Source organism: Neofelis nebulosa, chromosome 10 (assembly GCF_028018385.1).
Source record: "Neofelis nebulosa isolate mNeoNeb1 chromosome 10, mNeoNeb1.pri, whole genome shotgun sequence".
Taxonomy (NCBI): Eukaryota; Metazoa; Chordata; class Mammalia; order Carnivora; family Felidae; genus Neofelis; species Neofelis nebulosa.
This window is the reverse complement of record NC_080791.1, coordinates 60,881,087-60,953,175: the sequence shown is the minus strand read 5'-3', so window position 1 is coordinate 60,953,175 and position 72,089 is coordinate 60,881,087. Positions and strand designations below refer to the sequence as shown.

Genomic DNA, 72,089 nt, shown 5'->3' with positions numbered 1-72,089 from the left:
CTGGTGTAGCCACTTTGTAAAAGAGTATCGAGGTTCCTCAAAAAGTTAAAAGGAAACTACCCTATGATCCAGTAATCACACTACTAGGTATTTACCCAAAAAAGACAAAAGCACTAATTCAAAGGGATACATGCACCCCTGTGTTTATAGCAGCATTATTTACAACAGTCATATTATGGAAACAGCCCAAGTGCCCATCAATAGACAAATGGATAAAGATGTAGGATACATATATATACATATACAATGGAATATTATTCAGCCATAAAAAAGAATGAAATCCTGTCATTTGCAACAACATGAATGGAGCTAGAGTGTATAATGCTAAGCAAAATAGGTCAGAGAAAGACAAATTCCATATGATTTCATTCACAGGCAGAATTTAAGAAATAAAACAAAAGAACAAAGGGGGAAAAAAGAAGAGAGACAAACCAAGAAACAGACTCTTAATTACACAGAACAAATATGGTTACCAGAGGGAAGGTGGTTGGGGGGCGGTGGGTGAAACAGGTGAAGAGGATTAAGAGGACAGTTATCATGATGAGCACTGAGTAATGTATTGAATTGCTGAATCACTATATTGTACACTTGAAACTAATACAACACTCTATGTCAACTATATTGGCATTAAAATTAAAAACTTAATTAAAATTATCTTTTGAGTAATGTATGTCAATATAGTATTATTAATTTTGTCTTTGAGGTATCTGTGAGGAAAGCAGGCCAGGTTAAAATGCTGCTAAGGAAGGTTTTGAGCATCTGGAGGAAAGATTGAGGGGGTCATGTTTCTGCACAGTGCAGGGTCAAGAAGGGGAGTGGCAAAGGGCCAAAGACAAAACCTCTACTACAAGGTTTATGTGGAGTCAGTTCTCATTTGAGGTTGGACTTATCTGAGGCTACCTAGCATATCTGACATTTAACTCTTGACACGTTATGCCTTCTCCCACCAGTGCCTCATTCTGTCTGACATGAGAAAGCTGTTTCTTCAGTGATAAGGTATATGTGAACTTTGGGTGTTACATGTGGAAGATCCAAAGGTACTTATGCAAAACAAATAGAATAAAATAGAGGACGTGTGTGAGTGTCTTGGGTGTCTGCGTACATGCAAAACTTCAGGAAAACCATACAGCCACAGCAAATTCCAAAGCATGCATACAGCTCTACAGCTGGAATCTGTATCTATGCTGTGTACTTGCAATTTTAGTCCTCATATGGGAGTCATGTTTTCTTACATCTTATAGCAAATTTAAAAGTTTTTGTGATACATTAGAAAGTATACTACACTTGGAGTCAGGTTTAGAAAGTTCTACGTTCTGTGTGACTTAGGAAAATTATTTTCCTTATATGAGCTCAATTTTCAATTAAAATGAATCTAACAGTAACGATGCCTAACCCAAAAGGATCTCTACACAATTTAAATATATGATATATATGAAAGTTTCAAATAAAATTATTAGCATGTTTTTCAGCTCACAATAAACTTTAGTTACTTTCATTCTTTTTTTTAAATTTTTTAATGTTTATTTTTGAGAGAGAGACAATGTGAGCCAGGGAGGGGCAGAGAGAGGGAGACATAGAATCCAAAGACTCCAGGCTCTGAGCTGCCAGCACAGAGCCTGATGCAGGGTTCAAAGCCTCGAACCACGAGATCATGACCTGAGCCGAACACAGTAAAATATATCATGGAAAATTTGTTATAAGGAAAAGAGGGAGCCCTGGAATGGCCCTGAGGGGATGGAGAACCATGGATAATATTCCAGAGGGGCTGACTTAGCTGTCTTAAAGAACAAGCAGAAGTTAGATGGGCCAAAATTGTGTGGGTGGAGGAGTATTCCCCCATTCCATAAATAACATTGAATTTGCTATTTTCCAGGCATAGTTTCCACTTTAGGAAGCTAGTAGACAAAACAACAAAAGACTATGCTTTTAACTTACATTTTGGTGGGAGAGACAGACAATAGAAAAGTAAGTGATTAATTATTTAAGACAGTGCTAAATGTCCAGATAGTCTGTGGGCAGGGAAGACCTTTACAATAAGGAATTTTCAAAAAAAATTAAAGGAAGGGGATTATATTTTATATTTATATAAATGTGGACTTATTTCTAGAGCATGTATTGTAAGTCCTGAAGGGTGAATGGGGCAATAGCTGAAACATCAGCAATGTTCTGGTCTCAAGACTGTCAAACCCAATAGCATTATGAGATGCAGAGCCCCGTGATCTCCCAGAGGACAGTTAAAATACAGCACCTGCTGTAACTCCCTGACATTCCTTAAAACCACACACACTCCCTTTATGCCTTCACGTAAAACCAGATGTATGTTTGGTTAATGTCTAAGGCCCTTTGTGCTCCCTCTCATGCTTTGAGGCTCTTTGATGTTTATACCTAATAAAACATAAAATAAAGACTGTGTGCAGACCCCAGCTGCTGCTGTTCTCTCACAGAGGCAGGCTGCATGTCCACTCAGTCTGGTGTCTGAGAACCTTTTCTTCAGTGCACAGCCACACATAAAATTTATTAAAATGTTTATATTTATATTTAAATACAAAAAGGCAGAGAATTTTAAAGGGTCTACGATGGAAATAAATTAGAGTAGTCTAAGAATAGCAAAAGGACCAGTGTGCCTAGAGCTATGTGAGCAAGAAACTACACTAGCTGTTGGAATTAGCAAGTAATTGATATTAAAGACAGAAGAGAGGACAGCTAAACAAAGCTGATATTTCAAGGTCACTGTCAGAAGTTCTCGTTGATATAGGAAGTAAAAACATAACTGACCAGCCATGACCATGAGAAGAGGTTAGCAATGGTCTGAGGAACTGGGGATCAAGCATTTTGTATCCAAGGCCATAACTGCTAAACTTTGCAGTGAATCTAACCCAGACCTGGTAGGAACAGGGAGGAGAAGAAATGCACCTTCCTTTGAAAATCTTGAGGCCCAAACTTCTCTGATAACGAGGCAGTAATTGTAGCAGGCCCTGGGGCTGCCATCAAGCATGGATGACAGCCTTTATGCATCAAGTGTAGAACCAACCTTATTCATTCATTCATTCATTCATTCATTCATTCATTCATTATTTAATACTTAATGATTGACTTTTTTGAAAGTTACTGGGAATAAATTGGTGAACAAGGCATATCTTCCACCTTAAAGGAGTTTATAGTCTGGTGGAGATACCTGAAATAGTTTAGGATGATCTACAAATTAAGTCCTGAAGTTCAGGTTGAAGTTATCCAGTTGGAAATGAGGAAAAACAGCTTACTACATAAAGCGAGTATTTTGTGAAAAAGCCAAGAGATGACAAAAAGCGTGATTTGTTGAGAAACTATAAATAATTCCTTTGAAGATCTATTCAAGTGATAGAGCAGGAGGAGGAGTCTATCTTGAGATGCAGGCTGGAATACACAGGGATCAGAACTTAATGACTGCAGGTTTACTAGTTCATGCACCCAGTATCCCCTGAGCAGCTACTCTATACCAGACTGTGAACAGAACAGACAAAAACACTGCCCTCTAGAGTCTTAGATTTTACTAGGTGTGGGCAAACAATAAACATGAGAAATAAATAAAAGACATAGTAATGTTAGATGGTGAAAAGTGCTGTGGAGAAAAATTAAAGTAGGAAAGGGGTAAAGGCTATATTCAGAAAGGTTGTCACTGTTGACTGTATTTGATGGTCAAGAAAAGCCTCACTGAGAAGTGATATTTTAAGAATGTGAGGAAGTAGCACATGGACATCTTTGGGAAAAGGATTCAAATTATAAAGAAGAGCATGTAAAAAATGCTGCAGTAAACACAGAGGTACATATATCTTTCTGAATTAGTCTTCTCATTTTATTTGGGTAAATACCCAGTAGTGGAATTATTGAATCATATGGTATTTCTATTTCTAATTTTTTGAGGAAACTCCATACTATTTTCCACAGTAGTCAAGATATAGATGCAACCCAAGCATTCATCAATAGGTGAATGGATAAAAAAGATGTGGTAAATATTTGAATATTATTCAGTCACAAAAAAGAGTAAGTTGTGTCATCTGCAATGACATGGATGAACTTAGAGAGTATTATGCTAAATGAAATAAGTCAGACAGAGAAAGACAAATACCAGATGATTTCATTTATATGTGGAATCTAAAAAACAAAATAAATGAGTAAACAGACAGATAAAAAGCAGAATCAGACCTATAGATACAGAAAACAAATTAATAATTGCCAGAGGAGACAGGGCAGAGTGATGGGAAAAAAGCATGGAGGGAAGTGGGAGACACAAGCTTTCAATTACAGAATAAATAAATAACAGGAATAAGAGTACAGCATAAGGAATATAGTCAATGATATTATAATAGCATTGTGTGGTGAGAGATGGTAGCTACACTTGTGGTGAGTGCAGCACAATATATAAACTTGTTGGATCACTATGTTGTACACCTGAAATTAACATTGTGTGTTGGGGCACCTGGGTGGCTCAGTCGCTTAAGCATCCAACTTCGGTTCAGGTCATGATCTCACCGTTTGTGAGTTTGAGCCCCATGTCGGGCTCTGTGGTGACAGCTCAGAGCCTGCAGCCTGCTTGGAATTCTGTGTGTGTCTCTCTATCCCTCCTCTGCTCATGCTCTGTCTCCCTCTCTCTCAAAAATAAATAAACATTAAATTTTTTAAAAAACTTAAAAAAACACATTGTGTGTCAACTATCCTCAAATTTCTTTTTTTAATTGGCAAAAAAAAAAAGGCTCAGAGAGCAAGACTGGACAGTAGGAGAAGAGTTAGAAGAGACACACTAACTCAGGTAGGAGATAATATTATTAGACGTGAGGTAGTACCAATAGAGATGGAGACATGTGGACAAATTTGGAACATATTTAGAAGGTACAGTTGATAGGATGTTTTCAGTTTTGGATAAAGAACACTGTGAGAAAGGAGAGGCCTAGAAATCTAATTTGGAGCAATCGTATATACAGTTAGGGAAAACTATACAATGGGTATCAACTTTCTTGGCAAATATTATGTACACAAGACAGTATTAACTATAGTCACCATGGCATATACTAGATCTCTGGAGAGTACAAAGGTTCAGTTATATGGGATGAATAAGCTCTGGAGAACTAATGCTACTCTTCTCACTAAATTATTTCAGTTTAGTTTTATTCTTTTATTTTTAAAACATGTGTTATTTATGTTAATATGCAATGGGCTTATTGTTATTTTATTTTATTTTTTTTTAAATTTTAATGTTTATTTTTGAGAAAGAGGGAGACAGAGCGCAAGTGGGAGAGGGGCAGAGAGAGAAGGAGACGCAGAATCCGAAGCAGGCTCCAGGCTCTGAGCTGTCAGCACAGAGCATGATGTGGGGCTCGAACTCACTAACCACGAGATCATGACTTGAGCCGAAGTTGCACACTTAACTAACAGCCACCCACGTACCCCTTATTATTGTTATTTTAATGAATTAATACGTAAGTAACATGACCCAGTTTTAATCTCTAATATGGTAAATATCAATAGAAATAATGCCCCATAAATAAATGATCTGTGGGGTTCTCAATAATTGTTAAAGAGTTTAAAGGAATCTTAAGGCCAAAATATTTCAGAATTGCTCTAACAGATGTTTCTTTTATTATGATATAAAAATAATGAAGTAATAAAAGAATACAATCTCCTCTATATCTTATTAACAAAAGTCACTTCTTGGTATTTTGAAGTTTTCCAGAAAGGAGTAGATCTTTCCCTGGAAATTCACATATATATTATAGAAGTTTTATTAAGCACTAATTTCAGACACCAAGAATGACCATGTACATTATTTCATTCTGTGATGTCTTTTTCATAACACATATGGAATGTGTATACTTTCTATGCATCTGGTATTGTTTTATACAAGGCATAGACCCTCTTCATTTTCTCATATGTCGATAGTATGGATTTGACAGTGAGACCTCCTAGGCAAAGAGAAAAACAAATGCAGAGACTCTCAAAGATACCAGACTCCCCAGTCTAATAGAATTGAAACTGAACTTTTATCTCTATTTCTTGACATATTTACTTAGATAAATGCAATAGCTTAATGTCTGTTCTTCTTGTCTCTCTCTCTCTTCCTGCTACTGTTTTTTAAATGCAAATCTGCTTACCATTCTGCTTATAACCTCAACAACTTCTCTTATTAGAAAAATTAATACTATTTTATGAAGCCTATGGATTTTGCCTTTACTTATTTACCAGACACTGTACATTATATTTTCCTCCCTCTGTATTCCACTAAAGAAATGGATGTAGGGATGAAGAATATAGCAGATTTGTAGAACTGAGATAAGTCCCAGATAGTGGTAGCAGAAAGAATAAAAAGTGTGGCAGAAGACTAGACTGTGAGTTAGGCATAGAGTTAGCTGAGAAGGTATACACAGGCCAAACCAAAGAATAGAAATTGTATCTTTAGAGTAAAGGGAAACCAATGAAGAATTTACCCAGGGAAGTAACATAATCATATTTGCATTTTAAGATACTCAGCAGGGCTATGATATAAAGAATGCATTAGGGAAGGGTTGATAAAGGAAAAGCAAGTAAGAAGTGTTGCAGAAGTCCAAGTAAGAAATCATCGAGCACCATGGTACAACTGGCAAGAAGAGTGAATAGTATCAGGAGATATATAGAAGAAAGAAATTTCATGACTTGGAGTTTTCATGATTTGGTATTTATTGTGTGTGTGGTTTTAACAATAGTCAGGAAGGAATGAAGATCACTTCCTGGTTTGACTTCTGAAGAATCAAGTGTACGAGAGTTCTATTTAATGAGATAAAGAATACTTTATAAGGAACAGGCTTAAAGGGAGGAATTAATTAATTGCATTTTGAAGATATTGAGCTCCAGTTGCCTATGTAACACAGAGAGTGTATAGTGGTTAAGAACTCAAGCTCAGGAATAGGTCAGCCTGAGATGAATCCAGATTATATTCAGATTACTAGCTATGTATCCAGAAAAGTTTTTGTTGTTGTTTTTTTTACCGCTATAAGCTCCTACTTTCTCATCTGTCAAACAGGGATAAATAATACCTCCTAATGGGTTAATAGAGGAATAAATGTAATAAGGTACCATATATTATGTAAAGCATTTGGTACAATATATGGCACTTAGTAAATGGTTAATAATTGTGAAGTATTATTATCATTATTCTCATTAAAAAGTGTAGTCAATTAGGCATTTGGAGCTTGGAAAAGAAGTCCATGGTGTGGAAATAAATTCATGACCTGGAATCATATTTTAAACCTATAATAGGGCAAGACTACTCCCTCACCTATCTCTCTCAAAGAAAACTTAGAATTGGAGTCATAAACTCAAATCCCTGTGGAGGCCGTTCAGTAAAGTCAAGGAGTGAAGAAAAATTGTGGAACATGAATAGCAAGTGGTAGGGTATGATCTGTGGCAAACCATATCTTAGTTCAATTTTTGAACAATCCACAGTTACATGAATGAAATAAACCATTATTCTACAAGCTCTGTCCTATTGATGACCACTTTGCACATCTGGCCTATCAGTATCCCCAAACAGCCAATTTCTTTCAATTTGTTCTTTTTCCTTTTTATCCTGGAAGACATAGCATAAAAAGCTTTAGAACAAAGGAAGTGGCTCCAAAGAGACTGGAGCCCAGTCCTCATGTCTGCAATTTTAGTAATCACTCAATTTCTCCAGAAAGAAATTCAGGCTTCCCAACACCTTGACTTTAGGTCAGTAAAACTCATATCAGACCTCTAACCTGTAGAATTGTAAGATAATAAATTTGTGTTGTTGTAAGCCATTAGGTTTATGATGATTGTTATGCAGCAATAAAAAACTAATACAGCATCCTGACATACAACATACCATAAGCAAAGGATTAGGTGTAAGTAACAGTGTGAGATATATATTACATTGTTGGAGTGCAAGCCAGAGAATTAACAGAAAAAGTAGTAGATAAAAGCAGGTATTGAATAATGGAAAACCTTTGTGCAAATATGGAGCCTCACCACTACCTTGTAACTTATTGGACATCTCTTGAAGGATTTTAAGTGTGGTAACATTTATATTTTAAAAAGATCCTTTAAACAGTTAATCTCAACGTACAAGATTATAGGTTAATCCAAAGGAAATTTTAAATCTGAACTAGGAAAGCTTCAGGGGGAATCAATGAGTGAAAAAAAATATTTGAGATATCTTAATATGGGAGGATCTTCACAGTTTGATGAATAAACCTGGTTTAAAATATATATTTACTTCCATGTCTGCAACCAAGTATTACTGTCTTGCAAATGAGGGCAATGCTACCTATTTTTTTAAACCACTTTATTGACGTATGATTGACATACAAAAAGCTATACATATTTAATGTGCACAGCTTGGTGAGTTTAAGATGCAGCTGTTTTTTTGTTTTTGTTTTTGTTTTGTGGGGTTTTTTTTTTTGTTCTTTTAAATTTACATCCAAGTTATTTAGCATATAGTGCAACAATGATTTCAGGAGTAGATTCCTTAATGCCCCTTACCCTTTTAGCCCATCCCCCACTCCCACAACCCCTCCAGCAACCCTCTGTTTGTTCTCCATATTTAAGATTCTCTTATGTTTTGTCCCCCTCCCTGTGTTTATATTATTTTTGCTTCCCTTCCCTTATGTTCATCTGTTTTGTATCTTAAATTCCACATATGAGTAAGGTCATATGATATTTGTCTTTCTCTGACTAATTTCGCTAAGCATAATACCCTCTAGTTCCATGCACGTAGTTGTAAATGGGAAGATTTCATACATTTGATAGCCAAGTAATACTCCAGTGTTTATATATACCACCTCTTCTTTATCCATTCATCAGTCGATGGACATTTGGGCTCTTTCCATACTTGGCTATTGTTGATAGTGCTGCTATAAACTTTGGGATACATGTGCCCCTTCAAAACAACATATCTGTATCCCTTGGATAAATACCTGGTAGTGCAATGATCCATCAGGGTCATAGAGTAGTTCTATTCTTTAATTTTGTGAGGAACCTCCATACTGTTTTCCAGAGTGGCTGTACCAGTTTGCATTCCCATCAGAGTGCAAAAGAGATCCTCTTTCTCCACATCCTCACGAACATCTGTTGCTGCGTGAGTTGTTAATGTTAGCCATTCTGACAGGTGTGAGGTGGTATCTCATTGTGGTTTTGATTTGTATTTCCCTGATGAGGAGTGATGTTGAGCATTTCATCATGTGTCAGTTGGCCATCTAGATGTCTTCTTTGGAGAAGTGTCTATTCATGTCTTTTGCCCATTTCTTCACTGTATTCTTTGTTTTTTGGGTGTTGAGTTTGATAAGTTCTTTATAGATTTTGGATACTAACCCTTTATCTGATATGTCGTTTGCAGATATCTTTTCCCATTCTGTCGGTTGTCTTTTAGTTTTGCTGATTGTTTCCTTCACTGTGCAGAAGCTTTTTATTTTGATGAGGTCCCAGTAGTTCATTTTTGCTTTTGTTTTCCTCACCTCTGGAGACATGTTGAGTGAGAAGTTGCTGCGGCCAAGGTCAAAGAGGTTTTTTCCTGCTTTCTCCTCGAGGATTTTGGTGGCTTCCTGTCTTATGTTTAGGCCTTTCATCCATTTTGAATTTATTTTGGTGTATGGTGTAAAAAAGTGGTCCAGGTTCATTCTTCTGCATGTCGCTGTCCAGTTTTCCCAGCACCACTTGCTGAAGAGACTATCTTCATTCCATTGGATATTCTTTCCTGTTTTGTCAAAGATTAGTTGGCCATATGTTTGTGGGTCCATTTCTGGGTTCTCTATTCTGTTCCATTGATCTGAGTGTCGGTTTTTGTGCCAGTACCACACTGTCTTGATGATTACAGCTTTGTAATACAGCTTGATGTCTAGGATTGTGATGCCTCCAGCTTTGGTTTTCTTTTTCAAGATTGCTTTGGCTATCCGGAGTCTTTTCTGGTTCCATACAAATTTTAAGATCATTTGTTCTAGCTCTGTGAAGAATGCTGGTGTTATTTTGATGGATATTGCATTCAATATATAGATTGCTTTGGGTAGTGCAATGCTACCTTTCTAATCATGGCAGATGAACAGTATCCTAGCCTCCTATTTCAACATGCCTGTCTTTGTATTTTATTATTTTATTTTATTTTTATTTTTATTTTCAAGAGAGAAAGAGTGCATGTAAGTGAACATGGGAGGGGCAGAGAGAGAGAGAGAGAGGGAGAGAGAATGCGAGTGGGGGAGGGGCAGAGGGAGAGGGAGAGAGAGAATCCCACGTAGGCTTCATGCCTAGCACAAGGCCCAATGTGGGGTTTGATCTCACAAGCATGACCTGAGCCAAAATCTGGTGTCAGACACTGAACTGACTGAGCCACCCAGGAGCACCTCAACATGTCTGTCTTTGAATATTCAGTCACATATGTATGCACCTTCATTGTTTAGTGGAATATGCAAACTTCTTATAAATTATATTAATTTTATAACAATAACAAAAAGCAACTTAAATGATTTAGCTTTTCTCTGCCCATTCCCAGAATCACTTCATTGTAGGATTATTCACGCAATCTCCTGTTGATCCCTTCTTCATCTCTCTCAATATTAATCCATGTTACTCTGCAGTCGGATATGCCATTCATAACATTTGATTTATTGTGTTAGCTGTTTGTTGTAGAGATTAAATTATCTCCCATTTATCCTCTGGATTTAGACTTTTCAAGGCTTTCCTAAATACTCCAAAATCTGGTTCATTCACACTATTCAAAATTATCCCTCACTATTTGCCAAATTGTACTCTTCATTGTGGTCAGACTAATATCCCTCATAGCTGCTATGTGCCTTACTTGTTTAGTTACCCTTGATAGTATAGTGTGTATTGTAAATATACAAATTTAATAAATGCTGCTTGAAAAATAATCTCAATCTGTCTAATTTTATCCACTGTTTCAGGTGTGACTATAACCCAACTGCTCCGTTATATAGTGTTTTGTTTCAACTGCTCAAAATATTAATCATTTGTGAATCATATCATATATCACCTGATTATCTCACCTTTCCTGTTGAATATTGTTTTCCTGACACTATTGTAAATTCTGTATTGCATAGCTTTTCACTCTCCACAGTCCTCCACTAGATAGTGACCACTGTGGCACTGAAATAGGTGCCAATTAATACTTACCGGTTGATAATTTATTACTTCAATATTCAAACTTTTTTATCTCCTACATATGTTAAACAACTTTCTCAAGACCTTTTACCAGATTTGTCGAGTTTTTGCACAATACATAATGGGGTTCATTACAGGTGGCAACAACAAGAATATATCTGTAACAAAAATTATAACTAGCAGGCTTTTGTGTTTGGCAAAGTGGTGCATGGCAGCCAGGGTGATGATGGGTACATAGAAAACGAGCACAGCACAGATGTGGGAGACACAGGTATTGAGGGCCTTGAGTCTCTCTGCTAGAGATGCAATGCTGAGTACAGTCTTCAAGATCAGAAAATATGACAGAAAAATTAATGCCAAGTCCAGCATAGTACAGAGAGCAACAAAGCCATAGATAACATTGATCTTGTTGTCAGAGCAGGCCAGCTTCATGGTATCCTGATGCAGACAGTTTGAGTGAGAAAAGAGATTCTTCTGATAATATTTTAGTCTCCTTAGAGTGAAAGGGAATGGAAGCACTAAGAGAATGCTCCTGGTGGCTAAGATCAGTCCCATATTAGCAACTCTGTTGCTAGCAAGGAGAGAACTGTATCTCAGGGGATTGTGAAAGGCAAGAAAGTGATCCAAAGACATAACTAGAAGCACTGAGGATTCCATGACAGTGAATCCATGGATCAAGAATTCTTGAGCAAAGCAGACATTGGGTGAAATTCCCATGGAATTGAACAAGAAGATTCTCAGCATGGTAGGAAGGGAGGAAAATGAACAGCCCAAGTCAGAGATGGCCGACAGAGCAAGGAAATAATACGTGGGCTCATGAATTGAGGGCTCTGTCTTAATGATGAAGAGAATGGTGCTGTTGCCTATGATGGCAACCAGGTATATGAGGCAAATGGGAATGGAGATCCAGATGTGGGCATGTTCCAGTCCTGGGATTCCAATCCGAAGAAAAAGCTGGACCTCAGAATTATTCAGAGCAGACATGATGCATGGGAATATGAGCTTTTTAACCAGATCTTAAATCACATAAATAAAAAGCAGCCACGCTTTTGGATAAAATTCAGTGTTGTGGGAATAAACAGTTCTTTTATATGCTATTCTCAGAAACATATTTTGCATATTAATAAAATGCAATTTTCAACATTTATCAAAAGTCCTTAAACATGTTTATATTCTCCAATATAGGAATTTCACTTATAACAAGTTATCCTATGATGGTGGTTTTGCAACACTTTTAGCCAAATATAAAATTATCATATCAAAACAGAGCTTCTTTGATTGAGTCAGTGATAGGTATTCAGAATCTTTCCCACTGTTTTTCCACATGATACTCAGTAGTCCTTTCATTGGCTTTATAATAATATCCTTGATTTCATGTAGAAAAGTTTAAAAATAATAGTCTAAGAAAATAATCAGATATCCCTGAAAACATCTATACTATAGTAAATATTAAATGCTAGAAAATAAATTTATAGATTAATTTAAGTCTTAAACTTATGAGGTAGGTACTTACTATCCACATTTTTGCATGAGTATAAACACTGACCTCGGTTCAATAAACCACTGACAAGCTAATGTAAAATATTAACATTGCTTATCCAGTGGTTTCCAGAAGGAGTGGGAGAATGAAGCATGGATACACCCCTGGGAGTTATGTATATTTACTTCCTTCTTGTTTGTACTCCTACATGCAATGAAATGGTTCCTAGCTGGCATCTATGCACCATACTTCAGGTTACCATGTTATTAATCTAAGGGAAAGTGTTGAAGCTGTATAGTACTGAAATTATCTTCTAATGAGGAAGAAGATGAAATTATCTTCTATTTTATCTGTATCACTGAATTAGTCAAAGAAATTCCAAATGAAAAAAAATCCAATCACTCAGTTTCTCCTTGTAAGGTAAAAGTTCTAAATCTATTTACATTTTTTTTGAGAGACAGAGAGAGGGAGACTCCACATGCACAAGTCGAGGAGGAAGAGAGAGAGAGGGAGAGAAAGAATCTTAACCAGGCTCCTCTGCTGTGGGCTAGACCTCATGACAGTGAGATCACGATCTGATCTGAAATCAAGAGTCAGATGCTTAACCAACTGAGCCACTTGGGTGTGGCTCAGAGGCATAACCAACTGAGCCACTTGGGTGTCCTTAAGTCCACCACATATTAAACTAAACCCTGATCTTATCATTAGATTCTCCATTAAAGAGTTCGCAAATTATATTTTCCAAGGTAAAATATACAATCTTTCAACTTATTATGAATTTGTTGAGCTTTTTGCAAAAAAATGGCACACTCCAAAATGAAGTGTTTACTCCAAAATGAAGAATTTAGAGTTTACATAAGATGCTAACCTCACTCCACAATTTTTTATAAGGTCAAATGGCAATAGAAGAAAAATCAATCTTCAATGGAAAATATAGGGGACACCAGAAACTTGGGGGCTCCTCTAAATTGAGCCTTGGTTATAAATTAATATCATACTTTGTAATTCTGTAGAAGATAACTACAAAAAACATAATAAATAACAAGCAGCCCTCTCCCCATACATTTGATATTTTCTGGGTTCTCTCTATGCAGATCTGTTTTGCCAGCTTGTAAATCGAGTGCAAATCCTAGAATGGAAGCTCCTAAACAGTTTGATACATCTTAGGTGTCTCTCACCAGGGCAGCAAGCCTAATGCCAAGCCCAGAGAGTGTTTATTTTGAAGATGGCAGTAGATTCTCAAATACCATGAAAAATCATTCTTTATGTATTCTGTCAGACTGCCTATTCAGCAGATTTTGTTCTGACTTCTCTTCCTTGAGAATCATAAGAAAAGTTCTCATTTCCAAAAACACTTAATTATTTTTCTCTTTGGCTGAGGGTCATTGACCTAGGTCTTTCAGGAAATGCTTCTGTTGGTCATCCTTTACCGTGATAGTTTCTACGCCACTTTATAACATGCTGTTTGCATGTATCCCTACCCAGTCCAACCCCACCATCACTATATACACTGACTACTAAATACTGAAAGGCACAGAAGAGATTTATTCTCATGTATCTGTCATCAGCATAGTTTCTGGAACATAAAAGGCTCTCAGCAAAATAGCTAAGACTAAATGTGAGTGGGAAAAAATTAAGATATATAGCATAATTTCTTAATGCCTTTTCCTTTTCTTCTCTAATAGTCACTAAGGGATATTTGTGCTTACTCTGCTTATCTACATTCTCAAGGGTAAACTCATTCTTAGAGTATGCTTTTAGACATGGAGTCTGAACCTCAGGAAAAATGGGTCATGATAGTAAATGAGATCACCCAGGAAAAATGTACAAAATACAAAATTTAAGTCTCAGAACCCTGAGGAGAGGAAGGTTGCTGACAGCATCTTGTCCAAGAATACCCAGAGATCTGGGAGAAAAACTGGGAAAGTGGGTTGTGGTTGGTGTCAGAGGAGGAGAGTATTTCAGGGATAATAGTCATTATATCAAACATTGCTCAGACCTCTTAGAATTTCCATTTTTAAGGTAAGAAATAAGCCATCAGATCTGATGCAATATAATCCAGGTATGAATCTCAGCTCAGTGACTTACCATCTGTGTAAATCTGGGTTAGTTGCTTAGGCCTCCAAGCAGATGTATACACTCTTCTATAAAATTTTATAAATACGGTATCTAAAATAGTTATTATATATCTATTATAACTATGTATATAAAATATTCTGATATAGTCTTTAACATATGAAGGTAATCAATAAATACCAACTACAAATAATTATTTTGACAAAATGTCCTAACCAATTCTTCCACACAAGTCCTAAACTGGCTGAAGAGAATTTTTTTCTATTTTAATTGACAATAAGGTTTACTTTTATTTGTGATATGATTAAGTAAATGACACCCCCTTAATACTAGAGTTAATAAAATCCTTTCTCAACTTCAGAACATGCAATCCCATCCACACTTCATTTATACACACATACACACACACACACACACACACACACACACACCACTTCCTTCTCCTTCAATAGTCATTTCTTCAACTATAAACTATTTAACAAAGCCCTAGCTTTAAGCTTACAAATAGATTTTTAGTTACTTGCACTTACCAAAACTAAATGCTCAACATGTCTTTGAAAAGACATAGAGGAAGCCTGATATGTGGCGTTCAATTGGGCAATACAGTTTAAAGAACAAGTTATTTGTAATAAAAATATTTTAGTTTGACCACACCACTTCACTTTTTTCACTTCAGTTTAATCATTCACAAAATGGAGATAATAACACATAAGTATCAAATATTTATAAAAGCACTTTACAAGCTATAAAATTATTTACCAGTTATTCCATTTATTTCCTTGTTCCATTTTTAGTAAATGTCATTAGCTGAGCATCCAAATAGGCATTTCCTGCCATTCCCTGTTAGATTTCCAACCAGGTATCCCAAAATTTAATGCCTCCTACATTATATATTGAATTTAGAAGAAGCTATTTGAAAGCTATCTCTTGTATTTTATTCATATCTTTCTAATTTTTTGTTTTCTTTTTTGTCATATATTTCTAATTTTTATGCAGGTCCTGTAGTGTTTTAATTCATAAATTAAATAATAATTACTCAAGGATATGAAGCAATAGTAAATTTGATGATAATTTAAGTATAAAGAAGATATATTTGTAACAATTAGCATATGTGTATCTGGGAACAAAGATGTTAAAAGTAAGAGTGGCCCCACTTACCATCACTTCCAGTGACTTACTTAGGAATTTTGCTTTCCATTCCTATAGTTTAGACTCTGTTGGGCTGGAGGTCTTCCCAGAGTGGGGGACACAGCAAGAATACAATTAAAATTTAAGTTGCAGCTCTTACCTAGGAACTTTGATCTTCTCAAGTCCAAAAGCCAGAGGACAGGAAAAGAAGTCACTAACCGGTAGGTGTAATTAATCCCTAATCAGGAAAATATAGGGATTCTGCCTAACAGTGGGGGGATGGAAGAAAATGTTCAGCACCCAGAAGTCTGCCAAATTTTGATGATGAATGAACAAGTGCAGCAGTTATACCCTGAGAAGAGCATGGTATCCAGAGATTCACACTTTTTGGGAAGAAGGATCTGGGTCACCCGCCATGAAATCCACCTAGACACTAAAGGCACTAGCTGAAGGTGAGGGGAATTTAGAATGCATGGTAGAGGTGGAAAATGATAAGATAAGATGAGGCTTCAAGAATACTGCAGTGAGTGGGTCTGTTGTAGTTCATTCTCTATCCTTCTATATTTATGTTTCCTCAGGCAAAGTAACCAACCTAAACAATGGAGGGGCTATTCCCAGACTGGATGAAGCAGTTGGATATTAGTGGTGCTAGAGCAGACTCTAATAAATTCAGTCTGCACTATTGCAGAGCTGAGTCCTGGCTGCTATTGGAATATAGCTGAGTCCTTCTGGATTTTTCTTTAATTCTATTTTTTAAAGTTTATTTATTTATTTATTTTTGAGAGAGAGAGAGAGAGAGAGAGAGAGAGAGAGAGAGAGAAGAGAACATGAGCAGGGGAGGGACAAAGAGAGGGAGAGAGAGACTCTCAAGCAGGCTCTGTGATGTCAGCATAGAGCCCAATGTGGGGCTCAAACTCATAGACAGTGAGATCATGACCTGAATGAAATCAAGAGCCAGACGCTTAACGAACTGGGCCACCCAGGTGCCCCTGGGATTTTTCTGATCCAAATGAAGCTACCTCACCCAAGTTACACTCCTGGTTGGTGGAGCAGATCTCATTCAGTGACCTATTGATGCAGGAGTACATAAATCTTGCCTCTTTGCCTCAATCTGGGATAACTCTGAAGGGCTATTCCAGTTCCAGAGTTTTCTGTAGGATTGGCAGAACTATCCATTACAATTGCCTTTCATATCAAATTATCTATCTAACCAGTCAAGATTCCTCCACACTCGTACAGACATTTTTACTGAAAGTCCACACACACACACACACACACACACACACACACACAAAGACAGAGACAGAGAGAGAAAGAGACAAAAAAGATATCCTTCATGTTAATCTTCATCTTAGAGTCCATTCTTGAATGAATCCTACTTTAATACATTCAAATGTTGGCTATTTGGGGCCTTTTCTTGTTCCATACAAATTTTAGCATGGTTTGTTCTAGCTCTGTGAAGAATGTTAGTGTTATTTTGATAGGGGTTGCATTAAATATGTAGATTGCTTTGGGTAGTATTGACATTTTAACAATGTTTGTTCTTCCAAACCATGAGCATGGAATGTTTTTCCATTTTGTGTATGTATGTGTCTTCTTCAATTTCTTTCATAAGCTTTCTATAGTTTTCAGTGTATAGATTTTTCACCTCCTTGGTTAGGTTTATTCCTACATATTTTACACTTTTTGGTGCAATTGTAAATGGGATCAATTCCTTGATATCTATTTCTGATGGTTCATTATTGGTGTATAGAATGCAGCTGATGTCTGTACATTGATTTTATATTCTGCAACTTTGCTGAATTCCTGGATCAGCTATAGCAGTTTTTTGGTGGAGTCTTTGGGTTTTCCACGTAGAGTATCATGGTGTCCGCAAAAAGTGAGAGTTTGACCTCCTCCTTGCCAATTTGGATGCCATTTATTTATTTGTCAAAGCAATCCTGAAAAAGAAAACCAAAGCTGGAGGCATCAAAATCCCGGACTTCAAGCTGTATTACAAAGCTGTAATTATCAAGATAGTATGGTACTGGCACAAAAACAGACACTCAGATCAATGGAACAGAATAGAAAACCCAGAAATGGACCCACAAATGTATGGCTGACGAATCTTTGACAAAGCAGGAAAGAATATCCAATGGAATAAAGACAGTCTCTTCAGCAAGTGGTGCTGGGAGAACTGGACAGCGACATGCAGAAGAATGAACCTGGACCACTTTCTTACACCATACACCAAAATAAATTCAAAATGGATGAAAGGCCTAAATGTAAGACAGGAAACCATCAAAATCCTTAAGGAGAAAGCAGCAGTAATCTCTTTGACCTCAGCTGCAGCAACTTCTTACTTGACATGTCTTCAGAGGCAAAGGAACCAAAAGCAAAAATGAACTATTGGGACCTCATCGAGATAAAAAGCTTCTGCACAGTGAAGAAAACAATCAGCAAAACTAAAAGGCAACCAACATATTGGGAGAAGATATTTTCAAATGACATATCAGATAAAGGGTTAGTATCCAAACTCCATAAAGAACTTATCAAACTCAACACCCAAAATCAAATAATCCAGTGAAGAAATGGGCAAAAGACATGAATAGACACTTCTCCAAAGATATCCAGATGGCTAACAGACACATGAAAACATCCTCAACATCACTCATCATCAGGAAAATACAAGTCAAAACCACAATGAGATACTACCTCACACCTGCCAGAATTGCTAACATTAACAACTCAGGCAACAACAGATGTTGGCAAGGATGTGGAGAAAGAGCAACCTTTTTGCACTCTGATGGGAATGGAAACTGGTGCAGACACTCTGAAGGTTCCTCAAAAGTTAAACATAGAACTACCCTAGAACCAAGCAATTGCACTACTAGGTATTTATCCAAAGGATACTGGAGTGCTGTTTCGAAGAGGCACATGCACCCCAAAGTTTATAGCAGCACTATTGACAATAGCCAAAGTATGAAAAGAGCCCAAATGCACATCGACTGATGAATGGGTAAGGAAGAGGTGGTGTGTGTGTGTGTGTGTGTGTGTGTGTGTGTGTGTGTGTACACAATGGAGTATTACTCGGCAATCAAAAAGAATGAAATATTATCATTTGCAACTACCTGAATGGAACTAGAGTGTGTTATGCTAAGCAAAATTAGTCACAGAAAGACAAATATCATATGACTTCACTCATGTGGAATTTAAGATACAAAACAGATGAACATAAGGGAAGGGGAGCAAAAATAATATAAACACAGGGAGGGGGACAAACCATAAGAGACTCTTAAATACAGAGAACAAACTGAGGGTTGCTGGAGGAGTTTTAGGTGTGGGGATGGGCTAAATGGGCAAGGGGAATTGAGGACACTTGTTGGGATGAGCACTGGGTGTTATACGTAAGTGATGAATCACTAAATTCTACTCCTGAAATCATTATTACACTATATGTTAGCTAACTTGGATGTAAATTAAAAAAAATAATAGATTCAAACTAATAACTTCTGAAAGAGATGGATTTTGGAGTTTTTTGTTTTTGTTTTTGTTTTTTCATGGAGACTGTAAGTAAATATATTTTATATGTTAAAGAACATACCCATGAACATTTTTGAGACAGATAAATAATGCTAATAGAAATCTATTTTCTTGGGATGCCTGGGTGGCTCACTCCGTTGAGCATCTGACTTCAGCTCAGGTCATGATCTCATAGTTCATGAGTTCGAGCCCCACATTGGGCTCTGTGCTGACAGCTCAGAGCCTGGAGCCTGCTTTTGATTCTGTGTCTCCCTTTCTCTGCCCCTACCCCACTCATGCTCTGTCTCTCTCTCAAAAATAAATAAAACATTTAAAATATTTAAATGAAAGAAAGAAATCTATTTTCTCTGGGTCTCCTGGGTGGCTCAGTTGGTTAAGCATCCAATTTTGGCTCAGGTCATGATCTCACAGTTTGTGGGTTTGAGCCCCATGTTGAGCTCTGTGCTGACACCTCAGACCCTGGAGCCTGCCTTGGATTCTGTGTCTCCTTCTCTTTCTGACTCTCTCTTGCTCACATTCTGTCTCTCTCTCTTTTTCAAAAATAAACAACAACAACAAAAAAGAAATCTATTTTCTCTTGTTAAAATGTCTATATTACCCAAAGAATCTACACATTTAAAGCAATCCCTGTCAAAATACCACCAGCATTTTTCACAGAGCTAGAACAAACAATCCTAAAATTTGAATGGATCCATGAAACACCATAATAGCCAAAGTAACCTTAAAAAAGAAAAGCAAAGTTGAAGACATCACAATTCTGGACTTCAAGTTATATTACAAAACTGTAGTGATGGTACTGGCACAATAGCAAAAATGAACTATTGAGACTTCATCAAAATAAAAAGCTTCTGCAGAGTAAAGGAAATAATCAACAAAATTAAAAGCCACCCTATGGAGTAGGAGAAAATATTTTCAATTGGCATATCTAATAAAGGATTAGTATCCAAAATCTATAAAGAACTTATCAAACTCAAAACCCAAAAACAAAATACAGTATGGTACTGGCACAATAATAGACACATAGATCAATAGAACAGAATAGAAAACCCAGACATAAAGCCACAATTATGTGTTCAATTAATATTTGACAAAGAAGGAGAAAATGTCCAATGGAAAAGACAGTCTCTTCAATAAATGGTATTGGAAAAACTGGACAGGAAGATGCAAAAGAATGAACCTGGACCACTTCTTTACACCATACACAAAAATAAATTCAAAATGGATTAAAGCCTTAAATTTGAGACAGGAAATTATCAAAATCTTAGAGGGGAACATAGCCACTAACCTCTTTGGCATCATCAATGGCCATACTAACTTCTTACTAGACATACTGAGGCAAAAGAAATAAAAGCAAAAATGAGCTATTGGGACTTCATCAAAATAAAAGTCTTCTGCACAGTGAGGGAAATAATCAACAAATTAACAGTCATCCTACAGTCATATTTGCAAATGATATATCTAATAAAGGATTAGTATCCAAAATCTATAAAGAACTTACCAAACTCAACACCCCAAAAACAATCCACTTAAAAATGGGCAGAAGACATGAATACACATTTTCTAAAGAAGACATACAGATGGCAGACACATAAAAAGATGCCCAACATCAATCATCATTAGGGGAATACATATCAAAACTACAAAGACATAGCACTACACACCAGTCAAATGGCTAAATTAACAACACAGTAAACAATAGGTGTTGGCAAGGCAGAGAAATGGGAACTCTCTTACACTGCTGGTGGAAATGCAAACTGGAAAACATTATGGAGGTTCCTCAACAAGTTAGAAATAGAACTTGCTTACAATCCAGAAATTGTACTAGTAGGTATTTATACAAAAAGGATACAAAAAATACTGATTCGAAGGGGCACACGCACCTCAATGTTTATAGCAGCACTATCAACAATAGCCAAATTATGGAAAGAGCCCAAGTGTCCATCAACTGATGAATGGATAAAGATGTGGTAAATACATAAAATGAAGTATTATTTATCAGCCATAAAAAAAGAATGAAATCTTGCCATTTGCAACAACATGGATGGAGTTAGAGATTATTATGCTATGTGAAATAGGTCAGTCAGAGAAAGCAAATACCATATGATCTCACTCATATGTAGAATTTAAGAAACACAACAAATGATCATAGGAGGAAAAAAAGAGAGAGCAAACTAAGAAACAGACTCTTAACTGTAAAGAATAAATTGATGGTTACCAGAATTGAGGTGGGTGGGTGGATGGGTGAAATAGGTGATGGGGCACCTGGGTGATGATGAGCACTGGGTGTTGTATGGAAGTATTGAATCATTAAATTGTACACCTGAAACTAATATTACACTGTATGTTAACTAACTTGAATTTAAATTTAAAAAAAAGAAATCTCTTTTCTCCTTATTTTTAATAATATAATTCAGAGATTTATGTGTCCCTAATTAGAACATGCAAAAATATTAAACACATTAATTTATGTAAAAATGAGAATGTCCTGGACAGAATAAAAGTCATTATTTTCTATAGGGTGGTAAAAAGTACTAGGTGTAAAAAGGTCTTAATGAACTGAAACCCAAACACATCACAGTCAAATCATGAAGAAAAAGAAAGATATATTAAAAGCAGGCAGAGAAAAAAGATAATAGAAATAGAGAAACAATGGTAACCAACACTAAGATGGAAGACAATAGAACATTTTGAAAGTACTGACAGAATAACTTGTCAACCTGGAACCCAATATTTGTCAAAATTACCTTTCAAAAAGAAGGCGAGATAAATACATTTGCAGATAAACAAAACCTTAGACAATGCACAGCCGTGAGACCTGCACACAATAAATGAAGGAAGTTTCCTAAGGTAAAGTAAAATAATGTCAGTTGGAAACTCAGGTAAACAGCAAAGAATGAAGAATTCTCAGAGGGATGAATGTGAGTAAACATAAAATATTTTTTATCTTTTCTTAATTTCTGGACATGATAATTTACCTTTTTTTTTTTGAGAGAGAGAGAGAGAGAGAGAGAGAGAGAGAGAGAGAGACTGAACAGTAGAGGAAGGAAGAGAGAATCTTAAGCAGGCTCCATGCCCAGCACAGAGCCCAATATAGGGCTTGATCTCACGACCCTTAGATAATAGCTTGAGCCAAAACCAAGAGTCAGATACTTAACTGACTGAGCCAACCAGGTCCCCTGATAATTTATTTTTTAAAGTAAAAGAATTACAATGTATTGCGAGATTTGTAATATAGGTAGAAATATGTACTTAGCAATAACTGCATACTATTTTTAAATGAGATAAGTGGAAGTATACTGTTAAAAGTTTCTTCCATTACCTATGGGAAAGTATAATATTAATTCAAGGTAGACTCTGGAAATTAAGGTTGCATACCATAATCCAAAAAGTGACTACAAAAAACAAAGTCCCAAAACTATAGCCAAAATCCAACTGAGGAAATAAAATAGAATACTGAAACATAGTTGAACTAGTTTGATTTAAGTATTTAAAAAAATGAGTAAAGCTACGTAACAGAAGAAAAACAGATGGGACAATGAGGGAACAAACAAAACAATGATAGACATAAAATTAAATGTATAAATAATTTCATTAAGTATAACAGGCTGAAGACTCCAATTACAAAACAGCACTAAGTCACCATGGATTAAAAAACAGGCCAATTATAAAAGTTGCATATGAAATACAAAGACACAGATAGGTTAAGAATAAAAAGATAGAAAAAGAAATGTCATGCATAACACTATATATGGTGAATGTGGCAGTATTATCAGAGCACATGAAATTTATTTATTTTTTATTTTTTCATTTTTTGCACATGAAATTTAAAGTGAGATATAGCATCAAGAAAAAAGGAAACATTTTGCAATGATAAAAGGATCAATTGCAATTCATCAAGAAGTCATAACAACTTAAAAAAAATTAATGTTTATTTTCGAGAGAGAGAGAGAAATAGAGAGAACATGAGTGGGGGAGGGGTGGAGAGAAAGGGAGACAGGGAATCTGAAGCTGCCTCCGGCTGTTAGCACAGAATCCAACATGGGGCTCAAACCCATGAAACATAAGATCATGACCTGAGTCGAAGTTGGATGCTCAACTGACTGAGTCACCCAGGTGCCCCAAGAAGCCATAACAACGTTAATGTTTATACATGTAATTAGGAAAATTTCAAAATACACAAAGAAGAAGTAACAACTAAAAAGAAAAAGAAAAATTAATAATCAGATGTAAAGATTTTAGCACATCCTTGATTGTTACTTGGTTGTCTATGTAGGTAAAAATCAATTGAGCTGTACACTTCAGATTTCTGCATCTTTCTATATTTAAATAATAAAGACAGAAAAAAAAACTTTATTGATGATAATAAAAAAAGAAGGAACAAAGAAATGGTGAGCTTAAAATAATATATCAATTAATTTGGAATTAAATGATTTCTTAGAGCCCCATTTGCTTTCCCTAATCTCTGGAACAGACTGTCCTTGGTATGAGCAGGTTTCCAAAATCTATGGGACATCCAGTCCGATCTTTTCATGGCCTTGTGGGAACCAAGAAGTTAAAGTTATGGTCCCAAAGCAAGCTTTATTCTGGAAATTTCTAGGAAATTTCTCAGGGAAATCATTTGTTTACAGAGGGTGACAGAACTGGAGGAATTGGTGTCCCATGAGTGCAAAGCTCAGAAGACAGCTCAAGGAGTCTGTGATCTGTAGATAAAGGTCTTAGTCAACAGATGTGATACACTGAGGCTGAGAAGCCTGTATCTTAAAGTCATTTCTGTCACTATGTGGTCAAATGGTAAGTGCAATGGGGCTCTGACATAATATTGCTTTATCCTATGGTTTTGTGTCCTGAAGTGTGTCTGAAACATGAGTACCTGAAGAACTGGGTACTGTGAATAAGGAGAGCACATGGAAGCTCCCAAATTTTGAAATAAGGAGGACTAAGAGGTATAAATAAATAAATAAATAAATAAATAAATAAATAAATAAATAAATATTGCAATGTGGGGAATAGACTGGAAGGGGGAGCTTTTCTCTGAGCTATGTTTGCTCGACAAGAGGAGAGTTTAACTTAAATTTGGAGAAGCTATGAGATTAAAATGCACTGAATCTTTCAGCCATCCATAGGCACTGTTCAACTTCACCTATCCATGGTTCATTGTAGAGAGCATCCAGTTGTTCACATAGTTAGACCAAATGCTAGACAGAGTGAGAGAGGTATTATCAAAGAGGAAAGCCCATATGATGAAAAGATACAACTTATCTGACTAAGAAAAGAATAGGAAAGCAGATATCCCAGGTTAAGTCAGGCCATGGGTAACAGGATCTCAGTCACTACATTGGAATCACAGAAGAGGGTTTTAGTCTTAGAAGAAAGGGCACCTGAGACATTATGGTCTCAAGTTACTGTCATAGACTCTGGGTCTAAAGTTCTCTCTTGTCTAGCAAAAGAGTGGGATGCAGGATTGGAAGCAAGAGATGGCTAATGTGTGGGGAAAGACAAGAGCCCCAAATAAGTGTCCTTGCCCGTTTTTATTAGGATCAGAAGACTTACAAACATGCGATGGATGTGCACAAAGAGACAATGAATCTGTGATCATTAACTTGTGGACATGAGGGAAAGAGGGTCTTGAGGATATTTGTGGTTAGGGGTTTGGGTTAATACAAAACAAAATCCAGGCGTTAGGCAGTCAGGAGGAAGGTTGTTTATAGCGAACATGAGGCAGCACCTCTGGTTATCTTAACTAGCCTAGGGGATGAGACAGATAAGGGAAATAACCTCAGGGTTAACAAGGCACCTTTTCTTTTGTTAACCATCTCTTCTGGGCTGCCTTGCCTGCAGCGCAGCGGTCCATCATCCATTTCACCAATTTACCTAACCTGGCCCTATTCTCCTGTGAAAGCAGCTTTCTGCTATAGTACTAAATTGAGGGTGCTTCCACCCTGAATATCTAATCTTGTTTATTTCATATACCTATGTATTGGGCACCTTTGCACTGCTCCTATTTTAGGCCTTTGCCCCTCCCTCTCTATTTTGGGGTCTCTGTACCCCCTTTCTATTTTGGGGTGCCTTTGCACCTTCCTATTCCTGGCACCTTTGTACCTCCCTATTCTCAGGGTGCCTTTGCACTCCCCTATTCTTGGGGTGCCAATCTGATTTACCCAAACTTGGGTGTGAGCATTTTATGATTTTGCATTTCTTTATGCCTTATCAACCCAGTGGTGTAAGCCCAGGGGATTCATAAGCTTATCCCCCACAAGTTACTAGAAGAAGAACTTTAGAACAGGGAGCAGAGGACAACCTAATTATACCAAATGAGTCACAGGAGATTGGAAAGGTAGTAATGTAAGAAGCAGTATCAGGAAGTCCTTGGCATCTGGCAGGAGAGTAAGACACACTTAGATTTGAATTCCAGTTTTATCTCTTACTAGCTGTTTCTTTCCTTCCCAAATGATAAAACAGAGATAATATTAGTACCTGCAGGATAGGGTTGCTTTCAGAATTAAGTAAAATGATGTACATGAAGAGTTTAAGATATCCTTCATCTAAGAGAATGTGTTCCTGAATTTTAATTCTTATTAGTAATAACATATAGGACTTTCTCTCAAGACAGTCAATACTGAAGAAATATTTCAGTAATTTATCTACAAAAGAAGCTGTACTTGAGAAACAAATGCATTGGGCCCTCTGATGTGAACTACTGCCAGCAGCTTTACTGTGTTCCGGAGTGATAGGGTTTGCCAACCATAGCTATCTTCAAAGTAGTTCTGCTATTTTACTACCTCCTGCTCATCCATAAGGCTATGAGGCTTTGCAGATATTTATTTCCAAGTTCACAAAAAAAAAGTCGGACAAACATTTTGAAAGCAGAATTATCTACATGTAAAAATTGTCTAACACAATGTTTAATATATAATAATAGTTAGCAATGCTTTCTTTTTGCCTTCTTTTTTAAAGATATCTACCTCACTTTTTCTCCCTTCAGCTTATTAAGAATGATCTCTTCTCCTCCTCACTTCTTGATCTGGCTAAACAAGTATTGATTACATACCTTTACCTTTACTGTTTCACAGTTGGTTCTATTTGCTGGATTTTGCTACCAACAATCTCTATTGGCCTTTTATCTCTCAACTGATGCAATTCTGTCAGAAATGAAATTGAAATGACTCATGTTGATTGAAATAGCTCTGGAGGTAACTCTGCAGGGTACTGGAACTAGGAAGTGATAAAGTTCAAGGTTTCAAATTTTCTTCACATTTATATTGCTTATTGTATCACTAATTTTTATATGTCTTCCAAAAGAATTTCCTTGTGCAATTTCCTTGTGATTATTTCAGTTTTTAAACTTACTAGTTACCATGAGATAGAAAGCATGATATAATTGAAAAAGCTTGAATTCAAACGGCATTAGTTCAAACTGTACGTAGAAAGAGTTATGGGTCCCCAGGAAAAGAAAGACAAGATACAGCTTTCACGACCCAAGAAAAATCATTTCAGGCCCCCACCTCTTTTCATGATCTATACCCTACTTGCCCAAGCCCACTTTCTGCAGAACTTCCTAAGAGATGTCAAAATTACAAAGAAATGCAAAAACCTCAGGAGTTAAGGACTTTAAGGGAACAAAGGGAGTGCAAAACCAATAGTTTCTACCATGCCAGGATATAGCCTGACCTTATCAGAGACAACCAGTGGTAAAACCCCCAAGTGCTGCTTCAAAAGTGAGCAAGACCCCACCTTCCTTACCCAAGATAAAGAGCCCCAAACCCCAGTTAGTTAATACAGTTTATACCTGGTCTCCTTGCCCACAGCCCCTTCCCCTAGTCTGACAGTTACCTCTGCTTCATTATAATGTCAAAGTCTGGGCCCTAAAGGGAGCAAGAGCTTCATTTGCATAAGATAAGATACATGCATAGACCTGGGTTTTTTTTTGTTTTGTTTTGTTTTTTGTTTTAACTTTTTTAATGTTTATTTATTTTTGAGAGAGAGACATAGTGTGAGCCTGCAAGGGTCAGAGAGAGAGGGGGAGACACAGAATCCGAAGCAGGCTCCAGGCTTTGAGCTGTCAGCACAGAGCCTGACACAGGACTGAAACTCATGAACTGTGAGATAATGACCTGAGCCAAGTATTGAACCTACTGAGCCACCCAGGCACCTGGTGCATAGACATGTTTTTGAAGTAAGCTTGCACAACCTTGTGCCTGCCTTTACATGGGATGACAAAGCTCTCCTTTCTCAATATTCATCCTAAACCTTAAATAAAATGAACCCACTCACCTCTGTGGGGGAGTCACAGCTTTGGAAGTTATTCCCCATGATCTTATTTGCTGCATATAAAATTCCTGTTTTGTGACAACTCCCCCTAGTGTAGTCTCCATCTGTAACTCACCAAGGAGCAAATTCACCTTAAGGTTACAAAACCTCATGTCTTTTCATAACAATATATATTTTTTCAAGATCTTAGTTAATCTCTCTATGCTTTAGTTTTCAAGTTTGTGAATCAGGAATAATAATACCATGTGGGGATTAAAGGAACTAAAAAATATAAAACATCCAGCACAGGGGTGCCTGGATGTTTCAGTAGGTTAAGCCTCTGACTTCAGCCCAGGTCATGATCTCACAGTTTGTGAGTTTGAGCCCTATCCATGTTGGGGTCTGTGCTGATAGCTCAGAGTCTAGAGCTGCTTTTGATTCTGTGTGTGCCTCTCTCTCTTCTCCTCCCCCACTCATGTTCTGTTTCTCTCTTTCTCTCCAAAATAAATAAACATGAAAAAAATTAATAAATAAGTAAAATAAAAATAAATAAAAATAAAACATCCAGCACAGTTCGATAAAGGTTAATCTCAACCCTTCCCTTTTCCTTATTTTCTCTTTCAATCCACCCTACTTTTCTTCCTTTCTTCTCCAGATCTTAGAATAGGGGGATAAAATGAAATGTTCTATTTATCTTTCTATGAAGTGATTTATTTATATATTTATTAATTACCTAATGACATATAAAAGGGTTAATAAGCTATCTTGATAAATGTATTTTTTATTTTACATATTTTATTTGTTGCCTCTCAGTTGAATTATTTTAATATTTTATAAAGAATATACTTTTAAACTAATGCTAATACCAAGATCTTCTAATAAAATGTATTTTTAAAATACAAAAAATATTTTGTTAAATTAATATATCAATTGATACTGTCTTTATGATGGGGAAGCATAAGGCAAGCTGAGGGCAAAGCCCAAGCTAACAACCGCTCCCTCCCCAGCAAGGTGGGATGTGTATGATATTCTGCAGGCACTCCTGGCTGCCCAAGAACAAAGGAAAGGAAAGAAAACAAATGGCTAACTGATACAGATCACAGTCTTCTAGGACAGGAGTCTCCATCAGTTTGTAAATGTCTTAATAATTTATAAGGCAATCTTATTAATAGCCTAATTTTCAGAAACCAATAGACTCAGTTTCCTGGAACCCCCACATTATCCTCCCTCCGTAGTGAGGTAGGGAGCAAAGGCAAGAAGGAAATGGCAGGTAAAATTAAATTTCCTTATAACCTGCAGCCCATTGACAAATACTTAGGCAAATACAGAGTCTAACATTTCTCTAAGAATTCCCAACTGTTGTAATGTTAACGTCTTACTAAAGGAAAAATGACCTTAGCTTGATAATAGCTTGGCCTCCTAAGAGTCTTCTTTATTATATTAGCCCTCTTTAACATATGAAAGTCCTTCTGGAGGCCTCCTTTTTGCCTTTATCTCCCCCAACTCCATAGTACATAACCAGTCACTTTTCACAACCCCAGTGCAGCTCTTTCAGTCCATGGGTTCTGTCCCCATGCTTTAACTGAAATCACCTTTTTTTGTACTAAAGACATCTCAAGAATTCTTTCTTGCCTGTCAGCTCCAGACCCCCACCACTCCCAAACCCCATAATATAGAAGATTATTTTTTCATTTATCTATTTTATATAACAAATATTTATTGAGGATTTACTGTATATCAGAGTGAAGTTAATACTGTAATTGGATTTGAGCAAGGGAACACAGCATGACCAAGGGGGCGAGTGTATTCGGGGAAGGCCTTTCTGATGATGTGACCTCTGAGAAAGAGCTGTTAGAGCCAAGGAAACAGCCAGTAATGAGACGGGAAGTCTGATGGAATGTTTAAGGATATTTAACAGAAAAATATTTAGGGCATAAATGCTTTGTGAGTGAAAGGAATTAGTCACTGTGATATTGTGATTTATAATAAATATGTTTGGTCTTCATGCCTGTTTTTGGCACTGAGTTCCCTTGGAATTTCTTATGGGATGAGAGAGACACAGTTGACTTTTCTCATGTTAAAATGGTAACTTCTGGATCTCACCTAAGATTGGGGGCTGTTTGCCTGAAGAACCAACCATATGATTATAGGGTTGGAACTTTCAGTCCCATACCCCTGCCATCCACGAAGGAGACAGGAGGATAAACTAATTGAAAATCTTGTGTTTCTGATTCATAATAGTCAAGAGCACTCTGATAAAGCCCAAGCTTCTCAATTAAACTCTCACTTCTCTAGGAAAGGGGTAAAAACCAACATGCTCTATGTATCTTGGAACCCCACTGTCCCCATTAACTTAATTCCATAAAGAAAGAGAAAACACTTAAAGGAACATAGTAAGCTCAGTTGTGTATAAAAACAAAAAACAAACACAGTTGTAGAGCATCTATTTATCTTATGGTGTCAGGAAAAAAAAAAAAAAGGATTCAGAGAATACCAGTCTTCCTCATCACCAACATGTCAACCACTTTGTCACTCACCATGGCTGGCCTATAGTCCAATTGGCTAAGTCACTTTGTATTTATGAGAGCATATGTTGGACTGTAAAGCAAGCCTAAGAATCTCTCTCTCCTCCCATGCTCATGGATGGAGAGTACTGATATGGATTAATCATGTTAAAGAACATTCTATCTGCTCTATATAAGAAAATGGGATTTTTCACTATACTATATAAGAGAGGGTTAACAGTCAAGTGCACATCACCTATTTTCTGTCCTTTCTTTGTACTTCTTCCTGTGGAGAGCTTGTGAGTAAGATCAGCTTTAGAAGCTCAAGCCCTTGCCTGAAACATATTTGGAGCAAAAGTCTATAGAAATTAGAGAAACCATTTAGTATCCACTCTCTTAAATCTACTTTCTCCAGGTTCCTGTTTTTTTTCTTTTTGTTTGTGTGTGTGGGGGGGGGGGGGTAGGGTTGTTTTTTATTTTTTGGGTTTTTGTTTTGTTTTGTTTTTTGTTTGTTTGTTTAATTCTAGGCTTACTCTGGACCAAACTAAAAGAATTATCCTATGGTTCAGCATAACTGTATAAAATTTTTCATTAGATTGGGATGGGAAGGGGAATATCCTAATAGAAAAGGGGGAAATTTATTTGCAGGTCACTGCTCTTTATGTGAGTAGTTTTTCTGAAGACTTTATGGAGAAATGTGATTGGTAAAGATAGTTCCTATATTCCTGGTTCTCCTTGTCAGTTAACATTATCTGACTCTATTACCAATAGTTTGTTCAGAAGAAATACTTCATTCTTTTATTCCAGGATATGAGTCTTTCAAAACTGTATTTTCTTTATGTCTCAGAGAAAAGTGCTGAAAGGAGTGCTTTTTATGCTGAAAATGTCATTTATGTTAGAAGTGTCATTTCAGATCTGGGAATAAACACTTTCCATATGATTCATCATGCACAGTATCAATTCCTCTAACATTGAGATCACCACCTTCTTCCTGATTGGAATCCCAGGACTGGAGCATATTCATGCTTGGATCTCTGTCCCCATCTGCTTCATGTACCTGGTGGCCATCTTTGGCAACTGCACCATCCTCTTTGTGATCAGGACAGAGTCCTCACTCCATGCACCCATGTACTATTTCCTTTCTGTGTTGGCTGTCTCTGACCTGGGCCTCTCCCTCTCATCCCTCCCCACTATGCTGAGGATATTTGTTTTCAATGCTACAGGAATTTCCCCAAATGCCTGCTTTGCTCAAGAATTCTTTATCCACGGATTTACAGATATGGAGTCCTCAATGCTCCTGGCCATGTCTTTTGACCGCTTTTTGGCCATACGTCACCCTCTGAGATATAGCTCTATCCTCACCAATGCCAGAGTTGCCAAAATGGGCCTGGTGTTTCTTTTTTTTTTTTTTTTTTTTTTAATTTTTTTTTTCAACGTTTTTTATTTATTTTTGGGACAGAGAGAGACAGAGCATGAACGGGGGAGGGGCAGAGAGAGAGGGAGACACAGAATCGGAAACAGGCTCCAGGCTCCGAGCCATCAGCCCAGAGCCCGACGTGGGGCTCGAACTCACGGACCGCGAGATCGTGACCTGGCTGAAGTCGGACGCTCAACCGACTGCGCCACCCAGGCGCCCCGGGCCTGGTGTTTCTAATTAAAAGCATGCTCTTAGTGCTCCCATTCCCTTTCACTCTCAAAAAATTGACATATTGTAGGAAAAGCCTACTTTCTCACTCTTATTGTCTACACCAGGATGTCATGAAGCTGGCCTGCTCTGACAACACAGTCAACTTTTTCTATGGTTTCTTTGTTGCCCTCTGTATGATGTCAGACAGTGTATTCATTCTTGTGTCCTACATATTCATCCTGAAGACGGTGATGGGAATTGGATCCCATAAGGAGCGGCTCAAGGCTCTCAACACCTGTGTCTCCCACATCTGTGCTGTGCTCATCTTCTATGTGCCCATCATTGCTTTGGCCTCCATGCACCGCTTTGGCAAGCACAAGTCCCCAGTGGCCATGATCCTCATTGCGGACATTTTCTTACTAGTACCACCTCTGATGAATCCCATTGTATACTGTGTGAAGACGCGGCAAATTCGTGAGAAGGTTTGGGGGAAATTATGTCTAAAATAAAGGTATGGGGAAAAGTAAGGCAAGGTCAACCAAGAGTGGAGAATTAAATAATATATCTCTAAGCAAAGTATTATAGATGTTTATTGTTATCTCCCTTAATCATCCTTATAATCACTACAACATGTGGGCTGGGCACTGAGGTCTGTGAGCTTAGGACTGATGTGGGCATTGACAGGTGAGTATGGAATAGTTTTACAATACTATTAAAATCATGAATCGATATACTGCTTTGGAATTTTAGTTACACTGTTTACAGCACAAGGGTAAATACACATAGAAGTAGAGCTTGTGCCCCCTTATGGAAAATGAATACTGGGGCACCTGGGTGGCTCAGTCAGTTAAACGTCTGACTTTAGCTCAGGTCATGATCTCACAGTTCACAAGTTTGAGCCCCGCGTCGGGCTCTGTGTTGACAGCTCAGAGCCTGGAGCCTGTTTCGGATTCTGTGTCTCCCTGTCTCTCTGCTCCTCCCCTGCTTGTGTGCTCTCTCTCTCTCTCTCTCAAACAAATAAAAACATTAAAAAATTTTAGAAAATAAATACCAAAGGAGTTGGAAGTTAAAAGGTGTTATGCCAATCCAATTGGATTTTCCTTCAGGCAGCCTTCAGACATGTATTTGTTGAGGGTTCTTCGGTCAATTCAATGCAAATCCTTGATTTCCCACTTAAGGAAAGAAGTGTATTGTTAAGTCCAAATTGGTTAAAATTTTTCTCCCTTTGCTCTTTCCTTAGTAATCAAATAGGGACAACCAGTGATTGTTTTTAATGTTAGACCTTTCATAGCCTGGAAATATGAGAATAAACTCTCTCACAACATCCTTTAAGACAGATCAGATTTTTTCTCTATATTACAACAGGGCTCCAAGAAATTATAGGTATTAAAACGAGAATGAGAGAGTATGCTGCTAGTAGTAGGAGATAGGAAAGCTAGTAGTTCAGTAATTTTTAAAACATTGATATTCTTAACTACTTTAAAATAATGGCTCTCATGCTTGTTTAGGCACTTGGTATTTTGACCTATGATATATTCAATTACACTAAACAAGTTAGAAATAATTTTAAACTAGCAGAAAATATGATCATATGTTAAGCAATATAAAATCATATTCATACATATATGGTTCCATTTTTTGAAAAGATAAGTGGCCATGGGGAACCTCAGTGGCCCAGTTGGTTAAGCATTCAACCCTTGATTTTGGCTCAGGTCATGATCTCATGGTTCATGAGATGGAGCCCGTCTTTGGCTCTGTGCTGACAGCACAAATCCTGCTTGGAATTCTCTCTCCCTCTCTCTTTGCCCCTCCCCCGCTCATGCACATGCACACACTCTCTCAAAAATGAATAAACATTAAAAAAAAAAAAGATAGACAACTAAAGTAGATTGGCTATCTCAGTATACATTCTGTAAAATTCATCTGTTTCCTATTCATCTGTTATTTGTGAGTACTTCATAGTAGACAAAGTATAAAACATAAATTTTAGAATAAGTCAACCAAAACTCTTAAAAAGTCTGTACTATGGATTGGGAAAAAATGATTGGTAATCAATTTCAATGTTTCATTATCTCAGTTGAACTCACAAATATTTAGTATTGTTTGTTCCAAAGAACCATTTTGAACAAGATGTTCTCTGTTGAATAAATATTCTTATATATTTTATGTCCCCAGGTGAGTTTAACTGAGTCCTTATTGCTCAAAAGCTGACCCATTCTGGATGCCCATAGTTTAACCAAGGAAGGGAGGGACAAACTTTTGGACTTCCTCCCAGGTTGTTTTCAGTTATGTTATTAATTCACCTGTCTGTCTTACTTCAATTTTGTTTCCTTAAAGAAACTGTATACATTAAATTTATTATTGTATCTCCAGACTTGTACGCTGTATATAGTGACATCTGGATAGCAGTCTGACACATTTCTCAACTTTGAGAAAAGAAGCACACATGCACACACACACATACACACACAAACCTTTGAACAGTCAGAGTATGATGATAAATTGTAAGCACACAGAACGTCTAGAATGATAGAAACACTATTGCCAAATGAATAAGATGTAACTATAAATTTTAAGTCAAAGAAGCTGCCCTGAAAAATATTTCATGTCCTGTTTAGCCACAAGAAAAAGTAAACAGGTTGTCATGAAAGAAACAAGAAGAATATTATCCTCCATTTTTTTAGTATTTGCCCTCAACTAAGAAACTCAGATCTTTACAAAACAGAAACTGCTCAAGTCATAACATGTCAATAATGTTTATCTGGATCATAAGAGTGAATAGGCTAACATCTGTTTTCCTCAATTATAATATAGGCTCAATGTATTTCTAATCAAGCTTCCAGGAACATTTCACTGAGAGTGTAGCAAAATAATTCTAAAAAAAGTTTTACAAATGTCAACTGGAAAATATAAGATAAAAACAAATAGAAAGTGTAATAGTTCCATATGATAGCAACATTTATTAAGCAGCTATAAAATTGCATGTAGTTTGCTCAACAAATCAATGGGAAGAACAACTAAAGAATAAACACTTCAACATACTCTAAATGATATGAAAGTAATATATAATTAAGGAATATCAGAACCTTATTTAAAATAGGTTATTCAAATAATAGTGGTAGAAAAAATTACAACCTATTTAAAAAACCATAATTGTGTGTGATCCTTTATTACACACAAAAATAAACTAAAGTAAACTGGGAATTAAGTACAAAGATGTTTTTTCAAGTTTTTATTTAAATTCCAGTTAGTTAACATATGGTATAATTCAGTGTTCAGCAGGCACCAAACACTGGGTTATATACATATATATATATATTATATATATATATATATTATATATATATAATATACTTGTATATATATAATATATATTATATATATATAATATATATTATATATATATAATATATATAATATACAAGTATATATATAATATACTTGTATTAACACAATTAACTTTTGTAAGAACATGGGAAGGTAGATTTTATTAATTCCTCCTGTTTTGTGGATTTAGAATCTAAAGCTTTGAGAAGTTAAACAAGTTTTCCAAAAATACAGAACTATAAAGTGTTGGGAGCTTAAATCTAAACCCATTTCCAGAGTCTACAACCTCATGCACTACAGCAGACCAACTATTATTTTATCTCCTTATAAATTTAATAATTCACATTCTAGGAATAGAAGAACACAATCAGAGGGGTGATCAAATATTTATTTCTAATATATATCAAGGATTATTGTCTATGATAAAAATACTGTAAACTACTGAAATGTTAAACATAAACCATTATACACAAATAATATTAAGTATTATTCACCTATGCAACACAGAATCAACAACTAAGTGGCATTTGTTAAGCACTGTATTAGATGATAAGGATTAAATGAAACTTACATTTATGCTATCAAGGGGTTTACAGTCTGGTGGTGGGGAGAACAGTAAATAAAAAATTAAATCCATGGAGTAAAGTATGATAAGTTTAAGCACACATATAAGAAAGCAAATAAAAGAATAAAAGACTGGTAACTTGACCATTATAGTGGAGAATCAAGTGAGAGAGCTTCCTAGGGGAAGTAAAGTCTAAAATAAAGTCTAATATAAAAATGTAATATATGATTAACAGAAAATGATAAATAATATCAAGCAAATAGGACATACATCTGAGTATACACTACTATCCTAGTTAATAAATGTATATGTATGTGTACATATGTTGGCTTATTAAAAAAAGATAGTTATATATCATAAAATTCCTCATTAGTAGGATTGTGAGTGATTTTTGTTACCTTTTTAATCACAAAATTTTAATTGTATATAGTACACATATGTGTGTATAATTGCATGTACTTACATACATACAAGATATAATTAGAACAATCTCCAAATTATTAAACACATCCTTTGAAGTAACAACAAAACACATTCATGTCCTATTAACAACTGCTATGGGGAATAAAAAACACTGATAAAAGTGTTTTTGGTATTGAGCAGGTGAGTTACATTTTAAGCCAGATATGAAAAGCACATTTGGAATAATAAAAGATTAACAGACATGCAGTAGACTGCCTTAAATATTGGCCATCATAAAACTGGAAGAATGCTTGCACATTTCTACAATTGTTTACCTAAAACTCTTGAAATTCAGAATTTCTTATACTCTAAACATCTCTACAACCCTGGAGGCATTACCCTGTATTCAAGCACAGCTATATTTCTGAGGTGAAATGTGTAGATATTCACTCAATGTAGAATAAATAATGACCATAAATACATTCATACCTGTTTATGCTAGCTTTTGCTGCCAATAAGTTTTGGCTCCAAACTTAGGAAAAAAATTTTAAAGTGTTTTTCCAGATGTTATAAAATTCAGGAATTGTAAATGGAGTTGGGGATCTAAGAACAAAAACTTTTAGAAAGGTCTGTAAGGAAGCAATTAAGGAGCCATTGGCATTTGTAAGAACTGATGAGGAAAAGTCTGGATAGTTAGAGTAGGGTGTGATCTGGCATGTCTACTCTGCCACAGGTTGATTCCAGGATCAGAGACTGGTGTCTTTTGGTTTGGGCAAAGCAGTCACAAAATTGTCAGTGTTTGAGCAGAACAGAAAGCCAAGGCAAACACACAAGAGTTTGGAAGCGGTATTCCTTGTCTGCCAGGAGTAGGAAGGTGATGTAAGGAGAGGAGACAGGTGGCTCAGATCAGAATTTCTGCTTGGTCTCCTGTGCTCAGACATGAATTATCCTGAGTGGAACAAAGTTTCATAACTTTGTATGTAAAAAAAACACAAAAAACAAAAACAAAAACAAAAAAAACTTAGAAGAATTCCCCCAACATCCCATCAACTCTATAGAGAGGTTCCTTCTCTTTTATTATTACTATTATTATTATTGTTGTTGTTGTTGTTGTTGTCATTGTTAATCTTTATTTATTTTTGAGAGAGAAGAGTCAGAGTGCAAGCAGTGGAGGAACAAAGAGAGAGGGAGACACAGAATCCAAAGTAGGCTCCAGGCTCTGAGCTGTCAGCACAGAGCTGGACACAGGGCTCGAATTCACCAACTGTGAGTTCATGACCTGAGCTGAAGTCTGGTGCTTCACTGACTGAGCCACCCAAGCACCCCAGGTTACTTCTTGACCAAATAAGTATTGTTAAGCAAGGTATTCTAAAGATTTCCTACTAAGCATCAAAGTCACTGTGCAATTCTACAATGATAAGTACACCAAAAGGTCCAGGAGCCCAACAGCTAGGTAAAAACTTAACCACCCATGAAACAAGGGCAAATAGAAAAAAAGTACTGTCCTGAAGCCTAGCAGACACGGAAGAGGTGCTACAGAGTGAGAATCAGAACTGTATTAGAATATCTAGGCAATGGGAAAAATAATGAAGAGTGATATGTAACTTTAGATATTGGACTCATTGGAGGTATAACAAACAGCAATTAGTTCAGTGACAATTTCATGTTTGCTGAGGAGAAAAAGAATTCAAGAAAAGATAGAGGTTCAGGGAGTGCATCTGCAAGGAGATGGGTCTCCCTAGAGGTAACTTTAGGAACTGAAATCAGTGTGTAAGAGTTTCCTAGAGTTTTAAATTACAAATTGCAATGTGCATGTCTTTGCACACACACATAACTCTTTCACTTACCACCTCAAGGAAAAAAAAAAAAATCTCTGATGCCCCCTGGGAAATCTTACCACAGAAATAAATGACTTTTTGGCAGCTGAACACAGACATAAAATTATATATATTAATTTTTGGTCTAAGAATTACCGTTTTTAGGCAGATAATTGAATTCTTCAACCAGAATAAAATGATCTTATTGTGCTTTTAATGTGCACAGGAGTTCCATATAATTATTTTAGATGTTTGAGGGACATATACACAATTAATTTGGTTTTGAATGGTAGTTTTTTTTTTTTTTAACTTTTGATAAGCTTAGGGGAAAAGTATTCTCTTTCTGCTCCTATGATTTAAGTGAAACTGCTTCAGTAACTAAAATGCCTGGTGGCACAGACCTAGATCCTTTTATTGCTCAAATATAACTTCTCTCTCCTTCAACCCCAGGGTCCTCTATGACTCCTCACACTGGGGCCCTGTGAGCCCTTAAAGTGGAGCAGCTGGAGCATAGCCTGGCGGATGGTCTTGGTCTTCAAGCTGTAAATGACAGGGTTCAGTACAGGTGGTAAGAACAAATAAACATTGGCCAAAATGTTACAGACCACTTTTGGGGTGGAGCTGAAAAGGCGGTGTATAAAGGACAGGCTGATCATTGGCACATAGAAAACAGTGACAGCACAGATGTGACAGACACAAGTGCTGAGAGCTTTTTGTTGTTTCTTAGGGGCCACGATACTCAAGACGGTTCGGAGAATCAGAACGTAGGAGAAAAGAATGAACAGTAAGTCAGTGCCAGTCAGGTAGAGCTGAAGAAACATGCCCAAAAAATTGCTGATCCAGGGGTTGGAATATGTGTATTTAATCATATCTGGATGGTAGCAAAATGGGTGGGAAACCTCTTGGCCTCCGTGGAAAGATACTCTCGTCAAGGCTAGAATCATGGGAAAGATTAAAATTACTTGCCGTATGCAGATGACCAGTCCAATCAACAAGACTATCATGTCTGTGAAGACAATAGCATACTTCAGTGGGTTACAGATAGCCATGAAGCGGTCAAAGGCCATGGCTACCAGCACTGAAGACTCCAGGAAGGAGAAGCCATGTACAAAGAACATTTGAATGAGGCAAGCTTTCAAGCTAATCTCCCGGGCATGAAACCAGAGAACCCCAAGAACAGTGGGAAGGGTTGAGATGGTCAGACATAGATCAACAGCTGACAGCATGGCGAGGAAATAGTACATGGGCTTGTGAAGACTCCTCTCAACAATGATGACGAACAGAATCGTGCTGTTTCCCAAGAGGGCAATGGCATAGAGACAGCAGACAGGAATAGAGATCCAGACATGTGCAAGTTCCAGACCAGGAAATGCAGTGAGTAGGAAGTTTGAGGAAGATGATGTAGTGTTATTGAAAATCACCATGGTGGGTTGAGAACACACCCTGAAAAGAGAAACAACAATAGTAGTGTTTGTCCTATTGGTCCTTTTTTCAAGTTCTCTAGTATAAACTGTTCCCAAATTACACAGTTGTTTTTCTGTATTCAAAATCCTCCATCTAAATATGGCACCTATTGCATAATTCTACAGTATATTGACTTTGTCTTGTCAGAAACTGGCCCCAGTTTTCTTCCTCTGTCTTCTCCCAGTTATAACCATCAGTCTCTCTAGGCTCATCCCCACCCTACTGCTCAGACTAGTCCTAAGGCTGGAAGTGGGAAATGCATATAGGCTTATGTCATACACAAGCACACACACCAACACAGTGACAACTGATGGGTCTTTGCATTAAGTGCCCAAGCAGTATAGTTGCTCAAGAAATAGTAGACAAGCACACAAGAGCCACTGGGCACCTGTGATGGCATACTCCATGATTTTCTTGCTGGAAGCTGGTCTGGGATATTGTATCCGAAGGTATCCTTGTACCTCTATTAGCCAGCCTCTTCTAGTAGACTCTATTAGAAGTCTCCTTTTGGTATCTGGGTTTCTTTATTCCTTTTCCTATAGTGGGATGGTTTCTATAATTTGTCCCTTCCCACTCCATATATATATGGAACTTGGATTTATCTTATGTTCTAATTCTGTATCTCTGCATACTTTTCCAGGGTACTGAAATAAGTAGGTCTTATCCTCCTTTTCTCCATCTTACACCTTGGGATACTTGTTTCTACTCCTTCCCATGGATAGTTAGCATGTGACTCCGAACCAAGTCATTGTGAGTAGACTGCTCTAATGAATCCTGTGAAAATTCCAAACAGTATTCTGGAATACATGATTTCAGGTGTCCTAATCTAGATATAGCAGATACGCTTAGACAAAACACCCATATAAAAGTCATGAGAAAGGACACCTGGGTGGCTCAGTCGGTTAAGCATTTAACTCTTCATTTTGGCTCAGGTCATGATCTCACAGTTTGTGAGATGGAGCCCCATATTGAGCTGTGTGCTCACAGTTTGTAGCTTGCTTAGGATTATCTCTCTCCCTTTCTCTGCCCCTCCCCCATTCTCTCTCTCTCTCTCTCTCAAAATAAATAAACTAAAAATAAGTCATGGGAAGCACTCAGCAACATGTGATGAATGCCTTTGTAAAAAGCATGGATGGGATGGAAGTGGAGATTAATAACTAAACAGGAATCACTCTGAGACATGGAAAACTGAAGTGACATCACAAATTGGAATATAAAGTAGTTCACTGAGTGAGAAAGTGCATAGAATGGCAGCCGTATAGAAAACAGAGATGGTGTCATATTTAAGATGACTGTTGCAATTCTATTTAGGGTGTGTTCACTGACATCATCATTGCTGGTGTCATCATTGCTGATTTTAAAATTTGTACCTAGGGTATTTAGTCATCAACAAAGAGCTAAGAGGGGTGCCTGGGTGGATCAGCCAGTTAAGCATTTGACTTTGACTCAGGTCAGGATCTCACAGTTCATGAGTTCGAGCCCCATATTGGACTCTGCACTGACCATGTGGAGCCTGCTTGGAGTTCTTTCTCTCTCTCCTCTTTCTCTGATCCTCACCCACCTGCATTCTTTCTCTCAAAATAAATGAATGAACTCAAAAAAGAAAGATGGTAAATTCCAAAAAAAAAAAAAAAACCCAAAGAGCTAACAAAGAATAATATACTCATTTCAGGTGTTGTGTGGATCTGGCCAGCCATAAGTATTGTTATTTTTCAGTAATCTAGGTTTTCTGTCTTGTATCTGAGTGGATGCAAGAAATTTGCTAGTATCAGGTCCTGTGAGTTGCTACATAAACATAAATATAAGAGGTTGTTCCTTATTTTCTCCCCCTCCTCCAGTCTACTGAAGATGTTGATAGAAATAATCACTTGTTACTCCAAAGGAAAAAAAAATAGATGAATTGCTTTTTCTGGTATAATATTTAATATTGTTATATTATACATGTTTGGAAAAAAACACTAAGAATTAGGAAAACTAGGGCCAAATGAGATATAGATTACAAACTTGTTGTATCATGTCAACCATTTAGACTCTAAATGACTATTTCAATGTCAGTTACTGCTGATGGCCAGGGAAGCAGAAATTAATATAGAATATTTTTTGCATTCAAAACTCACTCAACTCAGAGGAATGAATAGTGTGAGAAGTCAAGGCAAAATATTATTGAAGAGTTATTACCACATGGGGACACAAGAGGAGAGTAGCCAGATAGGAAAGCAAAAGGCTATGATATTTCTGTTTTATTCTTCTCAACCTGATGAACACACACATTAAAAGTGAATCTCTAACCAACAATCACTGTGTCATCACTGGTGAATTCATATGAAGGAACTTCAAGGTTGAGAGGTGCAGGACCCTTCCTGATCCAGTCAGAAGTATCACAGTGTGACTCATGGCAAGAGAGGTTAGGGATCTGGACTTGAGTCCCAGGCTCCTTTCAAGCAGGCCTTCTGTACTTAAGTTGGTTGATTTGAAATATTTAAGAATTGCTAATAATGTATTTGCAAACAACAATGTGAAGTAAATTGAGTTTAATGTTAAATGCTTTCAATCATTTACCTAAAACGCCACTGTTAAACATTAAAAAAAAAGAGTGACTTTCTTCCATGATAACCATCCAAGAAACTCTCTGCAACACCAAATCACTCAATCTATTGACTCTTCTTCAATAGTACTTTACATGTGGTTTTTATAGCACTAAAAGTCTATTTCTTAATCACATTTATTTCTTCCTCTAGAATGCTGGCTCTCTGGGAATATAAAACATATGTATTCATCTTTTTATTTTCTCTAGAGAAAAGCTTGGTGATTGGTACATGGTAAAGATTCAAATAATTTAATTTAATTAGATGTATTAATGGGTAGATAAAAAAATTACAGATGATAGAGATATGGATAAACACTAGATAAGAGAAATATAAATTGAGCCTGGAAGTTTTGACGGAAGGATGAGCCAGAGGGAAATCATTTCCCTAGACACCAGGGAAAATATCCTCTCACTGACTGGAAGAAGGAGACTAGGTTAAGAGAAAAGGAGAATTATGATCCTTTGTATATGTCAACATTTACTATCCATCTTGTGTATAATTTTATATAAGCCCAGGAAAATGGATATAGATGTTTTTCTCCTATTTTAAAGAAAGGAAATCAAACTGGCAAGATAAAATAGTGTATCAAAGGTAAAATATGTACTGATTCAAAATTCAAAACAGATTTACTAACTCTAAAGTCTATCATTTTTCATTAAACCATAAACCATTTCTAGAAGCTAAGCTCATGAGAGAAGTTGAACAGTTGGGCAGTATGATTTTCTTCTTTTAAAATATAAGAATTGTTTATACTCTGTTGTATATACATATAAAAATTTAGAGGAGTGTTAGAGATGAGAAATCAGTAAAAGAGAGAACAATGTCCTCATGGTTTATTTAAAGAAGTATACCTGTGACATCCATGTATGTTTAGGAATATGTGTAAATATTTATATACTGATATTGTGTGTATCTCTGTGTGCTGGTGTATGTAGAGAGGAGTTTTTGAATTGAAGAGTAACTGAGAGATAAGATTACCATAAATAAGATACCAGTTATTTTCTATTCTTTGAATTGTATCTAATAAAGGACAAAAAGATGACACCGGATGATGTGAGGAAAGGAGGGTAGGAGGAGAGGAAACGATGGCTCATTTTGCTGCTGGAGAACTTGTTTCCTGTGGAATGTAGATATGTGGACAGGGAGTAAAGTTTTCCTCCCTAGATCTAGTGAGTTCATACACTCTGGAACTAGTTATGGAATTAAAGTTCAGTGCCTTCATTAATCAAGGTTTTCTCTGCACTGCCCTCTACCCAGAATAGGCTAGAGTTTTCTATTTTCAGTTCTCCATCTAATGGCCAGAAAGAAAGCAGTGTCTACCAATTCACATACAAAAGCCTAGATTCACTGACTTGGATAAGATCCACCCAATTCAGTAACTTAGTGACCCAAAGGTCAACATCCCTGCATCAGTAATGGTAAAAACCAATCCCTGGCATCAGTAATGGTAAAATCAGTCCATGTCATTTACCAATCCCAAACCTTCTGGTCATTTTTCAACACTGAAATCTATTCTGTCCACAATGTGGAAGCTTCCCTGACAGCTTCAGGCTATGTTAACCAGAAACTTCCCCTCTGCTGCTAAATATCTGCACCACTTCATGCTTGGAGCTTTCATTTTATTCTTTTTAATTTTTTTTAAGTTTACTTATATTGAGAAAGGGGGGGGGGGCATTGAGAGGGACTGAGAGAGGGAGAGAGACAGAATCCCAAGCAGGCTCTGCACCGTCAGCGCAGAACCTGATGTGGGGCTCAAAAGCACAAACAGTAGATCATGACCTGAGCCAAAATCAAGAGTTGGACACCCAACTGACTGAGACACCTGGGTGCTCCTCATTTGATTCTTAATACAGTAAGGAGGCATGGCTGATATTAGAATTATATATGCAGATGTCATCTCTTTTAACTGGAATGTGAGTTCCTTAAAATTTGGGTATTCCTGTTTTTCTTCTCCCAATGCTAGCTAGTAAAGTAGGATCTGGAACAATAGAAAGCTTCAGTTAGTAAGCTTAATGGTCTTGTCCACAGGCAGAGTTCTGAGTCCTATCTCTTTTTTGTTTATCCTCTTTTCTCTTGTCCTCTGTCTCCCTATCTCAGTTTTATCCAGGCTCCAGTACACCCCTCCATTTCTTCACCCCAGCTTACTTGTAGCTACTATCATTTATTGCACTTCTCTCTTCCCTCTGTCTCCTAGCGTTCCTCATGCTTTAATCCATTTGTCTCCCATCCCTTATTCATTTATGCACTCTTCTTACCTGTTCACATCAGCAGGAAACACCACCAACTTCTCTCCGTTTCCATCACATAGCAAGGACTAAACAAGCTCCCAAGAGTAGGGGCTTTATAGGAAAATCAGTAGAGTCATTAGGCAACAGAGAGCTGTCTTTATTAGTGAGTGTACTGGATGGAGCAAGAATTATGGGACCCATAAGAATATGTTCCTCTACAACAGCTCAGACACCTCTTCCTGACAGCTTCAAACTCTGCTCCCAGGCCCATGCAATCTCCATTCATCAGGGGTTGTAAGTTGAGTCCTGGCCCTGGGGGCTGACAGTAATGGATATCTTCTAAAACTGCCTGCCTGGATCCAATAACTACAATCATTCCTCCTCACCCTGCCTTAGGCTACAGAGTCTCAGCCAGGGAGGCTCCCTGAGTGTCAGAGTACGATTAAGAGAGTGCAAAGAAGTCTTTCTTCTGTTCTCTATTCCAAAATGTACTCTTCCTAATAGGTCTCATTGTCCCCGTGGCAATTCCCATGTCCCTCCTCTTACCCAGGAGCCCCTCCTAAGAAGCCATCCTATTCACTGAGTCACATCTGCAGCCCACCTATCCTTCTAAGTATAATGAAACTAGCACTTGATGAACTCATGATACATGCCAAGAATCGTACTAAACCCTTTAAACACATTATTGTATTTATTCATCATCAAGCCTATGGGTTTAGTATTATTTTCCGTTGTTTCACAGATAAAGAAATTGAAACTCAGGTTTTGAATAACTTTACCCATCTAAAAGTTAGCAAGTTACAGAGCTGGCATTCAAGTCCATGTTTGTCTTACTCTAAATCTTAACCTATATACTATACTGCCTTCTATAGTCAACTGTTTCCACTATATCTTCAGAAAATATGGTTGAAAACACAGTCCTCAATCTATTCATCCTACCTCTGCATAGTAGGCAGTGAATTAATACTTCTGACCATATCTAATAATCATTTACTTTTTATCCTCCTTGAAACATTTTCCTGTCCATATTCTTGTATCTTTATTGGGAACACTGAAGAAAGATATTGATCCCAATGAGTATGTAGAGAGATTAAGAAACTCCATAAAGTTACTTGGTAGGTAATGTTCATATTTATATGCAAACACCACCCCTTTCCACTGGTTCCCATCAGCAAAAATGAGTGGCTCTAGAAATTTCAAATGAGACTTACTAATACTAAATGGGACAAAGAGGTTTGGAAGCATGGAATCAATCTTGATAAAGTTCAGTTTTCATTCACTTGTTAATTTTTAAAAAATACATGTTGAGCGTATATCATATATGTTCTGAACTACATTAAGTACCTGGGATAGACTTAAATGAAGTTAAAAGGGTCCCTGTTCTTATGAAGTATACAGAATAGCAGGGAAGATATACTATTAATAGTTATGGTACAGTATGAGAAATTCTTAACATAATTACAGCCATGTCAGAAAAGCTTTCTGGACAAAAATGAAGTGGAAATAAAATTAAAATTTAAAGTATATGTATAGTTTCCTATTCTTCCAGTTCATTGAGGGCACCATTCTCTCATACTCCTCATTTGTTACTTTCATTTTAATATTTTTCTCTCGCTTCAACCTGTTGCACATACACACCTTATATTTATAAAAAATACTCAAAGAACATACAAATAAACACAAAAAGCAAAAGAACAGAAATGTCCTATGTTAAGTGTTGGATACCAAAGTGATTATAATGGAGCAAAAATAATCTGGGAATTTTTCTTTAAAAGATTGTTAATGACATATAATGGAAGTGTTCAGCAATAAAAAGGAAGAAACAACCAATACATACTACAACATGAATGAATCTCAAATGCATTATGCTAAGAAGCCAGACATGGGAGACTACACACTGCAGGGTCCAAGATACCCTGGAGAAAGGAGAATTACAAGCATGGAGAATAAATCAGTTCTTGCCAGGAGTGAGTGGGTATGGATAGAGGGGTTGATGACAAAGAGGTGGCATGAGGGAATTTTGGAGAGTGATGTGAATTTTCTGTATTTTGGTGTCAGTGGTAGTTACGTGACTCTATCCATTTGTCAAAAGTTTATTAAAACCGATACTAAATTTATTTAGTATTATTTATTTATACATTTATTTTATATAAATGTTCATAAGCTGTGGAGTGATTGGCTGGCTCAGTCAGAAGAGCATGTGACTCTTGATCTCAGGGTTGTGAGTTCAAGCCCCACATGGGGTATAGAGATTACTTAAAGAAATAAAACTTTTCAGAATGTTGGTAAGCTGTTATATACCATTTTAAGAAAGGAAAATGCATATTTTTATCAGTTTACTTAAGATAAATTATTGCTTTCATCAAAACCATTATGCAAGGGCATATGATAACTCATATTTGTACTGTTCAATACAGTAGCTACTAGCTACATGTGACCATTTGCATTTATATTTCAATTAATTAAAATCAAATAAAAGTAACAAATTCAGTTCCTTGGTTGTACTATCGAAGTTTCAAATGCTCAATAGCTATGTGTGGCTAGTGGTTATGCACTAAATAACAGAGATTTCCATCACTGCAGGAAATTCTATTGGACAGTACCGCATTGGATACCCTTCCCTGACTTGACTGCATTTGCACAGAACTCATAGATGCCATTAATGGCCAATCCTGTTCCCACAGAATGCTCGGACAATCCGCTGCCGGATCTGCTTGGTCCTAACACTGTACACAACAGGATTGAGCAGAGGAGGGAGCAGCAGGTAGATATTGGCCATAAGTGTGGGTATTATTGGTGACAAATGCTTCCCAAAGCGGTGAATCAGAGTCATGCCAATGAGAGGCACATAGAAGAGCAGTACTGCACAGATATGAGAGAAGCAGGTATTAAGAGCCTTAAGTCTCTCTTCTCTGGAAGCAATGCCCAGCACTGCATGGAGGATTAGAAAGTAAGAAATCAAAAGGATCAAGGCATCTAGTACAATGATGAAGATCACAGCCAGCAGACCATAGATGCTATTGACACGGGTGTCAGCACAGGCAAGCCTCATGGCATCCTGATGGAGACAGTATGCGTGGGAAAGGACATTGGAGTGGCAGAAAGGTAGCCTTTTGATGAGGAAAGGCACAGGGAGCACTATACTCACACTCCGTAGCAGGACTGCTGCTCCAATTTTGATGATGACTCCATGAGTGAGAATGGTAGCATAGCGCAAAGGGAAGCGAATAGCCACAAAGCGATCAAAGGCCATGGCGACCAGAACACCTGATTCCACTCCTCCAAAGTTGTGGATAAAGAACATCTGAGTGATGCAGACATCAAGGGTTACTGAGCGCCAGTCAAACAAGTGAACACTTATCATGGTGGGCATGGAAGATAATGAAAGGCTAAGGTCAGTGGCAGCTAGCATAGCCAGAAAATAATACATGGGTTCATGGAGACTTCGCTCAACCTTTATGACAACAAGGATAATGAAATTACCTAGGAATGTGGTACTGTAAAGAAGGCAGAGGGGCAAGGCCATCCAGAAGTCTTTCTCTGGCATTCCTGGAATCCCAATCAGGGTAAAGGTCTGATGGTTATGAATAGTTTGGTTGAACAGTGACATAGTGGAATGAAGGTCTGCACAAAAACAGAAGAACTCATTAAGTCAAACAGCTTCAATTAGAATCAATAGCAATAAGTATTGAGATGGGGGGCGCCTGGGTGGCGCAGTCGGTTAAGCGTCCGACTTCAGCCAGGTCACGATCTCGCGATCCGTGAGTTCGAGCCCCGCATCAGGCTCTGGGCTGATGGCTCGGAGCCTGGAGCCTGTTTTGGATTCTGTGTCTCCCTCTCTCTCTGCCCCTCCCCCGTTCATGCTCTGTCTCTCTCTGTCCCAAAAATAAATAAAAAACGTTGGAAAAAAAAATTTTTAAATAAGTATTGAGATGGTAGCCATAAGAGGGAGTGACTTAAATATTATTCTAATACACTCATGTATTAGTATCACATTAGTATTCTGTATCACAGTCTGATACAGAAATTGATGGTCCTACTCCATGAGGCAATAATTCCTATTAGTGATCATCATATGCTAGAATACGTAGGAGAAAGGAAAAGAAAAACTTCAACCAACACCTGCACCCAATAGGAATATAATTCATCTGGAAACATCAAGGAGTTAGCTGACTTGCTTCTTTGCTAAGGAAGAATTTTATATTGTACATTCACGTGGGTAATGAACCAAACAGGTAATGTTAGCAAGCACAAATGTGACCTAATGGCTGTTCATAAACACGGACATGCAGATGTGTGTATATGTGTGTGTATCTTAATTGTGATCTTAAATTGTTGTAACTTACACATAATGCTCTTTTGGAACCTAATTTTTCTACCTGCATGATATGGGACAGAGAATGAAAGTTACTCTTTAAGTACCTTTAAAGTACTCTTTAAAGCTCTGCCCTCTGCATTCTTGGGAGTCTGTGGGTACTAAAAGGACTGAGTTTGCAGCAGATGATGGAAGGAGAAGTTACTCTGGCTGCCAAAGAACTTTAGAAAGACCCACTATGGTAGACAGAATAGGGGTCTCCCAGGATGTGCACATCCTAATTCTTGAAATGTGTGAATATGTTAGCTTGCATGGCAAAAGAGACTTCACAGATGTTATTAACGTTAAGGATCTCAAGATGTGGAGATTATCCTGGATTACCAAAGTAGGCCACATCTAATCATATGAGTCCTTAAAACAAGAAATTTTCCCAGCTGCAGAGAACCAGAGAGATAGCAGCATGAGAAAGACTCAGCTCAACTGGTGAAGATGAAGGAAGGGGACCAAGAGCCAAGAAATGTGGGTAGCCTCTAGAAGCTGGAAAGGCAATGGAACAGAATTTTCCCTAGAGTCTTCAGAAAGGGAGGCAGACTTGCTAACACCTTGATTTTAGACCAGTCTTCTGGGACTTCTGAATTTAAGAACTGTAAGATAGTAACTATGTATATTATAAGCCACTACATTGTGGTAATGTGTTATGGAATAAGTAGAAAACTAATATTCAGAGAAGCCAAAGAAGAGTTGCTTTAGCTCCTTTTCAGAAACTTTCCAACTCTTCCCATTCAGTCTCATTTACTCAGGACTTTTTTCTTTGGTAAAAAATGAAATGAATGAGGGGCGCCTGGGTGGCTCAGTTGGTTAAGTGTCTGGCTTCAGCTCAGGTCATGATCTCACGGTTTGTGAGTTTGAGCCCCACGTCGGGCTCTGTGCTGACAGCTCAGAGCCTGGAGCCTGCTTCGGATTCTGTGTCTCCCTCTCTCTCTGTCTCTCTCTCTCTCTCTCTCTCTCTCAAAAATCAATAAAAATTTTTAAAAAATCTCTAGAAATGAAATGAATGAAATGAAATTAATTCCACACATGGAGAAGTCCCAAAAGACAAAGTTCAAACATTGGTCAGATTGGTGAAGTCACTGTTCCCGGTGTTAAAAATTCAACTGGACTTAAGTTTCCCTGCGCCTCCATAAAGACTTCTCCTTCTCTGCCCATATTTCTATGTGGCTGTTGTATAAACTCCACCTTGAGTTACCAGTAACTATATTTCCCACTCTGAGTAAAGCCTACATGGATCTATGGGCTATTCTAGACATTAATGCCTAGCACTTGCATTGACAAAGATCAATATGAAAATTTTGGTGCCACACAGCTCTCTTCTATTTCAATTATTTGCTATTATCTTCAGGAAAATATATCCAAATGTGCAGCTGAACTAATCACTTTTTGGGCCAGTGTAGCCACAACTAATAAGAGTTTAGAATTAAAAGAAAGAGTAGTACTATCGTGGCTCTTAATGTTTTTTGAGTTATAACCCTATGAGAATCTCATAAAGAGTCTCCCAAATAAGAATGTTCACACACACACACACACACACACGCACACACAAAGTTGTGTATAAAAATTAAGTGAATTCATACATTATTGAAGCCCATCTCAAGACTCACATTAGAGAAAATGGAATAGGAACCTGGGGTCACAAAAAGGAGAAAAGTTACTAGACAAAGCACAAGGAGCAAAGAGCTCTGGATGCTTGGGCATGAATAGAGATAGAATAGAGTTATTCCAAGTTTCCTGTAAGTCAATAGTTTAGTTCTACACCGTCTAATATTGTAGCCACTAGACATTTGTGCCTATTTACATTTAAATTCATTAAATTAAATTAAGTATCAGTACCTTAGTTGTACTAGCCATGTTTCAAGTGTTCAATAACTACGTAAGGTTAATGGCCATTGAACTGTGTCATACAGACACAGAAGATTTCCATCACTGTAGAAATTTCTATTGGAATTTGGAAAATTGGTCCAGCAGAATACAGATTTAAAGGATCCCAACATTCTGGCTGACATCTTGAGAACTCTTAGATCCACTTGGTTTTGTGGGTCTTTTACCTATATACTGCATAACTTGTGTCTCATTATATATTTTTCTCTTTGTCTCTTTTCTGGAAATTTAACTAAGAAAATAGTTTTAAAACTAAAAAACCCTGGAGATAGATAACCTGGGTTTGAATCCTGGTTCTATGACTTTGGACAAGTTACTTAATCTCTGTGCTTCATTCCTTACCTCTTTAAAATGAAAATGAAAATAATAGTACCTACCATGGGATAGTTAAAAGTATTCACTGGTAATATTGATAGGGCATTTGGATGAGAACAGGCATAGAAAAAACACTCATTAAATTGCAGCTCTAATCAATATTTATCTATTATCTATAAATTTTTTAATGTTTAGTTAACTGTGAAAATTACCTTTCAAAGTATTTATGTCATGAAATCTATTTATGTGCTGATAAATGTATCTACCTACCCATATATCATTCATATTTTTTTTATCAAATTCAATATTACCTAAACCTCTCCATCCCTCAGCCATTTTAGCCCAACACTGAAAATCAGTGGCTTGCAGGTGATGGCTGTTTCAGTGCTCACGATGGGGAACCCTATGGATCTGTGCTCAGTGATTCTGCACCTAATTATGAATGCTTGCTGTAAAGAATTTATTGGAAGTAGATCCTAGATAAATCAGATATGAAAGAATTATGTACTAGTAGGAGTCATGGGTAGTTAAAATCAGTAAGAGAAGAGAAGAATAAGGACAAGTGATTCTGAGGGACTAGAACCCCAAAAGCAACACCACACTGACCATCTGAGGTGCTCAATCCCAAAGGCCAGCACAGTCCTTCCAGAATTCAAGATGAGGATTACAAACTAGATTCTTGATTCCTTAAGATCTAAAGAATTCAGGAAAAGCTTTTCATGTTTAGTTAATTTATGATTAATGACTTCATATTTGTCAAATGCCTACTAAGTGCCAGGCATGCCATTGTAATCAGAGGACCAAAAGGAGCAACTTCTTTCCTTATCAAAGAACACATGAAAAACAAGATCAGATATAGGGGAGGAATGTGTGCCCAGGGTTGAACAAAGACATGCTTTACAGATGGGTCAATATTGCAGTTTGTATCCCCAGCTGGACACAGCTTAACTCTCTCCATCAATATTAGTTACACACCATGGACAGGATCAAACCTAAACTTTCCACACAACAGAAGGACTGGAGCTTCTGTGGCTTATGAAGCATATTTGGGGATGGAGCTGGAGGAGAAGGTAGGCAACAAGAGTCTTTTCTATCCACTATGGAACTATAATTCAATGCTCTTTTCCACCCAGGCAGCCAGGTAGAAGAGCTATTCTTTGAAGGACAGAAATGATCATAATATACTCTTTATTAAAGTGTCTGAGCTGCAGGCTGAAGCATAGTTATGCCCCCTTGATGTGTCCTTGGTAGGAGCCATGGACTAGTTAGAATAGTTATTTCTATTTTAATGAAAAATGTAAAGGAAATGGAAAAATAATTCTTGCTGAAAAAATATTCTTGACAAAACTGAGACAATGCAAAGTATAATGAGCAGACATTTAAAATTATTTTAGTTCTTTAATAATAAAAAAAAATTCTAAGATTTATTGAATGCTTATGCTCTAGGCTCTATTTTTAACTCTTTACATACACTACCTCTTTTAATGGTCAAAAAAACTTTATGGGAAAAGTACTGTTGTCAGTATGCATGAGTAATACAAGAGTCAGAGACGTTAATTAACGTGACTTGAATCCCAAAACTAAAACTTAAATCCAGGTGCTCTAAACACTAGGCTTTGAAATTCCATTTAGTCCTTTTGTTTTTAAGCTTTTTTTTTTTAATTTTGAGAGAGAGAGAGTAAGAGACATAGAGCCCACAAGCAGGGGAGGGACAGAGAGAGAGGGAGAGAGAGAGAATCCCAAGCAGACTCTGTACCCTCAGGGCAGAACTGAGCCTGACCTGGGGCTAGAATTCACCATGAGATCATGACCTGAGCTGAAACCGAGTCAGGCGCTTAATTAACTGAGCCACCCAGGTGCCCCATGAAGTTCTATTTAGTCCTATAGGAAATGATAAGCTTTTCTCCACAAGGACAACTTCTGCCATCAAATTCAAAGTCCAGATCAAACAGTATACTGGGATTAACGGATCCTATCTCCTTCACCACATCCATTCAGTCATGACTTCTAATGATTTCTCTATGAATTCTCCATAACCACAGTCCCCTCCATTCTGTGAAAGTATCCTCAGAGAAAGCACTACCCAGGCCTCAGTTTATTCCCCAACTCACCCAAAGCCTAGTCTAGGAGATGCTATGCTGGCCACCATAGCAGTATGGCCGGAGATTTAAAACGAGCAGCACCAGTCTAGAATTCCCTGTGAAGTAATCCTCTAGAGACAAAGCTTCCTGGAGATGTCCCCAGGGCCAACAGTTATACAGACTTCATCTTCTGGGCATTTTGCTCTTCTTTGTCTTGATCTCAGAGGACCTACTTTTCCCTAATGCAAACTTGTGATGGCAACCATCCAAATATAGAATTCGTCTCAGTCCCATGTGAATGGTACCTCACTTGCTATACAAAAATGCAAATATACTTTAGTGCCTAATCTTTACAATTCTCTCTAAAAGATAGAAAGAAAGAAAGAAAGAAAGAAAGAAGAGAGAGAGAGAGAGAGAGAGAGAGAGAAAGAAAGAAAGAAAGAAAGAAAGAAAGAAAGAAAGAAAGAAAGAAAGAAAGAAAGAAAGAAAGAAAGAAAAAGAGAGGAAGGAAGAAAGGAAGGAAGAAAAGAAAAGCTCATTCATGTTTCCACATGCCTTCTAGTTACTATCGCATTCCTTCTTCTGCTTCACAGTAAACCCCTTTCATTGTTGTGGCCTATAGTCTCTGTTTCTCTGTATTTCCCATTCTCTCCTCAATTCTTTAACACACCACTGAACTCTCTTCGCAGGTGTTACCATTGGCCTGTCACCTTACTCTCCTTTTCAGCAGGATTCAATGCAGTGGAAAATTGCCTCCATGTTGAGTTACTTTCATTTTTAATTTTTTTGTGACACCATGTTTTCTTCCTGTTTTAATTTCCACTTTTTGATATCCTTTTATCTTCCTCCTACATCAAATATCACTGTGTCTCTTACGTGGTCTTTGTCCTATACTTTAAATCCACTCCCACTGAGTGATATTATCAAATCCTATTGATCTAATATCTCTATTTATTGATTACCCCAAAAAGCATATCTTCAGGCCTGTATTCTGCTTTGATCTAAAGACCAATTCCTACTTGATAATTCCATGTGGATATCAAATAGGAAACTCAAAATTAGCATGATGAGTACTATAAAACAAAAACAAAACTTTTTTCCTACCTGCTTATAATTTCAATAAATCACACTAACCAGAGCACAATCCAGCCAGTTGCCCAAATCAAAATTCCAGATCTTTTCTTACCCTCTTCCTTATATTTTATCCTTTACCAAGGCCTTTTAAGTCCAAACCAAAATACATTTCACACAGTTCAAATTCCCTTCACTTTTGCTTCTACCATTCTAGCAAAATTAACATTACCTCTCATAGAATATAGTAATAGCCTGCTAATGATTTCTTTTAATTTGCTATTTTTATTTATTTACCTTACTTTGTTGTGGCATAATTTATAAATCATAGAATTGATTCAAGTGTACAATTTGAAGTTATATTAAATTTATACAATTGTGAAACAATTACCCCAAAACAACTTCCATTTTTTTCAAAACTTTAAAACTTCCATTGCATAAAAAGATTCCTTGATGGTGGTTTGAAGTTAGTCCTGGGCCTCTCTCCAGCTCCAGCAAACCACAGATATGCTTTCTATGTTCATAATTTGCCTTTACTGGAAATTTCATATAAATGGAATCACAAAATAAATTGTCTTCTCCTATTTAACAGTGTTTTGAGTTTTATCCGTGTTGCCAAATGTATTCATGGCTTGTTCCTTTTCCTTGCTGAGTAGTATGTTATCATATGGTAAAGCATATTTATTTAATTCCTTTGGTAGTTGAAATACATCAGGGTTGTTCACAGCTTTTGACTATTATGAAAATGCTGCTACAAACATTAGCATATACTCTTTGTATGGACATGTTTGGGCTGATATCATGAAAAGGAATACAGGATGGTACGATAGGCATTTCTCTAATTTAGAAGAAGAAAATGTCCAACTGTTTGTGGCTGAACCATTTTATACTTGCATCAATAATGTAAAAGGATTTCATTTCCTGCACATTCTTGTCAATGCATGGCACTGTCAGATTTTATGCAATGTGTAGTGGTTCCTCATCACAGAATTAATTTGACTTTCCCAGTGATTAATGATGCTAAAGTCTTTTTATGTGACCATGATTTGTTGAGACTTTTTTGTTTTGTTTTGTTTCTTAGTATAAATGGGTATTAGATGTCAAAATGATTTTTCTTCATTTACTGATACAATCATCTTTTTTTGTTTTTCTTTAATCTATTTATATGGTATTATACATTAATACTTTTAATGTTAAATCAACCTCAGATTATTGGGGTAAACTTCATTTGTTTATGATATAATTTTTTTTGCTTGCTATATGTGTTTACTAATATTTTGTTTAAAATCTTCACATTTCTATTCATAAAGGGTTATTTTTGTAGTTTTCTTGAGATACACGTACCTAGATTTTGTATCAAGTAATCCAAGTTTCAAAAAGGAGTTAGGAAATATTCCCTTCTCTATTTTCTGAGAGAGTCTGTTTTGAAATGGTATTATTTTTTTCCTTAAATGTATGCTAGAACTCACAGTAAAGTCATCTAGACCTGGAGTTTTCTTTGTGAGAAATATTTTAATAATTAATTCAAGCCTTTTACTTGATATATCTATTTAGATTTTTAAAAATCTTTTATTTAAACAGCTTGGGGAATTTTTGACATTCTAGGAATTTTCCTTTCCCCTCTCATTTGTCTAATTTATTTGCATAAAATTATTCATTATATTCCATTGTTAATCCAATGGGTGAAAGACCTAAATGTGAAATAGGAAACTATCAAAATCCTAGAGGAGACCACAGGCAGCAATCTCTTTGATGCGGCCACAGTAACTTCTTACTAGACACACCACCAGAGGTAGGGAAACCAAAGAAAAATGAACTATTGGGACCTCATCAAGACAAAAAGCTTCTGCACAGTGAAGGAAACAATCAAAAAACTGAAAGGCAGTCCACGGAATGGGAGAAGGTATTTGCAAGTGACACATCTGATAATGGGTTAGTATTCAATATCTATAAAGAACCTGTCAAACTCAAAACCCAAAAAACCCAAATAATCCAGTTAAGAAATGGGCAGAAGTCATGAATAGACTTTTTTCCAAAGAAGACATACAGATGGCTAATGGACACATGAAAAGATGCTCAACATCACTCATCATCCGGGAAATACAAATCAAAATCACAATAAGGTACCACATCACCCCTGTCACAATGACTAAAATTAACAATACAAGAAGCAACAAGTGTTGGTAAGAATACGGAGAAAGGAGAACATTTGCACACTGTTGGTGGGAAAAAAACTGGTGTATCCACTCTAGAAAACAGTATGGAGGTTACTCAAAAAGTTAAAAATAGAACTACCCTATGATCCAGCAATTGCACTACTATGTATTTACCCAAAGGACACAAAATACAGATTCAAAGGGGTATATGTACCCCAATGTTTACAGCAGCACTATCAATAATAGCCAAATGATGGAAAGAGCCCAAATGTTTATTGACTGATAAATGAATAAAGAAGATGTGGTACATATCTATATCTGCATATATAGATTATATAGATATAGATAATACAGATATAGATGATATTGATGATGTTGATGATATTTATATAGATGATATATATAGATAGATACAGATATAGATATAGATGATATAGATATAGATGATATAGATGATGATATAGATATAGATATAGATATAGATATAGATATAGATATAGATATAGAAATGCACAATAGACATAAGACTCTTTACAACAGAGAACAAACTAAGGGTTGACGGAGGGAGGTGTGTGGGGGATGGGTTAAATGAGTGATGGGCATTTAAGGAAGGCACTTTTTGGGATGAACACTGGGTGTTACATGTAAGAGATGAGTTGCTGGGTTCTACTCCTGAAGCCAAGACTACACTGTATGTTAACTGACTTTTATTTAAATTAAAAAAAAATAAACACTGATTCAAAAAGTTACATGCACCCCAATGATTATATCACCATTATCAGCAACACCCAAATTATGGAAAGAGCCCAAATCTCCATTGACTGAGGAATCTATAAAGAATAGGTGGTATACATATATACAATGGATTATTACTCAGCCACAAAAAAGAATGAAATCCTGTCATTTGCATTGACATGAATGGAGACATGATTTCACTCATCTGTGGAATGTAAAACACAAAACGATGAACCTAGAAGAAGGGTAGAAAAATAAGATAAAAAACAGAGAGGGAGGCAAACCATAAGAGACTCTTAACTATAGAGAACCAACTGAGGGTTGCTGGAAGGGAAGTCAGTGGAGGGATGGGCTAAATCAGTGATGGGTACTAAGGACAGTACTTGTCGTTGGATGTTATATGTAAGTGATGAATCACTAAATTCTACTCCTGAAAACAATATTACGCTATATGTTAACTACCTAGAATTAAAAAAAAAAATTGAAAAAATATTCCACTGTAATCCTTTTTATATCTGCAGGGTTGATGGTGATATCTCCTCAATCATTCCTGATTTGAGGTTTTAATGTCATGCCTCCTTTTTTCTCTTGGCTAGTTTAGCTGAAAATCAAATCTGATGATCTTGCAAAGGAATCAAACTTTGGTTTTATGAAATTCTGTTTTTCTTTTCAATTTTCTCTTTTGGCAGTGATCTTTATTATTTCACTGTTTATACTGACTTTGCATTTAACTTTCTCTTCTTTGTCTCCATTGAGGTATACGCTTAATTTATTGACTTTTCCCTACCATAGAATTTAAAGGTACATTTGTATTTCCTTGATGAGGAGTGATGTTGAGCAACTTTTCACGTGCCTGTTGGCCATCTGAATGTCTTCTTTAGACAAGTGTCTATTCACGTTTTCTGCCCATTTCTTCACTGGATTATTTGTTTTTCGGGTGTGGAGTTTGGTGAGCTCTTTATAGATTTTGGATACTACACCTTTGTCCAATATGCCATTTGCAAATATCTTTTCCCATTCTGTTGGTTGCCTTTTAGTTTTGTTGATTGTTTCTTTTGCTGTGCAGAAGCGTTTTATCTTCATGAGGTCCCAATAGTTCATTTTTGCTTTTAATTCCCCTGCCTTTGGTGATGTGTCAAGTAAGAAATTGCTACAGCTGAGGTCAGAGAGGTTTTTTCCTGCTTTCTCCTCTAGGGTTTTGATGGTTTCCTGTCTCACATGCAGGTCCTTTATCCATTTTGAGTTTATTTTAGTGAATGGTGTAAGAAAGTGGTCTAGTTTGATTCTTCTGCATGTTGCTGTCCAGTTCTCCCAGCACCATTTGTGAAGAAGACTGTCTTATTTCCATTGGATATTCTTTCCTGCTTTCTCAAAGATTAGTCGGCCATACATTTGTGGGTCTAATACTGGAGACTTTATTCTATTCTATCGGTCTATGTGTCTGTGTTTGTGCCAATACCATGTTGCCTTGATGATTATAGCTTTGTAGTAGAGGCTAAAGTCTGGGATTGTGATGCCTCCTGCTATGGTTTTATTCTTCAATACTACTTTGGCTATTCAGGGTCTTTCAAAACCACACTGAGATATCACCTCATGCTAGTCAGAGTGGCTAAAATGAACAAGTCAGGAGACTATAGATACCGGAGAGGATGTGGAGAAATGGGAACCCTCTTGCACTGTTGGTGGGAGTGCAAACTGGTGCAGCCACTCTGGAAAACAGTGTGGAGGTTCCTCAAAAAATTAAAAATAGATCTACCCTATGACCCAGCAATAGCACTGCTAGAAATTTACCCAAGGGACACAGGAGTGCTGATGCAGAGGGGCACTTGTACCCCAATGTTTACAGCAGCACTTTCAACAATAGCCAAATTATGGAAAGAACCTAAACGTCCATCAACTGATGAATGGATAAAGAAATTGTGGCTTATATTCACAATGGAATACAATGTGGCAATGAGAAAGAATGAAATTTGGCCTTTTGTAGCAACGTGGTTGGAACTGGAGAATGTTATGCTAAGTGAAATAAGTCATACAGAGAAAGACAGATACCATATGTTTTCACTCTTATGTGGATCCTTAGAAACTTAACAGAAGACCATGGGGGAGGGTAAGGTGGAAAAAATTACAGAGAGGGAAGGAGGCAAACCATAAGAGACTCTTAAAAACTGAGAATAAACTGAGAGTTGATGGCGGGCGGGAGGGAGGGGAAAGTGGGTGATGGGCAATGAGGGGGGCAGCTGTTGGGATGACCACTGGGTGTTGTATGGAAACCAATGTGACAATAAATTTCATATTTAAAAAAAAGAAGTTAAAGGTACATATTTTCCTCTAAGCAGTGTTAGCTGAATTTCATAAATTTCACACATTTTTTTTAATATATGAAGTTTTTTGTCAAATTGGTTTCCATACAACACCCAGTGCTCATCCCAAAAGATGCCCTCTTCAATGCCCATCACCTACCCTCCCCTCCCTCCCACCCCCCATCAACCCTCAGTTTGTTCTCACTTTTTAACAGTCTCTTATGCTTTGGCTCTCTTCCACTCTAACTTCTTTTTTTTTCTCCTTCCCCTCCCCCATAGGTTTCTGTTAAGTTTCACAGGATCCACATAAGAGTGAAAACATATGGTATCTGTCTTTCTCTGTATAGCTTATTTCACTTAGCATCACCCTCCCCAGTTCCATCCACGTTGCTACAAAGGGCCATATTTCATTCTTTCTCATTGCAACGTAGTACTCCATTGTGTACATAAACCAAAATTTCTTTACCCATTCACCAGTTGATGGACATTTAGGGTTTTTCCACAATTTGGCTATTGTTGAGAGTGCTGCTATAAACATTAGGGTACAAGTGCCCCTCTGTATCAGTACTCCTGTATCCCTTGGGTAAATTCCTAGCAGTGCTACTGCTGGTCATAGGGTAGGTCTATTTTTAATTTTTGAGGAACTTCCACATTGTTTTCCAGAGTGGCTGTATCAGTTTGCATTCCCACCAACAGTGCAAGAGGGTTCCTGTTTCTCCACATCCTCACCAGCATCTACAGTCTCCTGATTTGTTCATTTTGGCCACTCTGACTGGCGAGAGGTGATAGCTGAGTGTGGTTTTGATTTGTATTTCCCTGATGAGGAGCGATGTTGAGCATCTTTTCATGTGCCTGTTGGCCATCTGGATGTCTTCATTAGAGAAGTGTCTATTCATGTTTTCTGCCCATTTCTTCACTGGGTTATTTGTTTTTCAGGTGTGGAGTTTGGTGAGCTCTTTATAGATTTTGGATACTAGCCCTTTGTCCAATATGTCATTTGCAAATATCTTTTCCCATTCTGTTGGTTGCCTTTTAGTTTTGTTGATTGTTTCCTTTGCAGTGCAGAAGGTTTTTTTTGGTTTTTTTTTATCTTCATGAGGTCCCAATCGTTCATTTTTGCTTTTAATTCCCTTGCCTTTGGGGATGTGTCAAGTAAGAAATTGCTGCGGCTGAGGTCAGAGAGGTCTTTTCCTGCTTTCTCCTCTAGTGTTTTGATGGTTTCCTGTCTCACATGCAGGTCCTTTATCCATTTTGAGTTTATTTTAGTGAATGGTGTAAGAAAGCGGTCTAGTTCCATTCTTCTGCATGTTGCTGTCCAGTTCTCCCAGCACCATTTGTGAAAGAGACTGTCTTTTTTCCATTGGATATTCTTTCTTGCTTTGTCAAAGATGAGTTGGCCATACGTTTGTGGGTCTAGTTCTGGGGTTTCTATTCTATTCCATTGATCTATGTGTCTGTTTTTGTGCCAATACCATGCTGTCTTGATGAGTACAGCTTTGTAGTAGAGGCTAAAGTCTGGGATTGTGATGCCTCCTGCTTTGGTCTTCTTCTTCAAAATTACTTTGGCTATTCGGGGCCATTTGTGGTTCCATATGAATTTTAGGATTGCTTGTTCTAGCTTTGAGAAGAATGCTGGTGCAATTTTGATTGGGATTGTATTGAATGTGTAGGTAGCTTTGGGTAGTATTGACATTTTAACAATATTTATTCTTCCAACCCATGAGCACGGAATGTTTTTCCATTTCTTTATATCTTCTTCAATTTCCTTCATAAGCTTTCTATAGTTTTAAGCATACAGATCTTTTACATCTTTGGTTAGATTTATTCCTAGGTATTTTATGCTTCTTGGTGCAATTGTGAATGGGATCAATATCTTTATTTGTCTTTCTGTTGCTTCATTATTAGTGTATAAGAATGCAACTGATTTCTGTACATTGATTTTGTATCCTGCAACTTTGCTGAATTCATGTATCAGTTCTAGCACACGTTTGGTGGAGTCTATCAGATTTTCCAAGTATAATATCATGTCATCTGCGGAAAGTGAAAGCTTGACTTCATCTTTGCCAATTTTGATGCCTTTGATTTCCTTTTGTTGTCTGATTGCCGATGCTAGAACTTCCAACACTATGTTAAACAACAGCGGTGAGAGTGGACATCCCTGTCGTGTTCCTGATCTCCGGGAAAAAGCTCTCAGTTTTTCCCCATTGAGGATGATGTTAGCTGTGGGCTTTTCATAAATGGCTTTTATGATCTTTAAGTATGTTCCTTCTATCCCGACTTTCTCAAGGGTTTTTATTAAGAAAGGATGCTGAATTTTGTCAAATGCTTTTTCTGTATCGATTGACAGGATCATATGGTTCTTATCTTTTCTTTTATTAATATGATGTATCACATTGACTGATTTGCAAATGTTGAACCAACCCTGCATCCCAGGAATGAATCCCACTTGATCATGGTGAATAATTCTTTTTATAAACTGTTGAATTCGATTTGCTAGTATCTTATTGAGAATTTTTGCATCCACATTCATCAGGGATATTGACCTTTAGTTCTCTTTTTTTGCTGTGTCTCTGTCTGGTTTAGGAATCAAAGTAATACTGGCTTCATAGAATGAGTCTGGAAGTTTTCCTTCCCTTTCTATTTTTGGAATAGCTTGAGAAGGATAGGTATTATCTCTGCTTTAAATGTCTGGTAGAATTCCCCAGGGAAGCCATCTGGTCCTGGACTCTTATTTGTTGGGAGATTTTTGATAACTGCTTCAATTTCTTTGCTCGTTATGGGTCTGTTCAAGCTTTCTATTTCCTCCTGTTTGAGTTTTGGAAACGTGTGGGTGTTTAGGAATTTGTCTATTTCTTCCAGGTTGTCCAGTTTGTTGGCATATAATTTTTCATAGTATTCCCTGATAATTGATTGTGTTTCCAAGGGATTGGTTGTAATAATTCCATTTTTATTCATGATTTTATCTATTTGGGTCATCTCCCTTTTCTTTTTGAGAAGCCTGGCTAGAGGTTTATCAATTTTGTGTATTTTTTCAAAAAAACAACTCTTGGTTTCGTTGATCTGCTCTACAGTTTTTTAGATTCTATATTGTTTATTTCTGCGCTGAGATTTATTATTTCTCTTCTTCTGCTGGATTTAGGCTGTCTTTGTTGTTCTGCTTCTATTTCCTTTAAGTATGCTGTTAGATTTTGTATTTGGGATTTTTCTTGTTTCTTGATATAGGCCTAGATTGCAATGTATTTTCCTCTCAGGACTGCCTTCGCTGCATCCCAAAGTGTTTGGATTGTTGTATTTTCATTTTCGTTTGTTTCCATATATTTTTTAATTTCTTCTCTAATTGCCTGGTCGACCCATTCATTCCTTAGTAGGGTGTTCTTTAACCTCCATGCTTTTGGAGGTTTTCCAGACTTTTTCCTGTGGTTGATTTCAAGCTTCATAGCATTGTGGTCCGAAAGTATGCATGGTATGATCTCAATTCTTGTATACTTATGAAGGGCTGTTTTGTGACACAGTATGTGATCTGTCTTGTAGAATGTTCCATGTGCACTCGAGAAGAAAGTATATTCTGTTCCTTTGGGATGCAGAGTTCTAAATATATCTGTCAAGTCCATCTGATCCAATGTATCATTCAGGGCCCTTGTTTCTTTATTGACCATGTGTCTAGATGATCTATCCATTGTTGTAAGTGGGGTATTAAAGTCTCCTGCAATTACTACATTCTTGTCAATAAGGTTGCTTATGTTTGTGAGTAATTTTTTTTTATATATTTGGGGGCTCCTGTATTCAGCGCATAGACATTTATAATTGTTAGTTCTTCCTGATGGATACACCCTGTAATTATTATATAATGCCCTTCTTCATCTCTTGTTACAGCCTTTAATTTAAAGTCTAGTTTGTGGCTTTCTTTTGACTTCCAGTAGCATGATAAATAGTTCTCCATCCCCTCACTTTCAATCTGAAAGTGTCCTCAGGTCTAAAATGAGTCTCTTGTAGACAGCAAACAGATGGGTCTTGTTTTTTTTTTATCCATTTTGATACCCTATGTCTTTTGGTTGGCGCATTTAATCCATTTACATTCAGTGTTATTATAGAAAGATATGGGTTTAGAGTCATTGTGATGTCTGTAGGTTTCATGCTTGTAGCGATGTCTCTGGTACTTTGTCTCACAGGATCCCCCTTACGATCTCTTGTAAGGCTGGCTTAGTGGTGATGAATTCCTTCAGTTTTTGTTTATTTGGGAAGACCTTTATCTCTCCTTCTATTCTAAATGACAGACTGGCTGGATAGAGGATTCTCGGCTGCATATTTTTTCCGTTCATCACATTGAAGATTTCCTGTCATTCCTTTCTGGCTTGCCAAGTTTCAGTAGAGAGATCCATCATTAGTCTTATTGGTCTCCCTTTATATGTTAAAACATTTATCCCTAGCTGCTTTCAGAATTTTCTCTTTATCCTTGTATTTTGCCAGTTTCACTATGATATGTCATGCAGAAGATCAATTCAAGTTACGTCTGAAGGGAGTTCTCTGTGCCTCTTGGATTTCAATGCCTTTTTCCTTCCCCAGATCAGGGAAGTTCTCAGCTATTATTTTTTCAAGTACACCTTCAGGACCTTTCCCTCTCTCTTCCTCCTCTGGAATACGAATTATGCGTAGATTATTTCTCTTTAGTGTATCACTTAGTTCTCTAATTTTCCCCTCATACTCCTGGATTTTTTATTTCTCTTTTTCTCAGCTTCTTCTTTTTCCATAATTTTATCTTCTAGTTCACCTATTCTCTCCTCTGCCTCTTCAATCTGAGCTGTGGTCGTCTCCATTTTATTTTGAAACTCATTAATAGCATTTTTTAGCTCCTCCTGGCTGTTCCTTAGTCCCTTGATCTCTGTAGCAATAGATTATCTGCTGTCCTTTATACTGTTTTCAAGCCCAGCGATTAATTTTATGACTATTATTCTAAATTCTCTTTCTGTTATATTGTTTAAATCCTTTTTGATCAGTTCGTTAACTGTTGTTATTTCCTGGAGATTCTTTTGAGGGGAATTCTTCTGTTTTGTCATTTTGGATAGTCCCTGGAGTGGTGCAGAACTGCAGGGCACTTCCCCTGTGCTGTATTGAATAACTTGCATTGGTGGGCAGGCCGCAGTGAGACCTGATGTCTGCCCCCAGCCCACCGCTGGGGCCACAGTCAGACTGGTATGTACCTTCTCTTCCCCTCACTTAGGGGTGGGATTCACTGTGGGGTGGCATGACCTGTCTGGGCTACTTGCACACTGCCAGGCTTGTGGTGCTGGGGATCTGGCATATTAGGTGGGGTGGATCAGCAAGGTGCATGGGGTTGGGAGGGGCAGGCTCAGTTCGCTTTTCCTTCAGAGATCCGCTTTGGGAGAGGCTCTGCCGCACCGGGAGGGAGTCAGACCCGCCGCCAGAGGGATGGATCTGCAGAAGCACAGCGTTGGGTGTTTGCACGGTGCAAGCCAGTTCCCTGACAGGAACTGGTTCCCTTTGGGATTTTGGCTGGGGGATGGGCGAAGGAGATGACGCTGGCGAGCGCCTTTGTTTCTTGCCAAGCTGAGCTCTGTCATCCAGGGCTCAACAACTCTCCCTCCCGTTGTCCTCCAGCCCTCCTGCTCTCTGAGCAGAGCTGTTAACTTATAACCTTCCAGATGTTAAGTCCCACTTGCTGTCAGAACACACTCTATCCAGCCCCTCCACTTTTGCAAGCCAGACTTGGGGGCTCTGCTTTGCCAGTGGGCTGCCCCTCCGCCCATGGTCCCTCCTGCCAGTCCATGTAGCGCACACAGCCTCACCGCCCTTCCTACTCTCTTCCATGGACCTCTTGTCTATGCTTGGCTCTGGAGACTCCTTTCTGCTAGTCTTCTGGTGATTTTCTGGGTTATTTAGGCAGATGTGGGTGGAATCTAAGTGATCAGCAGGACACGGTGAGCCCAGCGTCCTCCTACGCTGCCATCTTCCGACACATTATTTTTAATTTAACTCAATTTAAAATATTTTATAATTGTGCTTTTTATTTCTTCTTTGTCCCATGGTTTATTAGAAGTGTGTGGTTTAATTTCCATAACTTGGGATAAGGTACAGATATCTTTCTTTCTTTTTTAAATTTCTAATCTGATTCTATAGTGGCCAAAAAATATTCTACACATGACTTTAATTATTCTAAACTTATTTTGACTTGTTTTATGGCCTTGTATATGGTCTCTCCTTGAGAATGTTGTATGTGTTTTTGAAGGCTTAGTGTTATGCTACTGTTAAGTGGAGTGTATGGATATATGTAAATAGAGATATATAGATATATATGTGCCAACTTTCCATAACAGATCAATACATAGATAGATAGATAGATGATTGATAGATAGATAGATAGATAGATAGATACATCAGTTATGACAAGTTAGTTGATAATGTCTTTTAAATCTTTTATGTCTTTACTGATTTTCTGTTTAGTTGTTCTATCCATTACTGATACAGAATTATTAAAATTCCCAACTATAATTGTTGAATAGCCTATTTTTATTTTCAATTCTCTCATTTTTTAAATTCATATATATTTGTGGCTAGGTTTTAGGTGCACAGACATTTATAATTACTGTAAGTTCAGCATGTGTTCATACCTTTAAATATCTCTCTTTGCCTCTAGTAATATTTCTTGTATTAAGGTCTATTTTGTCTGGTAGTGTAAACGTTCCAGCTTTGTTATGAATATGGTTTTCATGGTGAAACTTTTTCCATCCTTTACTTCCAACTTATTTGTATCTTTGACTCTAAGTTATGCTGCTGTGGGTAGCACATACTTGGATTTTTCTTTTTTATTTGTCTGATAATCTCTGCTTTTTGACTGGAGTTTATAGTTGATTCAAATTTAATGTAACTATTGATTTGTTTGGATTTATATATGTATTGTTGATATTTTTTATATGTTCCAGCCTTTTTTGGTTCTTCCTTTTCTCCTTTGTTGTGTTCTTTCACGTTAAAGATTTTTATTGTGCTGTTTTAATGTTTGACTGCTTTTTTTCTTTAAGAACTTTTAATATGTCATTCCACTGCTTTTCAGCCTCCATTTTTTTTTCTACTGATTAAAAAGTCAGGAATTATTTCAACGTTTTTTACTCTTTAACTTGATTAGTCATTTTCTTTTTGCTATTATCAGTCTTGGGCTATGGGCAATTTGGTTATGATGCTTCTATGTGTTAATAATGTTGCATTTATCACAGTTAAGATTGAGCTTCTTGGACATGTGTACTACTTGTTATTGTTGCTAAATATATAAAATTTTTAACATGATCTCTTCAGTTATTGATTCTGCTACTTTGCTTTCTTCTTCTGTACCTACCAATATACATATATTGGCATGCTGATGTTGCCCCACAAATATTTGAGACTCTGTTCATTTTTATTCAATATTTTTCTCTATATTATTTGAACTTGAGACTTTTCTATTTGTCTTCAAGTTCACAGATTCTTCCTTCTCTTTTCTCAAATCTGCTGAGTCCATGAAGTGATTTTTAAAAATTTCAGTTTATTATATTTTTTAATTCTTTTATTTCTGTCTTATAGTTTCAATTTCTCTATGGACTTTCCCTATTCATTCAATCACTACAATTACATTTCCTTTAACTACTTGAACATAATTTTCTTTAATTATTTGAATCATGATTCTTTGAATTATTTGTCTGCTAAAACCAATACATGTGTGCTTTAAGAGTCAGATTATATTGATTGCTTTTTTCTTAATTATGGTTCATGCTTTCCTGTTTCTTTGAAAGTCTCAGATTGTTTTCTTTAAGACCTCAGGATCTTAAAAATTATAGCATAGACATCCCACATTTGTAATTGTTTTTCAAAGGTTGCTATGTTTATGTTATTTTTTCTTTTTGTTCATTTTTAGTAGCTTGTGTGAATTTAAACTGTGACATCTATATTCCCACAATAAATCTCTTTTGCAAAGTGCAGCCACTGTTGTGTCTTCTCATATTATTTTTATTTTTATTTCATTTTTTAGCCTGGCTTCTCAGGAGTTGCTCATGTGTCTGCACATCTTGGTGACACACCAATAAACCTTAAGCCAAAAACACTTTGCTGATTGATCTGCATGTTATTTGGGAAGCATACTTAATATTCAACTAGTTTTCAAATACCTCTTTGCTTTGACTTTCTAGCAGGTTCTCTTGGGTTTCCCCAACATGGTTGTAGTTTCTCAGAAAGCCAGGGGTGGGGGCGCCTGGATGGCACAGTCGGTTAAGCGTCCGACTTCAGCCAGGTCACGATCTCGCGGTCCGTGAGTTCGAGCCCCGCGTCAGGCTCTGGGCTGATGGCTCGGAGCCTGGAGTCTGTTTCCGATTCTGTGTCTCCCTCTCTCTCTGCCCCTCCCCCGTTCATGCTCTGTCTCTCTCTGTCCCAAAAATAAATAAAAAACGTTGAAAAAAAAAACATTAAAAAAAAAAAAGAAAGCCAGGGGTGCATACAAAGCTTATTTAATGCTTCCATGACTGTTATTTCCAGATTCTCCTTGTTAAATTTCTTTCTGGTGCCCTACTTACAAACTCAAATGACCAAAATTGTGTTTATTTTTTACTAATTTTGCCTAGTTTAGTTAACACAACCTTTGTTGTTGTTGTTGTTGTTTTCCTTCCAGTTCAAGTTAAGCCTGCATTCCGGCAGCACAGCTGTTCATTTTTTAAAAAGCCAACTAGAACCAGGTAAAACTACTTAAAAAAAAAAAAAAAAAAAAAAAAAAAAAAAAAGTCAGTGGTGAGAGAATGGTGTCCTTACCTGAAGCTGTAAAAGTTTTTCCAGTATAAATGAGTGTTTCTAAATTTATTGCATGGCTTTAGTCAAATCCCAGATTCTGAAAATGTTTCTGTTGTTATATTTTTTTAAATAATTTATCCAGAGAGGAAGTGCCTCATAGATCATATGAAGTAGGCAGAAATTCCTCTTTTCCTGACAACATTTTTCCTGCTTTAGAGTGTTTTACATTAAAAGGAATAACAAACTGACACTACTATTGGCTGAAACATCTTTTTCTGACAGAAAACATGACTTCATGTTTAATGCTCATACAGATAATCAAGAGGGTAAAGACACTATGGTAAGGAAGAGTGGTAAAACAAACAAGCAAACAAACAAACAAAAAACTGCTGAACTGATGTTCCTGGGTAGACACAGGAAAGGATTTAGTGCAAATTTGAAAGAATTGTGTGTGTGTGTGTGTGTGTGTGTGTGTGTGTGTGTTTTAAGGCTTATTCATTTTTGAGAGAGAGAGGGAGGGAGAGCGCATGGGAGAAACAGAGAGAGAGGGAGACAGAGGATCTGAAGCAGGCTCCATTGTTCTGTCAGTGTAAAGTCTGACATGGGGCTCAGACCCATAAACTGTGAGATCACAACCTGCATGGAAGTCAGATGTGTAACCCACAGAGCCACCCAGGGGCCCCTGGAAGAATTGGTTTTAGAAAGGATTATGCATATTTCATCTAATTTACATAAGGTAACCAAGAAATCAGCATATATTTGAATCTCTTAGGTGAATAAATGTAATTTAGGGCACTGGATATTGTTTTCTGATTGTTTCATTTTTCTCAATGAAGTAGGAAGTGAAGTCAGCAACAAAGAATAAAGATTTGGGTAAGATGTAAGGGAATAGGAGAAGAGTCATTAAGTACGATTGTTTGAAAGCACAGAGTGTGTGAGCTATTTGGTAATGAGTCAACATGGTTGTACGATTTCTTCTAGCACTTTGGGCTGTACAAATACAGATGGAAAGGTGAGGGAATAGCTAGACTTAACCAGGAGAAGTGTTATAATATAGGACAAGGAAAAGTTGAATGAAAAGGAGGTCTAATGACTTTCTCTAGGATAAAACAGATGAAAAATTAAAACTGGTTTCAAGTAAAATTAAAACTGGTATATCATACTTCACAGACTACTCTTTCTGCTAAACTGTGCCATTTTGTGTCTGAAGAAGCAGATCCTTGATAAAATAGAGCTCCAGACAATAGGAAATTGATTGTTAGGATAATCTGGGAGTCTTCCTGGAAGAGGTTAGGCTACAGGTACCATTGGTTTCTGTAGCTATATGACTGAGGCAAGTCATGATATCCTCAGAATAGTCCAAACCACCAGCTGAAAGCCTCTGACAGTTTGTATCAAATACTTTGTGTGTGTGTGTATTGTTGTCTCTAACAGTACTTCAAAGAGACTGGGGAGCATTAAACACTCTCATAAACTTGAAACTCCTTAAGGGCAAAGACTTTGTCTTTTAACTCCTTATCCTTAATGATTTGGGGTACTTAAAGGCAGTTGAAAAAGAATAAAAACTCATCTATAGAAATTACACACACACACACACACACACACACACACACACACACACCTCACATGTAGGATTATATAAAACTATAAATATACAAATAATCATAGATTCCTAAACATAATCACAAACTCTTTGTAAAAATATACAGACACACTTATTATAAAGCACTAGCTCTTAAGGTTTATTGAATAGGTGGTCTTCTATAGGTTGTAATACACACTGGAAAAGAAATGAGTTTAGAAATTTAAAATACATAGACTTCTACAATACATTCTCTAATGTGCCAAATAAAAGCATCATCATAAGAATTATTTATATCTGGCTTTTGTTTTCTGCTTTTATAATGTAAGTATGCTTCTGAAGGAAAATAATGAGATGAGAAGGAGCATGAAGAGGTGGTGGATAGGGCCTGTGGACACTTGAAGGACTGACAACACAAGGGCACATACTGATGGAACAATGAATGAGCTATTTCTGTAACTTTAAGAATTACCTCATTGATGACAAAAAATTACAGAAAAAATAATTAAAAGAAATGAAAGAAATTATATATGATAGATTGAACTAACAGCCCAGGAAATCAGAGACTGCAACAAATTCGGAAAACTTTGTTCTTGGTGTTCCTGATGGAGAGTCCAACCAAACCTTCTCTCCAATCCAAAACAACAGTAAATCCCAGCTCTATTTCAGGGTAAATCACAACACTATGTCATCACTGAGACTGAGACTGGTTTTGGAGTCAGAGACCTGGACCAACATTTGGCTGGAATCCTAGAACTTATTTAGTGATTCAACATGAGACAAATCTTTATACATATATATTATATATATACATATATATGTATGTGTACATATATGTATACATATATATATATCATAAGTGCACATATGTGTGTAAGGGAGAAGTGGATCCTTCTTCAAACTTGGCTGACAGAGTGAAAATAAAATGAAGAAAAATTTAAAATTTTTTGGCAAAACAAAGGACAGTTTGACAGATGGGTTCAGACTCCTTAGGGGAATCATGATGGAATAGCCTAGAGGCTAACAACACTCCTCTGGGATGTTTACAGAGGAGTTGTGAAATTGTTATAGAGTCGTGATGGCTCCAAACACCACCAGAGGTTTGAGAAGTCTTCATAAGTGTCCTGTTTGCTAATCTCAGGAAAGGAAAGAAGCCAAATCAATTCTGAACTGGAGCATAGAGATTGATACAGGTAATAAATTAATCTTAAAATAGTTTTTACATGTCCTCTACATAGTGAGTGCTGTGTGGAATTATTTATGTACATTATTTCACTAAATCCTCATAGAAATTCTAGCAAGGGAAATGATAAGAGCAGATGACAAGAGTCTAGACAAGAAAAGATGGAAGAAAATATGTGTATGTGTGGGTATTAAGGACTAGTTCATGGGGAAGAATGAAATAAAAACTGGATGGAAGAGTATATGAATTGAACTGGGAGGTAGAAAAAGAGGGGGCTGAACATTTAGAGAGAATGTAAAAGGGAAAGAATAGAGATAGGAATGAGGGGGAAATAAGATGAAGTAAAACACATTTAGATAAAGAAAAACAGTCAAAAGCATTAGAAACAAGAATCTGTGAAAACAAGAATCACCATTTCCATAGAACAACAGTGCTTCCACAGGTCCTGGGGATTTCAAGAATATCAAAGATTTTTCAAGTCTTTCCACGTAAAGCATCCAGCAGGAATGAGCCAACTGATTCTTCCCAAATGAAAGCCATCAGAATTGCTTGAGAAGACGCATCAGCAGACCCAAACAAGTGAAGGACTCTCACTTACCATGTAAAGTATAAAAAGCCCTTCTTCAGGGAGCAGCCAAAGGGTTAGATGACACCACAAAGTGTTTTGTTTAAATTTGAGCATAGTGATTTATTGGGAGAGATAAATCCCAACTGTGTGTTATGTGTTGTAGATTCTGAATCCAGATTCTGTTTGCAACACATAACACAACCTTTGTAAGTGGACTACACTGTCTCTTGATGATTCCTCTGTGTCTAAGAGATCAGATTCTGCAAAGTAACTTCTGCATAGTGCTGTCTCCAAAACAGTAATTCCTCAACTCACAGCAGAAGAACAGGAAGCAGATGGAGTAGAGAAGCCTACCTGACTGGTCACCTTGTTGACTCTTGAGATTTTTCTTTCTCCTTTCCCATATCAGGCACCTAGGTGAGAATAAAGACACTATAATATCTTTCAAAGACTCCTCATTTAAGTTTTTTTATCTGTTCCATTTTAGAAAAGGAGATGCTTTTCTTGGTTAATGATTCCCAACCTACATATAGAAGATCAGGGAGGAGTTTGAGGATTTGTAAGACTTCTGAAAAAAATAATGACATTCAATCATTCACATTAATTAATTTATTATTTAATTCCTTCATTTCATACATTTGGAAACACTAATATATGCTTAACATGTGTTTTATTAGTTGATGAACATATAAATATTCCTTCCTTTAGGGAGTTTAACTTCTAGCAGGAGAGAGGGACATGAAACAAATAATCATACAATATTTAACTGTACTCACTTATGATAAGGACATGCCCAGAATATGAAAACAGCATACTAAGAAATCTTAACCACTATGAGCATTTGGAAAAGGCTTACTTGGAATGGATATATAGGCTTTGACTCGGCAAAGAAGAGTTGTATGGGAGGTAGAGAGAGGCATAAAGAACAGGGAAGAACATATGTGGAAATCCTGTATCAGGAAGTATCTCACTCG

At 37.0% G+C, this 72,089-nt stretch overlaps 4 protein-coding genes across 5 annotated transcripts; 1 reads left to right on the top strand and 3 right to left on the bottom strand.

The window, feature by feature from the left end:
- Positions 1-11,223: 11,223 nt before the first annotated feature.
- On the bottom strand, positions 11,224-12,120 carry LOC131487344 (olfactory receptor 51A7). Its single transcript, XM_058687977.1, has one exon. The coding sequence runs from the start codon at positions 12,118-12,120 to the stop codon at positions 11,224-11,226; it is 897 nt and encodes a 298-aa protein (XP_058543960.1).
- An 18,907-nt stretch (positions 12,121-31,027) lies between these two features.
- Positions 31,028-32,229, top strand: LOC131487343 (olfactory receptor 51A7-like). Of its 2 annotated transcripts, none has more exons than XM_058687976.1 (2): positions 31,028-31,478; positions 31,724-32,229. In XM_058687976.1, the coding sequence occupies exons 1-2, from the start codon at positions 31,040-31,042 to the stop codon at positions 32,227-32,229; spliced, it is 945 nt and encodes a 314-aa protein (XP_058543959.1). In that variant the 5' UTR covers positions 31,028-31,039. The 2 variants fall into 2 exon arrangements, with proteins under 2 accessions (XP_058543959.1, XP_058543958.1); XM_058687975.1 differs by having other exon boundaries at positions 31,040-31,493; positions 31,748-32,229.
- A 6,042-nt stretch (positions 32,230-38,271) lies between these two features.
- On the bottom strand, positions 38,272-39,359 carry LOC131487338 (olfactory receptor 51T1). Its single transcript, XM_058687969.1, has one exon. The coding sequence runs from the start codon at positions 39,253-39,255 to the stop codon at positions 38,272-38,274; it is 984 nt and encodes a 327-aa protein (XP_058543952.1). The 5' UTR covers positions 39,256-39,359.
- Positions 39,360-46,770: 7,411 nt separating this feature from the next.
- LOC131487340 (olfactory receptor 51H1-like) lies at positions 46,771-47,732 on the bottom strand. Its single transcript, XM_058687971.1, has one exon. It carries the CDS (start codon positions 47,719-47,721, stop codon positions 46,771-46,773), a length of 951 nt encoding a protein of 316 aa, XP_058543954.1. The 5' UTR covers positions 47,722-47,732.
- Positions 47,733-72,089: the final 24,357 nt, after the last annotated feature.

Coding starts and splice junctions, on each gene's coding strand:
- LOC131487344 (XM_058687977.1), bottom strand. CDS start 12,120: ATGTCTGCTCTGAATAATTCTGAGGTCCAGCTTTTTCTTCGGATTGGA.
- LOC131487343 (XM_058687976.1), top strand. CDS start 31,040: ATGCACAGTATCAATTCCTCTAACATTGAGATCACCACCTTCTTCCTG. Junction 31,479..31,723: donor TGCCAGAGTTGCCAAAATGG/GCCTGGTGTTTC, acceptor TGCGCCACCCAG/GCGCCCCGGGCCTGGTGTTT.
- LOC131487338 (XM_058687969.1), bottom strand. CDS start 39,255: ATGGTGATTTTCAATAACACTACATCATCTTCCTCAAACTTCCTACTC.
- LOC131487340 (XM_058687971.1), bottom strand. CDS start 47,721: ATGTCACTGTTCAACCAAACTATTCATAACCATCAGACCTTTACCCTG.